The following is a 72,089-nucleotide window of genomic DNA, read 5'->3' on the forward strand; positions in this document are numbered from 1 at the left end:
CTACTTCTGAAAAAACTGGCTAGTGAAAACCTTATGAATAGCAGTGAAACATTGTCTGATATAGTGCCAGAAAATGAGTCCCTCAGGTTGGAAGACACTGAAAATATGACTGGGGAAGAGCTGCCTCCTCAAAGTAGAGTTGACCTCAATAATGTAGATGTAGTCAAGCTTTAGCGACTTTCGTTTGCTGATGTGCCACAACTCAAAATGAGAAGAAACAGTTGCAAATATCCATTAGTAATTGCAACATGGAATGTATGAAGTATGAATCTAGGAGAATCTGAAGTTGTCAGAAATGAAATGGGACACTTGAAGGTTGATATCCCAGGCATTAGTGAACTAAAATGGACTAGTATTGGCCATTTTGAATTGGACAGTCATATGAACTACTATGCTGGGAACAACAAACTAAAGAGGAACAGGGTCACATTCATTGTTAAAAAAAAAAAAAAAAACAACACCTGTCCTGTAGAACAAATCTATCAGTGATAGGATAATATCCATATGTCTACAGGGAATACCAGTTAATTATGACTATCATTCAAATTTGTGCACCAATCACTAATCCTAAAGATGAAGAATTTGAAGGTTTTATCAACATTTACAGTATGAAATTGATGAAACACGCAACCAAGACACATTGATATTACTGGAGATTGAAATTCAAGAAGGATCAGTAGTTGGAAAATATAACTTTTGTGTTAACAATGTCGCCGGAGATCACATGGTAGAATTTTGTAAGACCAATGTCTTATTCATTGGAAATACCTTTGTTCAACAACCTACATGGTGATTATACACCTGTACCTCACTGGATGGAATACACCAAAATCAAATAGACTACATCTGTGGAAAGACCCAATGGAGAAGCTCAGTATCATCAATCAGAAGCAGGCCAGGGGCTGACTGCAGAACTCACCATAAGTTGCTCATACATAAGTTCAAGTCGAAGCTGAATAAAATTAAAACAAGTCCATGAGAGCCAAAGTATGACCTTGAATGTATCCCACCTGAATTTGGAGACTATCTCAAGAACAGATTTGACACATAAAACGCTAATGACCGAAGACCAGATGAGTTGTGGGATGGCATCAAGGACATCATACACGAAGAAAGCAAAAGGTCGTTAAAAAGACAGAGAAGAAAGAAAAGACCAAAATGGCTGTCAGAAGAGACTCTGAAATTTGCTCTTGAATGTAGAGAAGCTAAAATGAATGGAAGAAATGATGACATAAATGTGATGAACAGAAGATTTCAAATGGTGACCTGAGAAGTTAAAGTAAAGTATCATAATAAAATGTGCAAAGACCTGGAGTTAGAAAACTAAAAGGCAATCGTAAACTTGGCATTTCTCAAGCTAAAAGAATTGAAGAGAAAATTTAAGCCTCGAGTTGTAATACTGAAGGATTCTACAGGGAAAATATTGAACTACGCAGGAAGCATCAAAAGAAGTTGGGCTCAAACATAGCAATGATTGTGCAGATGGTGCAGGGCTGGGCAGTGTTTCGTTCTGTTGTGTGAAGGCTTGCTATGAATCAGAACTGACTTGAAAGCACGTGACAACAACTCATATGTATGCGTGTGTGTATGTGTGTGTGTATTCATTTCATTTACTCTTTATATTATATTAAATAATTGGTGGTGTTAAAGTAAATTAATTTTTTAAAAAACTAGTTTAGTGGGCTTCCGGCTCTAATTTTTACTTTAGGGTGCATTTACGTAGTTGTTATATTTCCCACAGTTTCATGTATTCTCTAAAAGAGAAGTAAAAGGCTTTGGCAGCAATAAAGGGGAATTTACCTGCATATTAAAAAGAGCAGGTCTGTTATTTATCTCTATGTTTTTTCCCCATAAACATGCTTCCACAATATCTAAGATTACTACAGGAACTTAAGCTTCTAGAGAGAAATGCAGAAAAACCAAAGCTCATTTTTTTCTGACCTTAAACTTACACTCACAGGACCTTGTGATTACCCTCATGAGAGTTTCAAGATCACATCCCTTCATTTTGTGGTTTTAGGGGTGATAAAATTATGGTTCCACTTTAGCCCACAGCTCATAATTTTTTCTGTATTATTTGCCAAGATCTTACACAAAAGAAAGTGAAATCAACCTATTTATCTTTTATTTTATTTTTCCTTTTCTGCACAATAAACAGCATTCCAAACCAAAGGCCCACCAGTTGCCGTTGAGTTGATTCCAACTCATAGCGAGTGACCCTATAGGACAGAATAGAACTGCCCCATTGGGTTTCCGAGGCTTTGAATCTTTGTGGACATAGACTGCCACATCTTTCTCCTGCAGAGCCACTGGTGAGTTCAGACTGTTGACCTTTCAGTTAGCAGCTGAGTGCTTTAACCACTGCACCACCAGGGCTCCAGAAACAGCATTAACAAGGACTTAATATTTGTATGGAATGTTAAAATGTGTCAAATCCTCAGCTCCTCCATTGCCTTATTTTTACTAAACTGAAAGCCAAATGTAAAGAGGCACATAGAACACACTACGTTATCATGTAATTTAACATGACAAAGTAAAAAGATTTGAAACTGGTAACAGAAGCATTGATTGGCCTTTAAATACAGTTCTCAGGTTATGTTTCTACCCATGAGAGTCATGCTGACAGGACACACCCTGAGGCAGTCTAGACACTTCTGGTGTTGCGGTTAAGACACAATCAGGATCATTTTAAGAAGAGGTAACTACAGTGTTCCACTTGGTGGATGATGTGTTTCATGGGTTCAGGTTCAATTGCTTCCGTCTTTGTTAGTGAATCGGTATGTACTTCACCTTCAGTCTCTACAGGCAGAGATAGAGCTGGTCCATCAGGACACTAGACTGACATCAGAATACATTTATTAAAAATTATATTTCTGTAAACTGTAGTTAATTTACTGCTTTTCCACATTAGTTAAAATGCTGTCCAATGATTATACTTTCATTTCATGAGACATAACGAGAATTTGACCTTTTAGGTCCTAGCACCATGTGACTTACTTTGGAGGGAGTACACAGGATCAGGCTACAAGGTACAAGTCACCTTTCTTTATGAACCTGGATAAACCAGTTGCCCTTGAGTCCCTTGAGACTCATGACAACCCCATATGTGTCCAAGCAGAACTGTGTTCCGTAGCATTTTTAATGACTCATTCTCCAGAAGCAGATTGGTAGGCTTTTTTTTCTAAGATGCCTCTGGCTGGGCTTGAACTGCAAATCTTTCAGTGAGCAACTGAGTGCTTGAATGTTTGTGCCAGAGACTCTGAAACACCGGTTGCTGTCCAGTTAATTCTGAGTCATGGCAACCTCCTGGGTGTCGTGTCAGAACTGTACTCCACAGGGTTTTCAATGGCTGATTTTTTTGGCCTTTCTTCAGAGGCACCTTTGGGTGGACTTAAACTTCCAACGTTTTGGTTAGCAGATGATCACATTAACTGCACCACCCATTAACCTGGATAGTATTACATTAATTCAGCAAGCACAACCATGTTTTTAGGATATACCTCATAAAACGTATAAAAAAATCTCAGTATAATGAAAGATTAGACTATTTTCCTATGAACACTTATCAATGTGCAGTTTGAAGTTGGATTTTAAGATAACGTGAAACCTGTGGATTTTGCCTGAATAGTCAATCAGTGAGGAACCACAGGATCTCAGGTGTTTTTCATGAAGAACTTCGAACCCACAAGCTACAAATTACCCTAGTCCTTAATCTTTCCCCTAAGGATCCCCAGACATGCTATATGATGAGGAGTGTAAATGCATAAAGCAGGCCAGTCACGTATTTGACTAAAGAAGTTGTAAATCTTTCTGAATTTAATGCAACTCTGTCATATGGCAGCATCATTCTCTGAGCTCTGTGTTTGTTACTTCTTATTTTGATGTTACCTTTTGTCATCTGGTGAACATTCCCATCTTGTGTCATGGTGGCTTCCTTCTGTTATCTGTCAAGAGGCTGGGGAATGGTATTTCAGCACAGTACACTGCTGGAATGTATAATTCATTTGGAGAGTCTTGATGTCAAAAAAAATACTTTAAAAATCACATTAAATATTTGAGTCAGGCAAATAAAAAGTAAAGCCTATACAAATGCCCTTTAACATGGAATTGCTGACAAGGGCTAGATCATCTAGGGAGCAAATGTGGCTGTCATTATAATTAGATACACAGTTCACTAAATTTTAAATACTTTTTGGAGTTTAATTTTCATAATAAAACAGTTATGATTATATTATTGTGTTCCAGTTTTACAGTTAGTATAACTAAACCCAAAGAAACTAAGCAACTTGTTCAAAGCCACACAGTTAATCGATGTCCTAGTTCAGATTTCAACCCAGCAGTCTGGCTCCAGATCCACCATGTAGTAACATGACTAAGTGGTCACTGGAAACACTATGTATCAAAACTCTTCCATGCCTTTCAATGTCACTTTTTTTTCTGCCTGGAATGTCCCCTGGTCCTCAACACAAATAGAAATTCAGTTTTTCTTTAAGATCTGTACCAATGCATATGAAAAAAATAAAGCAAACCAGTTGTCTTGGAGTTGATTTTGACTCATGGAGACCTCATGGTGTCAGAAAAAATTAGCATGGTGCACTTATGAAAATACCTTGTGGGGGGAAGAAAGTGGTTGGCAAACAAATGTAAAAATATGGTCAATTGCCCGGCCTTTCTTCTGAAGCATCTCTGAGTAGACTAGAATCTCAAAACTTTTGGTTAGTAGCTGAGCACAAAATTGTTTGCACCACTCACAGACTCCTGTACCAATGCATACATGTCATTAGCTCTCTGACCAACTTTATCTGTTTTTTTTTTTTTTTTTAAGAGTTGCAAAATTGAAATTGAGTTGTTTAATCCACCATCCATCTCCCTGAGCAGATAGTGAATTCCATGAGGATGAATGTATTTTACTAAACTCTATATTCTCACTGAATATCACGTAGGATGTGTTCTATCCACATTTACTGAATAAATAAATCAGGCTTAAGCACTAGTGCAGCAAGCAATAAGCCCAAACACTTGCATAGTATTGGCAAGAAAACAGTTAAGGGAGAAAGGGCTGAAATTAATAAGGATTCATTAGAAGGCTGCTGTCTTTGTTCATCAGTTCGCCCCAAGGAGAGTAGTTCTGAAGACTGTGTGTCACGTTATGAATGCTTTCATCCAATTCATAGAGCTACATCTGTAGCCTTAGGGAGGTGGGAGGATTTGTCCAACTAATTCCCTCCTCTGCTCCCTCTTTCTCCTTCTCTCTCTGCTTTCAAATAATTCGCAAATATACTTCTCTTCTACCCACTCTCTACTTCCCATGCATCATTGCTTATTCTTCTTCATCTGAATGCTTTGAATTTATTCAATATTTGATAACTTTTGTTTTTTTTTTCTAATTCGTAAATGGAAAAATTGCCTAATGCTAAATCTTATGCATTTTAAAAAATACATGGATAGAGGTTGAATTTAAAGTTCTGTGTGGACTCTTTCAGTTCTACAATTTAAAAAATTATGACAACTAACAAGGAAAACACATACTCTAAGAAAAATGTTATGCCAATATTTACTGAATGAATCTTTTTATTATAGTTTTCTTCAGTTTCTCTTTTTCTTTTCTCAAAAGCTTAAAAACTGAAACATGATAAAAGTAAAATTAGCCATTGCCATGTGACTATCCTGAGAAAAACCATCAAAAGCCTTGCAGCTATGTTTTTTGAAAAACAAATTAATATAATATTGACCTACTCTTAATATATATGTGCACATATCACACACACACATATGTAAAATGATAATTTGACAATTACTTTTACTGAGACTAGGCCTATAAAAGACTCTAATTTTTGGTGTCCATTTGTGTCTTTGTCTGATATTTGAAATAATTATGTGTTTAAATTGATCCATTTATGGTGATGTGCTTCTTTTATAATATTAGAACCTTTTCTTCCCATTGGTTGCCTGGTAAAAATGCAAATATATCGCCTATGATTACAGATTCCAATCAAATATCCTTTATTTTGGTGTTATTTTTTCCACATTTAATTATTAAGATTCAGTTATTCATATTGCCTTAGCTAAATAGATTAGTCTCGTATTACATACACACAAGTAATATTATAATAAATTGAATAAGCTACTAAACAAATTTCATTATAGTAGAAAGCCATAGTTCAATCCAATTCCACTAACTACATGGTCTGTCCGAACACCCACATGCCTATCAGACCTTCTCAGCTGTGAGCTCCTCAAGGTGAGGAATACATCTTACTGACCTGTGTTTCTCCGTACACAAACTGATTGCCTTCCAAAGCAGGTAGTAAATAATGGTGCTTGATTAGTTATAAAAAAAAAAGATTAGTTATAGCTGAGTGAAATATACATTTACATGTTGTGAAGGAGCTTAGGAATTCAGAAAATAAAGATCCATTATTATCTTCAAGGAAACCCTGGTGGCACAGTGGTTAAGAGCTATGGCTGCTAACCAAAAGGTCTACAGCTCAACTCCACCAGACGCTCCTTGGAAACTCTACAGGGCAGTTCTACTCTGTCCTATAGAGTTTCTATGAGTTGGAATCAACTCAATGGAGTTTTTTTTTATTTTTCTTGTTTTTTTATCACCTTAAAAAGACTAGCTATTTACATTTCATGTTTCTCCTCTGTAAAGAATAGGAAAAATACCATCTGCTGTGCTGATCGCTTATGTTTGCTGCAGGGATTAAATTACCTAACGAATATTAGTAGTTTTTAATTTGATAGATGAATAAAAAACTTGGATATTAATAGTATCGTTATAACTACAACACTAACCACAAATATACATAAAGTAAAAGGGTTTCCCTTTATTTATAAAGTGGACTTCCAAAGAATATTATTATGATTGTTGCTGTTGTTGTTGCTGGTTGCCCTCAAATCAGTTCCTACCCATAGTGACCCTCTAGACAGAGTAGAACTGCCCCATAGGGTTTCCAAGGAGCAGCTGGTAGATTTGAACTGCCGACTTTTTGGTTAGCAGCCAAACTCTTAACCACTATGCCACCATGGCTCCATTATTATGAACAGAATTCAGAAATATACAGACAGAAGATTAGAAACATCTCTTCGTGTTTATTTCTGGTTTCCTTCAGATCTGGAGACTTTTTATCTTAAATTTGTGGGTAGAGTAAAATATTACCTTCTCTGATTCAATTTCAATCTGAGTTGTAGTCAACGAACTTTTCGATGAAGTTAATTATTTCTTTGATATATTTAGACTTCTATTAAATCTAATAGTAAGAAAGTACATATGTGTGTGTATATACATATGTGGAAACCCTGGTGGAGTAGTGGTTAAGTGCTAAGGCTGCTAACCAAAGGGTCAGCAGTTTGAATCTACCAGGCACTCCTAGGAAGCTCTATGGAGCAGTTCTACTCTGTCCTATAGGGTCGCTATGAGTCGGAATTGACTCGACAGCACTGGGCTGGGTTTTATATGCATATGTGTGTGTATGTATACATATATATGTGTGTGTATATGTATATATATACACATATTCTACCTAAATTGTCATGTACTCTAACCTATACACAAATTGTCTTAACAATTTTTTGTTAGGTTTTAGTTTCTATATAGGATATTAAAAACATATTTTATTTAATAGCCCTATATTTTGTGTCTAAGAAGCACCAACCAAATATTACTCTCTGATTCAAAGCATTTATCATGTTCTTGGGACCATAACGAAATTTGTGCATTTCACACTGCTGTGAAATGGTTACCTTGGTCAGAAGCAATGTTCTATAGTACACCATAACTGTGAGTGGCAGGAATTCTGAGAAGATAGCGGTAATACAGAAGTAATTTCTGACTAGCAAAAGAAGGCAAATACTTACGTAAAGCATTTGGAATAAACTAGGTAGGTTTGATTTATTTACTATTGAGTAGCAAATTACTCTAAACACCAAAGCCTTAGAACAAACTTTTTACCATATCTTATAACTTTTGGGTAAAGAATTCAGGCAGGAGTCAGGTGGGTGAGTCTTCTGCTTTATGTGGCCCTCTCAGTGTTTTTTAGCTCATGGCTAGTCTGGTCAGGAGGAGCCAACACAACATCTTCTGCATGTCTTCACTTTGATAGAGATGGCTGGAAAATTGGGATCAGCTTCATCTATCGACTGATTCACCTACTTGAGGTCTCCCTAGTATGGTGATCTCAACGTTGTCAGAGTTTGTATGTGGTGGCCAGGGCTTCCAGATAGTGTTCCAATAGCCAGGAAGAGAAGCTATCAGTTTCCTGAGGAATGGCATGGTGTCATTTGCACTACATGGTTTTTGTAAAAGCAGTCACAGTGACTACCCCAATTCAAGCTAGTGGGTATAACCTGATCTTTGTGTGGAAGGACTGCTAAGAATTGGCAGCCATATTTAATCTGCCACGCTAGGTGACAACGTACCTTAAGAAATTTCAAAATATGACCAGATGAAAACAACATATAAGCACTACAGTTCTTACATCTTCGTGTGAGAAGCAGCAGAAGGAAGGCAGAGGGACTCGTGGAAGCCCAAAGAAAAAGTGAAAGTCAAAATACTCTTAGATTGTTACTGGAAATCTTGGAAGCCAAATTTGGAAAGACACTTTGAAGACTGGAACCAAGTTCTTACTCTGTTCTCCTAATTTATTTTCTTTAGAAATCCTTCTTATCTCTCCAAAAGGCACCACAGTCATCGTGTTTCTCTTTTTGCTTCCACCACATTCAATCTACTAAAATTCTATTTATTGAAATTTCAGAATATATCAAGGAGAAGTCTGTCTGCTTGTTTTGACTTTTTCCTGGTCCAAGGCATCATCATTTCACACTTTTTTGATATGAGTACATTTCCTGGTTTCCAGAGTTGCTCACCTATTATAGACTACATTCAACCAAGCAGTCTTTTCTCAATGCTTCTTTTAAAAGATAATTCAGATAATGTTTTAAAAGTAAACCATACTAATGCTCCTTTGGTAGTAAGGTCATTTTACTTTTTAGCTAAAACCCCTCCTGATCCCTCCTTTCACATTCTACAAATGCCAATCTCTTTACCATGTTGTTGTTATTTGGTGCTGTCAAGTGTCCTAATTCATAGCGACCCTTTGCACAACAGAATGAAACACTGCCAAGTCCTGCACCATCTTCATAATCGTTGCTATGCTTGAGCCCATTGTCTCAGCCACTGTGTCAATCCACCTTATTGAGCATCTTCCTCTTTTTCGATGACCGTCTATTTCACCAACCATGATGTCTTTCTCCGTGGACTGATCTTTCCTCATAACATGTTCAAAGTATGTGAGAAGTGGTCTCGCCATCCTTGCTTCTAAGGAGCATTCTGGTTGTACTTCTTCTAAGACAGATCTGTTCATTTTTTGGCAGTTCATTGTATATTCAATATTCTTTCCCAAAACCACAATTCAAAGGCATCAATTCTTTGGTCTTCCTTATTCATTGTCCAGTTCTCCACGCATATAAGGTGACTGAAAACACAATGGCTTGGGTCAGACACACCTTAGTCTTCAAGGTGACATCTTTGCTTTTCAACACTTTAAAGAGGTCCTTTGCAGCAGATCTGCCCAATGCAATGAGTCTTTCAATTTCTTGACTGCTGCTTCCATGGCTGTTGATTGTGGATCCAAGTAAAATGAAATCCTTGACAACCTCTATCGTTTCTCTTTTAATCATGTTGTTGCTTATTGGTCCAGCTGTGAGGATTTTTGTTTTATGTTGAGGTGTAATCCATACTGAAGGCTGTGGTCTTTGATCCTCATTAGTAAGTGCTTCAAGTCATTTTCACTTTCAGCAGTCAAGGTTGTGTCATGTGTATAACACAGGTTGTTAGTGAGTCTTCCTCCAATCTTGATGCCCCATTCTTCATATAGTCCAGCTTCTCATTATTTGCTCAGCATGCACATTGAATAGGTATCGTGAAAGGATACAACTCTGACACACACCTTTCCTGACTTTAAACCATGCAGTATCCCCTTGTTCTGTTGGAATGACTGCCTCTTGATTCATATACAGATTCCTCATGAGCACAATTAAGAGTTCAGCATTCCCATTCTCCACAAGGTTATCCATAATTTGTTATGATCCACACAGTCAAATGCCTTTGTACAGTCAGTAAAACACAGTTAAACAACATTGAAGTTGTCAAGGATTTCATTTTACTTAGATCTACAATCAACACCCATGGAAGCAGCAGTCAGGAAATCAAAAGACACTTTGCATTGTGCAAATCTGCTGCAAAGGACCTCTTTAAAATGTTGAAAAGCAAAGATGTCACATTGAACACTAAGGTGCCCCTGACCCAAGCCATGGTATTTTCAATCACCTCATATGCATGTGAAAGCTAGACAATGAATAAGAAAGTCTGAAGAAGAATTGACGCCTTTGAATTGTAGTGTCGGGGAAAAATATTGAATATATGATGGATGCCAAAAGAACAAACAAATCTTTCTTGAAAAAAGTACAACCAGAATGCTCTTTAGAAGCAAGAATGGCAAGATGGCGTCTTACATACTTTGGAGATGTTGTCAGGAGGGATCAGTTCCTGGAGAAGGACATCATGCTTGGTAAAGTAGAGGGTCAGCAGAAAAGAGGAAGACCTTCAACGAGGTGGATTGACACAGTGGCTGCAACGATGAGCTCAAGCATAACAACGACTGTAAGGATCCCGCAGGACCAGGCAGCATTTTGTTCTGTGGTACATAGGGTCACTATAAGTGGGAATCGACTCGACAGCACCTAATAACAACAACAAACATCTTTCTGGTATTCTCTGCTTTCAGCCAGGATCCATCTGACATCAGCAATGATATTCCTGACTCTGCCTCCTCTTCTGAATCAGGCTTGAATTTCTGGCTGTTCCCTGTCGATACACTACTGCAGCCATTGTTCAATTATCTTCAGCAAAATTTTGCTTGCATGTGATATTAATAATGTTGCTTAATAATTTCTGAATTCCGTGGGACCACTTTTCTTGAGAATAGGCATAAATATGGATCTCTTCCATTCTGTTGATCACCTTGGAAGCTGCCTTCCAAATTTCTTGGCATAGATGAGTGAGCACTTCCAGTGTTACCTCTGATTTTTGAAATATCGTAATTGGTATTCCATCAATTCCTGGAGCCTAGTTTTTCGACTACACCTTCAGTGCAGTTTGGACTTCTTCCTTCAGTACCATCAGTTCCTGATCATATGTTACGTCCTGAAATGTTTGAAGGCTGACCAGTTCTTTTTGTTATAGTGACCCTGTGTATTCCTTTCATTTTCTTTTTATGCTTCCTGCATTGTTTAATATTTTTCCCATACAATCCTTCAGTATTACAGCTCGAGGCTTGAATTTTTTCTTCAGTTTTTTCAGCTTGAGAAATACTGAGCGTGTTCTTCCCTTTTAGTTCTCTATCTCCAGGGCTTTGTACCTGTCATCATAATACTTTACTTTTTCTTCTAGATCCCCCCTTTGAAATATTCTGTTCCGCTCTTTTCCTTCATCTTTTTTTTTCCTTTTGCTTTAGCTACTCGACATTCAAGAGCAAGTTTCAGAGTCTCTTCTGACATCCAATTAGGTATTTTCTTTCTCTCTTGTCTTTTTAATGACCTCTTGCTTTCTTCTTATATAATGTCCTTGATATCATCCCACAATTCACCTGGACTTCAGTCATTGGCGTTCAGTGTGTCAAATCTATTGTTGAGATGGTTTCTAAATTCAGATGGGATATACTCAAGGTCGTACTTTAGTTCTCATGGACTTGTTCTAATTTTCTTAGTGGTTGGTGCATAAATTTGGGTAATAGTCGTATTAACTGGTCTTCCTTGTAGGTGTATGAATATTATCCTCTCACTGACAGCATTTTACTTCAGGAAAGATCTTGAAATGTTCTTTTTGATGATGAATGCAATGCCACTCCTCTTCAAGTTGTCATTCCTGGCATAGTAGACCATGTGATTGTCTGATTCAGAATGGTCTATACCAGTCCATTTTTGCTCTCTAATGCCTAGGATGTTGACCTATATGCATTGCATTTCGTTTTTGACAATTTCCAATTTTTCTAGATTCATGTTTCATACATTCCATGTTCTGATTGCTAATGGATGTTTTCATCTTTTTTTTTCTCATTTTGAGTCCTGTCACATCAGCAAATGAAGGTCCTGAATGCTTGACTCCATCCACATCATTAAGGCCGACTCTACTTTGAGGAGGCAGCTCTTCCCCATTCATCTTTTGAGTGCCTTTGAACCTGAAGGGCTTATCTTCCGACACTGTATCAGACAATGTTCTGCTACTATTCATAAGGTTTTCACTGGCTAATGCTTTTCGAAACTAGATTTCTGGGTCCTACTTCCTAGTCTACCTTAGTCTGTAAGCTCAACTGAAACCTATTAGCCATGGATGACCCAGCTAGCATTTGTATAATTGAGGCATAGCTTCCAGCATCACAGCAACACACAAGCCCCCACAGTACAACAAACTGACAGATGCATCACTGTGTTTACCATGAGTGGTCTCCAGATCCTAATAGAATCTGCTTCCCTCCGGCCCTCTATGACACAGCCTCTAGTACTTTGTCCCTAGTTCACTCTGATGCAGCCATGGTTGGTTCCTTGCTGTTTCTAAAGCATGCCTTATATTTACTGGTCTTGGGCCATTGCCATTTTCTTCCTATACTGATATGGTTTCATTCCTTGACTTTTTTAGGTTTTTTCTTAAATATTCCTTTATCTGTATTTTCACTTACGGTCTCTATATATACATTTGCAATTCCCTTCTGCTCCAAAACCCTTTGCCGTCCAGTCAATTCCAACTCATAGTGACCCTATAGGACAGAGTAGAACTGCCCCATAGGGTTTCCAAGAAGCAGATGGTAGATTTGAATTGCTGACCTTTTGGCTAGCAGGCAAACCAAACAACCCCAGCACAGGGCTCTCCTCTGTTCTGGAAAACCCTAAATCTTTCTTTTGCACTTTAAAGCATTGAACTTGCTATATATTTTATTTATTTTCTGACACTCTCCACTAAAATGTAAGCCAAGGATATGGATATTTTCATCTGTTTTGTTCATTACTTTAACTAGAATACTCTCTGATACACAGCTGCATTAAAAAAAATTAATATATGAATTTAAAAAAGGAAGTTGTAATAGTTAGGAAATCTATATTTTTCTTTATACACTTTCACAAATCTGTTAAGCACTTTTTAGCAATGGTTTTTAACTTCTGTTTTTAACTTTCATGATACTGTAGTAGAATTATGTTCTAAGAATTTTGCTATAATCATTGGAACTCATTTATATTCTGAGAGATTCTTCAGCTAACCCTACATGGAGCACAGAATAAAATGTGTATTCTGGGATTTGATTCCATTGATTTGTTGCTTATCTATCTGATGTTTCTGGGTTTTATGAAACTATGAGAACCAATTTCTGTTATTTTCAAATCCTTAAAAAGTTGTTAGGAAAATTCATAGCATTTCAAATTTATGCTATCCCCAAATTTTGGCTACTAAAATTCTCTGGAGTCTTCCTTTGTTGAAAAGATACTTTTTCATCATCTTGGTCAAAAATTGTTTTGTTAGTTTGTGAGAATTTAATATTCAAATTATTGAGTTTCAATTAGTTTAGCATTCTAAAAAGAGAATTTTGGTAACTATATAAATTGGCTATACCATTCTAATAAACTATCTTCCATTTTCTGATTTAAAAAACTGAATTAGAAAAAAAGATGTTTGATATGGAATTTTTTCAATGATAATCATATTTAAATTTGGATTTCTAAAATACATTCCCATCTAATTCCTTGTCTACCCCAAGTTGACTCTTGGCAATGAAGGCAGCTTTTTGGGAATATTCTACCACGATAGGAGCCCTGGTGGGGCAGTCAGTAAGAACTGTGGCTGCTAACCAAAAAGGTTGGCAATTCAAATCCACCAGCTGCTCTTTGGAAACCCTATGGAGCAGTTCTACTCTGTCGTGTAAGATCCTATGAGTAGGAACATACTTGACCACAATGGGTTTACCATGATAATCACTAAATACCCTTCATACCCATACTTTTTATTTCTCTTTAATTATTTTCTTCAAAAAGGTAGAATTCTGATATGATTAGTAAACATTCTGTAGAGAGCAGTAGGTTTTATTAAATTCATATTCTGTTCTTTCCTCTCCTTCTAATATATGACTGCATGAATTAGATATCAAGATGTGGTTTCTAATATATATCACCCCGAAGATTAGAAAAATTGTAATTATCAACAAAATAATAACTGGAACAATTGCCTCTTTTAATATTTCTATTCAGTCCCAAATTAGGAAATTAATTATTTGCTTGATGTTATCATCGATTTTAAAGGCCACAGACGTTATTTGATTATATCTTTGCTGCTTAGTAGACTTGAAGATTTAATTATTTGCAACTCATGTCTTCAGATTTTATGTTGTAAAAATGTACGTAACACCATGTACTTCATAGGAGAGTTATGAGCAGTAACTGAAATGGCAAAATTGTATAGAAAAATTGGTAAGTGCATGGCACAAAATAAGGACTTAATATATTGTTACTGGCTGAATGTTTTAACTTTCAGGAGGGCTTGCATTGATTCTATGTTATTTTGAGTGTGCAGTAATAGCATAGTTCCATTGGATTTTTGTGTTGTTATATATCATAATTTGAAATGCTTTTACAACTTTACATAATTTTATATGGCAAACAATTACTTCAAATAAATTCATTGATTTTGCAAATGATTGAGAATAAACTGATGACATAAATTATTGTTCAGTGAAGTTGGATGAAGAAATAGAAGACCCACAACAAAAAATGGCATAAGCAGAGACTGTAATATAGGAGTAGAAAGTTTCACGGCAAATTTCGTACTTTTTCAACTGAACCATATTCCCTTTGTAATAACCATAATTCAGATTTCAATTATTACTTATAATTATTGAGTTTTATAAGAATTTAGTCCTAATATGACTATTCAAAATATTTTAATGTAAGTCTATTTAATTTGTTTACAATGGTATTCAGGAAAAATACAAGCAATTAAGTACGATCTAAAAACAAATATCAATGCCAAGAAGTAAAAATGTCAGTAATATTACACATATAATTAAATAATAATATTTAACATATATATTATTTAATTAAATAATAATAATTTTATTATTATTTAACTAAATAATAATAATTTTATTATTATTCAATTAATAATAATATTATATTATTATTAATTAAATAATAATAATTTTATATATTATTAAATTAAATAATATTTATATATTATTTAATATTATTATTACTTTTATAAAAGAAAAATAATGTAATGGTCCTTTCAAATGGTCCAATGAATGGTGCTCTCCTTATAAACAATAGAGAAGGATTAGATGTAGTCTCCATCATATTGTGCAGCTATAACAGAAATATCACAATGGTTTCAACAAACAGGATTTTAATCTCTTACAGTCTCAAAAACCAAAAACATCTAGGAGGCTAGAAGTCCAAATTCAGAACATCAGCTCCAGGGGAAGGCTTTCTCTGTCAGCTCTGGAGGAAGATCATTGGTGCCAACTTTCCCCCGGAGTAGGAGCTTCTTTGAGAAGAAATCCTGGGTCCAAAGGTGGGATAGAGTCCCCCGTCTCTCTGCTCATTTATCTCTTCTATATCTCAAAAGAGATTGTTTTAAAACATTATATAATCTTGCAGACCTCATCAATATAACTGCTGCTAATCCATCTCAGTAACATCATAGTGATAGGATTTACAACACACAGGGAAATCACATCGGATGACAAAATGATACACAATCATACAATACTGGGAATCATGACCTAGCCAAGTTGACAGATATTTTGGGGGGACACAATTCAATCCATGGTGGATGTTATAACTTCAACTGAGCATTTCTGAGAGGTATAGATCAGTGGTTCTCAATCAGAGTTATTTCGTCTCCCAGGACACTTACAACAATTTCTGGAGACTGTTTTTTTTTTTTTTTGGTTGTCATAACTTGAGGTGGGGGGTTGTTACTGGTGTCTAGTTGGAAGATGTCAAAAATGCTGTTAAATATCCTACCGAACTCAGGACAACTTCCAGTAATAATTATCTGGATAAAATATAAAAATAATACCAGCAGAAACTCTGATTCTAGAGAAACATACAAGGAAAAAAAAAAAAAAAATGGAAAGGAAAGAAATACATTTACCCTCTACAGGAAAGATATAGTCAATGCTGCTGAAAAACCAAAAAAAAAATCTAAAAATGGAGGAGCAGAAGAAACCAATGCTGTGGACAGTGTAGAAGAGAATCATTTTTTTTTTTTTTTTTTCCTTTTGGGACAAAAGTTTTGGATGGCTTCACAGAAGCTTCAGGTCTCTGAGTGGCGGCACTCCTTTGGAGAAGACACTTCCCAAAGAAACAAGTTTCTTTGGTCAAAGCAATTCTGAAAACTCCTGTGGCACAAAACTAATAATGCCTGGCTATAGGAGTATTTAGAAACTATGCCTAATCTCAGCAGATCATCACAGGGCCAGGACTAGACTGCTGATAGGAAAAAATGACAAGATGATTCAATTGGTAACATGGGAACACAGGTCACATTTTGGGTTATCTCAGATGCTGACTTTAGGACAAGGATTAGAATGCAAGAAGCTTATGTTGGAAGGTGATCTCAGGATTCAGTGGGAAGGAAAAGCAATAGATGAAGTGTGGCTATGAAGGCAAGTAATCAATAAGAACGCCTGATACTGAATCTTCTGGAGAACTCTGTTAGCCAGTGAAGATTCTGTGCCTCAGAAATTTTGCAAAACCGAGTGGCAAGGAGTATTTTTATATTGACTCCCATCACTTGATGGGTGAGGACTATTCCTCTTAGAAAAAAATATTTCCAGCATAGGTGTACATTATCCTTTAGGTATTTTCCCATATTGATCCTAGTCTCTTTTGGAACCATGTAGGTCATGTCTAAGCCCTTTGCACGTGGTAGCTTTACAGCTTTTGGAAGATAACCAGTGGTATGCTGGGGCTGACTCATGGTGGCTTGTGAGGATTGGCTGTACTTGCTTCTTCCCAACTGATGCCATTATTTGCTGCTGTTGAGTCACCTCTGAGTGAAATGTTGCCTAGTCTTGTGCCATCTCCATAACAGTTGGTATTTTTGAGTTCATTGTTGTGGCTATTGTGTCAATCCATCTTATTTCGATTTTTCCTCATTGCCACAGACCCTCCTTTTCTAGAGACTGATCTTCCTAATGACATGTCCAAAGTAAGTGAGCCAAAGTATTGATATCCAGGCATCTAAGGTTTTTTTTGAAGGAGCATTCTGGTTGTATTTCTTCTAAGACTGGTTTGTTCCTTCTCCTGGCAGTGGATGGAATACTCAATATTCTTTGAAATCAGTCATACTGGGAGTATTTTCACCTCAGAAACTGAAAAAAAAAAAAAATCTACCAATCAAGGATTAAGTTTTTTTTTTTCTTCTTCTCCTTTTTAGTATCTTTTGTTTCATTGGAGAGCCAGCTATTAGTCATTTATCAACAGTTTACTGATGGTGGCTCTCCATCTCCAAGGTCTTACCTGTAAGAAGTCAAACTCTCTGCCTGGAAAAAGACACAGCCTAATCTGAATCCACTTGTTTGTTTCATTTTCAGTTGCCCTTTCTCTTAATACTATAAAATCAACCAATATTACTGTTAAACAGCATCATTTATCATGTATCTTATTAATCTTTTAATAAATTCCCTTATAGGGTTATTAGAAAGAAGTTGATCATTATTCATCGTGCTGTTTATCAGCAGCTTACTAATGTATAATGATAATATAATTAGATAAAGTTAATGCTTCGGTATGCTATGAGGGAGGAAATACTAATCAGGAAATATCATTATCTTTTCATTGCCACATTCCTGGCCAACTAAAGCTTAAATAGAAGAATCTGATGAAATATAACTTAACAGAGTTTGAGAATCATTCACCCGTAATAAGCAATAAGAGCCTTGCACTGCCTTCTTTAATTCCTTTAAATAATTTATCATTTGAATCTCCCCTGCCTGGAAGTTATATAGAGTAAGCTACTACATGTTTTTTCTTCTTCACATACCCTGTAGCTTATAACTACATCAAAGATAGAAGTGAGCTGCTGCTCAGGATAAATTCTTCCGCTTTCAAACTCATCCCATGTTATTTTGAAAGATGTTATATCCCAATGTGGCTTATTTGACAAGACTACAGGATTTATTTTAAGATGTGAAAATAACACATTCAACATTGACTATGATTTTTATTTCTGCATTTAGCTTGACATTGATAAAACAGAAAAACTAATTTTGAGCCACTTAAAAAATCGTCAGTAAGTGAAACTCCTTGGAAACTCTATGGCGCAGTTCTACTCTGTCCTATAGGGTCGCTGTGAGTCGGAATTGACTCGACAGCACTGGGTTTGGTTTTTTGATTTAAGCACCCATTAACTACACATCATCAACTCTCTCCAATAGACTGTCACAGCTTTATTTTTCTTCTCATTTCAGCATATAATCCCCCTAAATAGCCACTGGACAGAAAACTCTTTTGTTAATACAGTAAATAATGTTTATAAAGGGGGAAAGAATGTCATAGTCCAACCGAATGATGATGAGAATCTTCCTGATTTAGTTACACACTTTACCTAGGTGTCCTTTGAAAATCCTACTTTCAGTGTTCTTGGTTGCAGAGAACCAGTCCACTAGAGGCACATTAATCTTCTAATTTATCAAATAAAGTAGATTTTTAATGAAACGTTCTTAGTTTCATACATATGTGTATATATATATCATGACGGCAACAAATTTATTGTATATACATATAAAACTTGAAACCAAGGATATCATTACTGATGTCAGATGGATCCTGGCTGAAAGTAGAGGATACCAGAAAGATGTTTACGTGTGTTTTATTGACAGTGCAAAGGCATTCGTCTGTGTATATCATAACAAATTATGGATAACATTGCAAAGAATGGGGATTCCAAAACACTTAATTGTGTTCAAGAGGAGGCTGCACATAGACCAAGAAGCAGTCCTTCCAACAGAGCAAGGGAATATTGCATGGTTTAAAGTCAGGAAAAGTGTGTGTCAGGGTTGTATTCATTTACCATACTTATCCAGTCTGTATGTTGAGCAAATAATCTGAAAAGCTGGGCTATATGAAGAAGAACTTTGCATCAGGATTGGAGGAAGATTCAATAACAACCTGCCATATGCAGATGACACAACCTTGCTTGCTGAAAGTGAAGGGGACTTGAAGCACTTACTGATGAAGATCAAAGACCATAGCCTTCAGTATGCATTACACCTCAACATAAGGAAAACTAAAATCCACACAAGTGGACCAATAAGCAACATCATGATAAACAGAGGCAAGATTGAAGTTGTGCAAGGATTTCATTTTACCTGGATCACAATCAACACGCACTGAAGCAACAGTCAGGAAACCAAACAACACGTTGCATTTGGTAAATCTGCCACAAAAGACCTATTTAAAGTGTTAAAAATCAAAGATGTCATCTTGAAGACTAAGGTGCGCCTGACCAAAGCCATTGTGTTTTCAACCGCCTCATATGCATGTGAATGCTGGACAATAAATAAGGAAGAATGAAGAAAAATTGATGCCTTGAATTGTGATGTTGAGGAATAATATTGAATATATCATGGACTGCCAAAAGAACGAACAAATCTCTTGGAAGAAGTGAAACCAGAATGCTCCTTAAGGACAAGGATGGTGAGACTATGTCTCACATACTTCGGACATGTTGTCAGGAAAGATCAGTCCTAGGAGAATGACATAATGCTTGGTAAAAGTAGAGGGTCAGTAAAGAAGAGGAAGACCCTGAATGAGATGGATTGACACAGTGGCTGCAACAATGGGCTCAAGCATAGCAACGATTGTGTGGATGGCACAGAACCAGGCAGTGTTTTGTTCTGTTGTACATAGGGTCACTAGGAGTCAGAACCAACCTGATGGCACCTAGCAAAAACAATGTATGTTTATACCTACATATCTCTATATCTATGTATCTGTGAGGGGGAACTGACTCGATGGCAATAGGTTTAGTTTTAGTTTTTTTTTTTTTTTGGCCTATCTATTTATAGTTGGAAGCATGTGTACTCAGGGGTGAAGGAACCACTGAGGACTCCTCTGTAGGTTTCATGCTATCATTGGGCGATGATATTTGTAGCAAGCTGTGCCATTTATCTTTATGTATCTTCCAAAAGATATATGGGCTCTTTTGTAGCTTGTGCTATCCTACTGTCACATAGAAGAATTAACTGTAATGTAACTGGATTCTCATCTCTTTCTGTCAAAAGGTTTATTATTTGATATATGTGTTGTAGGATTCAAATTCTGCCTCTACTTCTAATAAGCTATATAACAGTGAACATACATTTCTGTGCTTCAGGCTCCTCACCATTAAAATTGTGATAATATTACTTTTTATGTTCATTTGGTAGTAAGTATAATATCAAAGAAATATTGCTAATATCTTTAGATGGTAAAAAAAATGAAAATACTGTAGTTCCTGATATACAACATATTCAAGTTATGATGAACCACTCTTACAACTGTCCTTTTTTTTTTAATTATAATCGTTAGTAATACGTACAATATACCATATCACAGCATGTAATTTGCTGATATTATTATTCTGAGATATTCACTCACAGTTGTTCATTGTTAAGTTTTACTGATTGAAACAATGCCATATAACAGGCTATGACATCACTGGTATACAGTGATGTCTGAGTCAGTGTTGGTGTGGGTGGAGGGAACCCTAATGAGCAGAAAGTTGAGCAATGTTCAACTCTAAGGATGTAGGACAATTGGACTGTACATAGGCCAGACAGCTGTTACTACTCCAAATTCTTTGTTATGACACTGATACCAACAAACAAAGATCAGCTTTATAAAGGTACTGATAATAAAAGGCAATAATAATGGGAAATTAAAAAAAAAGACATATTCAGCTTACACCAGAATGGAAGCCCATTATAAGTCTGGGACTACCTATATAACATCTCAATGTTAATTCAAATCCTTGTGGTATAAAGAGTATATTCTAGAAACATCCTCTAAAACAGTGCACAAGGAAAGGTTTAACTTTCTGTAAGAGTTATTTCTCTTAAAATAGAAAAAAATACCAAGAATTACTATGATTTTCTTCATGCAGTTGTTAAAATGTACTAGAATATTCAAAAACACCTCTTCAGGAGACTCATAGACTCATGTACACTGCTTTAATTATTCTCTATTCAAAGAAAATAAGAGAATTTTATTGCATTTTGTGTGGAGCCCTGCAAGTACTGAATTAGGAAACGTGACAGGAATCCCTAAGTCAGGACAGAGCTATGAATAGAACACATTCAACTTCTTGGAAGTAGTCACTATATATATATATATATATATACATATTGTAACAGTACATCGACAGGGAACTGCCAGCTATTCAAGCCAGGTTCATAAAAGGACATGGAATGAGGGAAGTCTTTGTTGATGTCAGATGGATCTTGGCTGAAAAGCACAGAACACCAGAAAGACATTTACTTGTGTTTTATGGACTATGCAAAGATATTCACTGTGTGGATCATGAAAAATTATGGATAACATTGCAAAGAATGGGATTTTCAGAGCACTTAGTTGTGCACAAGAGGAACCTGCACATGGATCAAGAAGCAATCCTTCTAACAGAGCAAGGGGATACTGCATAGTATAAAATCAAGAAAGGTGTGTGTCAGGGTTGCATCATGTCACCATACTTATTCAATCTGTATGCTGAGCAAATTATCCAACAAGCTGGACTATATGAAGAAGAATGTGGCATCAGGATTGGAGGAAGACTCATAAACAACCTTTAATACACAGATGACATAACCTTGCTTACTGAAAGTGAAGAGGACTTGAAGTACTTACTGATGAAAATCAAAGGCTAGAGCTTTCAGTATGGATTGCACTTCAAAATAAAGAAAATAAAAATTCTCATAACTGGACCAATAAGCAACATCATGATTGTTGTTGTTGTCATTAGTTACCCTCAAGTCAGTTCTGACTTATAGCAAACCTATGTAAAACAGAACAAAACACTGCCTGGTCCTGAGCCATCCTCACAATCGTTGTTATGCTTGAGCCCATTGTTGCAGCCTCAATCCCTCTCATTGAAGAATTTCATCTTTTTCATTGACCCTACAGTTTACCAAGCATGATGTCCTTCTCTAGGGACTGATCCCTCCTGACAACATGTCCAAAGTATGTAAGACACAGTGTCTCCATTCTTGCTTCTAAGAAGGATTCTGGTTGTACTTCTTCCAAGACAAATATTTTCATCATTTTGACAGTAAATGGTGTATTAAATATTCTTAGACAACACCACAATTCAAAGGGGTCAATTCTTTGGTCTTCTTATTCATTGTCCAACTTTCATCTGCATATGCGACAATTAAAAACGCCATGGCTTGGGTCAGGTGCACCTTAGTCTTCAAGGTGACATCTTTGCTTTACAAGATTTTAAAGGGGTCTTTTGCAGTATATTTGCCCAATGCAGTGTGTCATTTTTTGGCTGCTGCTTCCATGGGTGTTGATTGTGGATTCAAGTAAAATGAAATCCTTGACACCTTCAATCTTTTCTCCATTTATCTTGTTGTTGCTTATTGGTACAGTTGTGAGGGTTTTTGTTTTCTTTATATTGAGGTGTAACCCATACTGAAGGCTGTGGTTTTTGATTTTCATCAAGTCCTCTTCACTTTCAGCAAGCAAGGTTTTGTCATCTGCATATTGCAGGTTAATGAGTCTTCCTCCAATCCTGATGGCCTGTTCTTCTTCATATAGTCCAGTTTTTTGGATTATATGTTCAGCATACAGATTGAATAGGTAGGTACTGTGAAAGGATATGACCCTGACACACACCTTTCCTAACTTTAAACCATGCAGTGTCAGTAATAAACAGAAAAAAAAAAAAGTTGAAATTGTCAAGGATTTCTTTTAACTTGGATGCACAATCAACACCTATGAAAGTAGCAGTCAGGAAATTGAATGACATGTTGCAACGGGCAAATCTGCTGTGAAAGACCTATTTAAAGTGTTAAAAAGCTAAGATGTCTCTTTAAAGGCTAAGTTGTGCCTGACCCAACTCATGGAGTTTTCAATTGCCTCATATGTATGTGAAAGCTGAACAATGAATAAGGAAGACCTAGGAAGAATTTTTTTTTTTTAAGGAAGAATCGACACCTTTCAATTGTGGTGTTGGTGAAGAATATTGAATATACCATGGAGTGCCAAAAGAACTAACAAATCTTTCTTGGAGGAAGTACAGCCAGAACGCTTCTTAGAAGCAAGGATGGCAAGACTTCCTCTCACATACTTTGGACACCTTATCAGGAGGGTCCAGTCCCTGGAGAAAGACATCATGTTTGGTAAAGTAGATGGTCATCGAAAGTGGGGAAGACCCTCAATGAGATGTATTGACACAGCGGGTGCAACAATGGGCTCAAACATAACATTGATTGTGAGGATGGTGCAGGACCAAGCAGTTTTTACTCTGTTGTACTTAGGGTCACTATGAGTCAGAACTAACTTGATGGCATGCAAAAAACCCATTTCTTTCTTTGTCTCTATCACACTTCTTGCACTACTCAGCTCATACATCAAGTCTTGTCAATTTGATTCTTAAACATTTTTTTCTGAATTGCTCCTCTTGCCTTGTCAGCACTGGACACTAATTTTTCTTACTTGATCTTTGATCCTAGTGTTTCTCTACTCCTATAAATTTTACGCATTGAGAGATTGTTTATTCTGAAATGAAAATCTGACTCACCTCATCCCATAAGCTTAATTAAAATCTTAAAATCCCTTTTAACTTCTCATAATAAACTTTCGGCTGAACAGTGACAAGACCATGTTTTTTACAATTTTGCATCCTATAAAATAATCGGTATAATTAAAAAAAAAGTTGCAAGAATGAACACATGTGTGGGGGGGGCAGGGATGTGTCCATTCTTAATGGAAATCGATAAGATAGCTGTAAAATTTACATGATAGTAGAAAGAGCCAAGGGTAATGAATGCAATCCTAGAAGGAGTACAAAGAGTTGGAAAATGTTGGCAGCCAGATATCAACAGCTCATTAGATATAAAGTTGTAAAATTTCAAACAGTGGAACAACGCATCACACTGAGGAAGGAAGGGATTGTGCAGAGAGGTAGAACTACATCTGCTGCAGTCTTTTGATATTTAAGACACAGAGTTGTAATAGAGGAAGAAACCTGCAACAAAACATGGCAAATGCCACGTTTAAGTCATTTGAAACTAACTAGAAGTGGAATGTCCATAATTTAGCTGCACCCCAGTCAGCTTTAACCCATCTAAATTCCTGCAAGGATGAAGGTAATCAGTTCCTTAATATAGATAAATATCGACACATTTTAAGAAAAAGTATCGTACTCTTAAGGTTTTTTTTTTTTTTTAATTCATAGAGTATTTACTTTAGAACAATTTTAGTTTATAGAGCCCTGGTCTTAGTTTTTAACCCTTTTGAGCATACGTAGTGAATGACGACTGACCAGATTTTCAAATGTGAATAACGATCAAGAGAACTAAGAAACTACACACACAATTGCACAGATGATGGTGTAAGTAAGGAATAATCTTAGACAATTTGTAAAGGAAATATATGACTGTAAAAACAGATAATATCACACTAATATCCTTTCATTGATTATAACAAATGTAACGTATGACTGCAAGATGTAAATAACAGGAGAAGCGATGCGCAGGAAGAAAGGGCATATATGGAGACTTTAGTCTCTGCACAAGTTTTCTGTAAGCCTTAAACCGCTTTAAATAATGAAGTCTGTGAAAACAATAACACCAACAAGAAAAAACACATTATGTTACGAAAAAAAAAAAAAAAAACATTAAAAAAGCTGTCATTGTTAGACTCCTTGGAGTCAGTTCCAACTCATAGCAACCCTATGTCAAACAGAATGAAACACTGCCTGGTCCCGTGTCATCCTCACGATCACTGTTATGCTTGAGCCCATTGTTGAAACCACTGTGTCAATCCATCTCTTAAAGGTCTTCCTCTGTTCTGCTAACCCTCCACTTTACCAAGCAGATGCCCTTCTCCAGGGACTGGTCCCTTCTGACAACATGCCCAAAGTATGGTCCAAAGTATGTGGTCCTTACATCTAAGGAGAATTCTGGCTATACTACTTCCAAGAGAGATTTGTTTGTTCTTTCAGTATTCCATGGTGTATTCAATATTCTTCACGAATAACACAACTTAAAGGCATCTGTTCTTCTTCAGTCTTCCTTACTCATTGTCCAGCTTTCACATGCATCTGAGGAGACTGAAAACAACACAGCTAGGGTCAGGCACCCTTTAATCCTCAAAGTGACATCCTTGCTTTTTAACATTTTAAAGAGGTCTTTTGCAGCAGATTTGCTCAATGCAATACATCCTTTGATTTCTTGATTGCTGCTTCCATGAGTGTTGTTTGGACACAAGTAAAATGAAATCCTTGATGACTTCAATCTTTTCTCCATTTATCATGATGTTGCTTATTGGTCCAGTTTTGAGGATTTTTGTTTTCTTTACGTTGAGGTGCAATCCATGCTGAAGGCTGTGGCCTTTGATCTTCATTAGTAAGTGCTTCAAGTCCTCTTCACTTTCAGCAAGCAGGGTTGTGTCATCTGCATAACGCAGGTTGTTAATGAGCCTTCCTTCAATCCTGATGCCACGTTCTTCTTCATATAGTCCAGCTTCTTGGACTATTTGCTCATCATACGGATTGAATAAGTGTGGTTAAAGATACAACCCTGAAACATACCCATCCTGACTTTAAACTACCCAGTATCCTCTTTCTCTATCCAAATGACCACCTCTTGATCCATGTACAGGTTCCTCACACATGCACACAATTAAGTGTTCTGGAATTCCTGCTCTTCCCAATGTTATCCATAGTTTGTCATGATCCATGCAGTCAAATACCTTAGTATAGTCAATAAAACACAGGTAAACATCTTTCTGGTATTCTCTGCTTTCAGCCAGGATCTATCTGACATCAGCAATGATATGCCTGGTTCCGTGTCCTTTTCTGAATCCAGTTTGAATTTCTTGTAGTTTCCTGTAGATGTACTGTCGCAATTGCTTTTGAATGATCTTGAACACAATTTTACTTGTGTGTGTTATTAATGATATTCTTCAATAGTTTCTGCATTTAGTTGGATCACTTTTCTTTGGAATAGGCATAAGTATGACTCTCTTTCAGTCAGTTGGCCAGGTAACGGTCTTCCAAATTTCTTGACGCAGATGACTGAGTGTTTTCACTGCTACATCCTTTTGTTGCAACATCTCAATTGGTATTCCTTGAATTTCTGGAGCCCTGTTTTTTGCCAATCTTGTCAGTCCAGTTTGGACTTCTTCCTACAGTACCATCAGTTCTTTATCACGTGCTACCTCCTGAAATGATTGAAAGTCTACAAACTTTTTGGTACAGTGACTATGTGTATTCTTCCATCTTCTTTTGATGCTTCCTGCTTGGTTCAGTATTTTCCTTGTAAAATTCTTCATTATTGCAACTGGAGGTTTGAATCTTCTCTTCAGTTCTTTCAGCTTCAGAAATACCGAGCATGTTCCTCCCTTTTGGTTTTCTAACTCTAGGTCTTTTCATATTTCATTATAATAGGTTAGTTTATTTTGTTGTTTTTTTTATTTTGTCAAGTCACCCTTTGAAACCTTCTGTTCAGTTCTTTTACTTCATCATTTCTTCTTTTTGCTTTAGCTACTCAATATTCAAGAGCAAGTTTCAGAGTCTCTTCTGGCATCTATTTTTGTCTTTTCTTCCTTTCCTGTCTTTTTAATGACCTCTTGTTTTCTTCATGTATGATGTCTTTGCACGACAACTGGTGTTGTCTTCTGTCATTAGTGTTCAATTCATCAAATCTGTTCTTGACATGGTCTCTAAATTCATGTGGATGTACTCAAAGTCATACTTGGCTCTCATGGACTTGTCCTAATTTTCTTCGAATTCAACTTGATCTTGCATATGAGCAAGTGATAGTCTGTTTCTCATTTGGCCCCTGGCCTTGTTCTGACTGATGATATTGAGCTTTTTCTTCTTGTTTTCCTGCAGATGAAGTCAATTCGATTCCTGCGTATTCCACTCAGCAAGGTCCGTGTCTATAGTCACCATTAATGTTGTTTAAAAATGGCATTTACAATGAAGAATTCATTGGTCTTTCAGAATTCTACCATGCGATCTCCAGCATCATTTGTATTACAAAGGCCATATTTTCCAACTATCTTTCTTCTTTTTTTCCAACTTTTGCATTCCAATCACCAGTGATTATCAGTGCTTCCTGATCACATGTTCAATCAATTTCAGACTGCAGAGGCTGGTAAAAATATTCAATTTTTTTTTTTTTTTTTTTATCTTTGGCCTTAGTGGTTGGTGCATAAATTTGAATTACAGTCATATTAGCTGTTGCTCCTGGTAGGTCTATGAATATTGTCTTATCACTGACAGCATTGTAATTCAGTATAGATCTTGAAATGTTCTTTTGACGATGAGCGTGATGCCATCCCTCTTCAGTTTATCATTCCTGCATAGCAGACCATATGATTGTCCAATTCAAAATGGTCAGTACCAGTCCATTTCAGCTCACTAAAGCCTAAGATATTGATGTTTATGAATTCTGTTTCATTTTTGACGATTTCCAATTTTCCTAGATTCATACTTTGTACATTCCACGTTCCAATTATTATTGGATGTTTGTAGCTATTACTTCTCCTTTTGAGTCATGTCATATCATCAAATGAAAGTCCTGAAAGCTCTACTCCAACCACATTAAGGTCAACTCTACTTTGAGGAGGCAGCTCTTCCCCGTCTTTTGAGTGCCTTCCCACCTGAGGGGTTCATTTTCTGGCAATATATCAGACAATGTTCCACTACTATTCTTAAAATTTTCACTGGCTAATTTTTTTCAGTAGTAGTCTGCTAAGGGCTTCTTCTTACTCTGTCTTATTCTGGAAGCTCAGCTGAAACCTGTCTGCCATGGGCCATCCTGCAGGTATTTGAATACTAGTGGCATAGCTTCCAGCATCACAGCAACATGTAAGCTTCCACAGTACACAAACTTACAGACTCATGGGGACTAACAAGTTTAAGAGGTGTGCAATATCCATTACATTATAACATTAAGTAGTGTTTTTTTTTTTTTTTTTAATACATTGGAGGAAGTGAGAAAAATAGAAGTGGGAAGATCAGTAGTATGTTTTGGACAAAAATATGATGAATATTTGAACTAGAGTGCAAGAGATCATTTGGAAGAGTGGGAAGAAATGATATCTATTTCAGGCAAAACTAAGAGGATTTAGTTATAAAGTGGATGTGGCAGAAAGAAGTACTTGAGGAAGAAAAGGGAGTCAAGGGGTCCTAGGTTTTTGGATTAAGTAACTGAAGGGATAGATGAATCTCTCCTGAAATGAAGCAGTACAGTTTTGGGTTGGGAATCAAAAATTAAATTCCACAAATGTTAAGTTTAATATGTCTCTTGCTTATAAATGTAAACATTTGAATGTATGAGTACAAAACTCAGATATAATCTAGAATTAAAGAATTTGAAGCCATCAGTACATAAAAGTTATTTCATGCCTCAGTTTTTTGCTTTACTCTCTACATGCCCTCAATAAGCTGTTCACGGTTGTTTCTCCCTCTTATATACACTTGAAATTCCATTATAGGATAACAATCTGAAATAACACTTTTTTTTTAAATGTAGTAGATGAAATCCCCAGTGGCGGAAGAGATATGTATGGTATATTTTATATAAACTGCACATGTCATGAAAGTACTTAGATTGTCGTTCCTGTAAACAGCATTTGAACAAGGCTGCTGGAAACTGAAAGGCACATGGGGACTCAATCTGAAATCTACTTTAATAAACCCGTTGCCATCAATTTGATTCCAACTCATAGTGATCCTAAGACAAACCATTAAACCAACAATTATAAGAAAAACATGTACACTGGACTTCACAGAATTTAGCCACAAGGATAGTGGACATTGAAACATTTTAGAAAGAAAACTTCATGAACTACTTTTCCACATTTTGATATGACTCAGAATGATGGCATCTTCGTAATGACAATGCGTGCATATATTTACAAGTCTAGAGAAAATTGGAGAAACATGAAAACTCCTTTGTATATTTAAATTTTTACTAGTGAATGTGCAGATTGCAATTGATTGAATTCTTGAGGTGAAATGCATATCTTTTATTATTATTACTCTAATCTCCATATATAAAGTTTTATAAAAAGTATTGGTAAAGATATATAAATTTAAAATGATCTTTATTATACTGTTATGTAAAGTGCAAGTTGACATTTTTTGGCTGTCTCTCAAGCTCTCATATTTGCTCAATTAAATGTCCATGGGCTTACCCTTGTCTTTTTTTTGGTCAGGGATGTAGATATATATTCAAAATATAATTATAGTCAAAATATAATTGGTTTAAAAGAACCTCATCTTTTAAGAGGTACAGCAGCTAAAATAAATGCTTTAAATAGAAAATCCACATTAAGGTTTTTAGTGTTAAACTATCACATTTAAATTGGCTTTTATATATATCAGGTACAGTGGAATACAATCTGAGAAATAATAGAATTTTGAATATGAAAAGAGTTAATTTTCTATTGAGGTTTTTTGTTTATTTTTCCTTTTTTAGAATAAATTCCCTTTATATAATTTTACTAAAAACTACAAAAGGAAATTTATCAAAGCAAAGGGGACCTGGTGGTTGACATGGAAGAAAGAAGCTCTGAGGTCAGGGTTTTTGCCACTTTTTAATTGAAGAACTTGGCCAAGGTCACAGGGATGATTTAAATTCTTGTCCAGAACTACAATATTTTCTAAAAATCCCTCTACTACCAAAGAATATCTTTGGTCCATAATGTTGACAAGATTTTACTGCAGTAATCATCGGTCAATTATATTTTCATTGAATTGAATCAGTTTAGCCCATTGTGAATAGTAGAGTTTATCTGATTTACTTTTTTTTTTTTTTTTGACATGATAAAATACAACAAGACGTGATAATAATTGGCCTCTTCCCATTTCCTTTCTAATACAGACTCCTGGGAAGAAGGGATGACCGTGATGAAATACCATATGGTAAAGTCCCTGACCAGGTCACCCTGCTACTGGTTTTCATTAAAAAACAAAACAAAAACAAAAAACCTTTGCTGTTGAGTGGATTCCAACTCGTAGTGATACTATAGGAAGGAGTAGAACTGCCCCGTGGGGTTTCCAGTGAGCAGCTGGTGGATTTGAACTGCCGACCTTACAATTAGCAGCCAAGCTCTTAACCACTGTGCTGGTTCTCATTAGCAGAAAGATAACGGAGAAACTTTATATAGGATACTATATAGAGTGCATCTGATCTGTCCCTATTTTTTTATTGAAAATAAACCTGGAATTTGTGGATTGTGTACCATGACTAACTAGAGATCAAGACTATTCTAGTAAGCAATATAAGTTACAAAATGCCAAACTGAGATGATCTAAAACCAAAACAGCTCTTTTTGTAGATGAGCAACATCACCACTTATATCACTCAGAAGGAATCTTGTGTGTTAAATGTGAAATTAAAAATCACATTAATATGGTAAAAATGAACAGTTTTGGAGATTTGCCTCTGCTGGTCTTAAAGGGATACTCCAACAAGAGAATATTTCTCTTGAGCTTGGCATTTCCATATTCCTTTGGTTTTTAAGTACAATTTGGAGTCAGTTAAAATCTGTGATTCATCTGTATCTGATTTTATGCTTCAATCCTCTGTGTTATCATAAATATCATCATAGTTTATACAGCAGTTTCTGTTTTTATAACTGTTTTATATTTACTACATCATGCCGATTTCTCGTATATAAGCCCATTTTGATAAACTGGAATTTTTGAATACAGTTCTTATTTTTTTCTGGGGTTTACTTCTGGAAATGCAATGTTTGTACTCCATTAACTGGCACACTGCTATGCACAATGGTGAAATTAGTATATTATTTTGGAGTTGTTCTCCTGAGAGGTTCAGTTTCCCTTAACAGTTGGTAGGAGCTCTTTCAAACAGCTCTTCAGCTACTTGCCTCCAACTCAGCTGCAAACACTGAATAAGGTAAAAATAAAAAGGCATGGTGATCACTGTGATAATCACACAATAATTACATCTTTCCTAAGTCACAAAAGAAATAGCTCTATTTTCAGATTTTGACCAATATTTTCTTAATCAAATTTCCATGGTCTGTGTCATAGAATGATTTTACGCTTTGATAAAGGGTATTTTAAAATGACCGCGTGGATTTTCTCCACATGTTTTATGCTTTTTAATATGCTGAACATATTATATGTACCCAATATCTATCGCTAAGAATTATGTTTTCAGACAATAACAAAGTTACTTTCTCCTCTTCAGTAGCATTGGTTTAAAAATGGTGAACATTTAATAATCTTTCTCACGAGTTGTCAGTTCAGCAGTTCAGGCCTAATTATGGCGTCTCTGTTTCAACAAGTCCTCAAGGATTCAGGCTCTCTTGTCCTTGTTACTCAAGGGTCCAAATCAAAGATGCCCTCCATTCTCAAGGTCGACTTGACAGTAAGTAGGTGTTTCAGGTCTGGTCATCATGAACACGTTTCAGCCAGTATGAAGAAAAATGGGGAAATGGTACTTTCCTGTTCTCTTCTAAGGAAAATTTCTAGAATGTGACATATTACATTTATGCTTACATCTCACCGACCAAGACATAAATAATGGTCACGCCTTACAACAAGAGAGAATAGGAAAATGAGACAGTACACAGTAATGCATACTAACATTTATTCTGAAAACAGACTGGGTTTCTTCACTTCACCACTACTAGTTCTACAAATCTGGGCAAACTAAGCTTTTTGTGTCTCAGTTTTCTTGTTTATTAAATTTGAATATCGACAATAGTACTATCTCATATGTTTTTTTCTATAAGCATAACATTTATTATTTGGTAATGCAGCCTTAGAACAATAATTAGCATGCAGGATCTTCTTTATTTAGTACTGCTACTACTATTACTTAATTTGGAAAGTTAAACATTAGCTATAGAAAGGACATTCTATTAATATGGAAAAGGGGAAAATTAAAATAGGTAAATTGTATTTTTTCCACCCAAAACATAACAGAAATTAAAAAAAAAAGTAAATTGTGCTGCAAATAGCAGTGAATTCACGTAAAAATGGAATTTTTAATTTATTTGTTCTTTTCCTCTCAATACCCCATTCCAGTCATGTAGAAATGAAAGATAAATTACAGAAAAGGACATTTATGTAGGTATAAATTTGCTCATAAATATGATAACATTTCAATAATTCAAAAGAGGAATCATTGGGCAGGAGCCCTGGCTCATTAGCATAATTGCCTCTAATCCTGCCTCATTAACATCGTAGAGGTAGAATTTACAACACATAGGAAAATACCAACAAATGACAAAATGGTGGATAGTCACACAATACTGAGAATCATGGCCCAGCCAAGTGGACACATATTTTGGGGGGACACAATTCAATCCATGACATGCATCAGTGTGTTTGGCTTCTGTGAGGTAGGGGTAATGCAAAAGAGAAATAGAAGCACCCCACATGTAGGGGATATGAAGAGCCAGGCTTCTTGTACAAAAGAAGGCATAAGGAATGGCTCTTGAAAGTGGACTAGAAAAGCCAAACACCACTGCCAGAGACTGTATACGTGATGAGCCATGCTCTGTGTCTGTGATCATGAGAGAGACAAGGACACAGTCAGTCCTGGTTGATGTCAATAGCTAACTGAAAGACCCCATCTGCAATATTATTCTTATGTCATTACAGGATTAGCATCCGGGCCTTCTAGTGTAACTCTTGATCTGAACTAGGGGACCAAGAGCCCAAAAAGAAATAAATATGGAGGGACAGAAAAACAAAGACATCATTAGAGCACACACAGGTTTAGCTAAGGTTGTCCAGCCCCTAACAGAACTACTAGGAAGAGACCAGTGAACAAGATAGACATGGTCCGAACCTGTATTACTTTTCTGTTGTTGTTAGGTGCCTTCCGGCCAGTTCTGACTCATAGCGACTCTATGTATAACAGAATAAAATACTGCCCTGTCCTGCACCATCTTCACAATCGTTGTTGTACTTGAGCCCATTGTTGCAGACTCTGTGTCATAACAAAGTACCACAAATTGGGTGGCTCATAAGAAGAGAAATGTATGGCCTCATGGTTCTGGAGGCTAGGAGTTAAAAATCAAGGTGTTGGCTGTGTTGATTCCTTCTGAGCGTTCTGAGGGAGAATCTGTGCTCTGTCTCTCTCCTAACACTGGTGTTGGCTGGTGATCCTTGGTATTCCTAGGCTTATAGATCACTTTAATCTCTTCCTTCCTCTTCATATGGCCATCTTTCCTCAGTGTCTTTTATCCTCTATTATAAGGACACCCTTCAAATCGGATTATGACTCATTCTATGACCTCATTTTAATTGATAACCTCTTCAAAGATCCTGTTTCTAAACAAGGTCCTGCTTACAGGTACTGGGGGTTAGGATTCAACATATCTTTTGGGGGAACAATTCAATTTATAACACATTCCTCAGCAAACTTGTCTGCTAAAGAAGACAATCCATTATTTTAAACGTGAGTACATACAGATTTTTACAAGTATAAATATTAACTTATGCTGTGCAAAAAACAAACAAAACAGAAAAAACTAACTTTTTTTAACTACTCCTTTTTTTCACTTCAGCTATCATAGATCTTTTCTAATTTGATAAATACATAGGGACATCACTATTTTTAGTAAGTGCATAACCCTTTACCATCAAGTTGATTCTGACTCATAGCAACACTACAGGACAGAGTAGAACTGTCCCATATATTTTCCAAGGAATGGCTGGTGTATTCGAACTGCTGACTTTTTGGGCCACCAGGGCTCCAACAAGTGCATAGCATGTCATTTTATGGCTATATGGTATGTTGATTTACAAACAGCCTGCACTATATTTAGATGTTTTCCAGTGGTCAATATTATAAAATTCCTTCATTTGCTGATGTGGTAATGACTCAAAATGAGAAGAAACAGCTGCAAACAGCCACTAATATTTGGAACATGGAATGTACAAAATATGAATCTAGGAAAATCAGAAGTTATCAAAAATTAAATAGACCACATAATGATCAATAGCCTACTTATTAGTGAGCCCGAAATGGACTGGAATTGACCATTTTGAATCCGAAAATTATATGTTCTACTATGCCAGAAATAACAATTTGAAGAGGAATGATGTTACATTTATTGTCAATAAGAACATTTTGAGATCTAAGCTAAAGTACAATGCTGTCAGTGATAGGATAATATCCATACACCTTCAAGGAAGACCAGTTAATACAACTATTATTCAAATTTATGCACCAACCTGAAATGCCAAAGATGAAGGAACTGAAGATTTTTCCAACTAATGTAGTTGAAACTGATTAAACATGCAATCAAGATGCATTGATGATTACTGATGACTGGAATGTGAAAGTTGGAAACAAATAAGAAAGATTGGTAGTTAGGAAATATAGACGTGGCTATAGAAATGATGTTGCAGATAGCATGATAGAATTTTGCAAGATCGACTTCTTCATCTCAAATACAGTTTTTCAATAACATAAATGGCAACTATACATGTGGACTTCACCAGATGAGGTACACAGAAATCAAATTGACTAATCTGTGGAAAGAAACTATGGAAAAGCTAGATATCATCAGTTAGAACAAGGCCAGAGGCCGACTTTGGAACAGACCGTCAAGCTCATATGCAACTTCAAGTTGAAGTTGAACAAAATCAGAGAAAGTCCACCAGAGTCAAAATACAGCTTTAAGTATATTGCACCTGAATTAGAGGCCATCTCAAGAACAGATTTAACAACAGATTTGATGCAAAGAACACTAATGACTGAAGCCCAGATGAGTTGTGGAATGACATTAAGGACATCAGACATGAAGAAAGAAATAGGTCAGTAAAAAGACAGGAAAGGAAGAAAAGAACAAAATTGATGTTAGAGGAGACTCTGAATCTTGGTCTTGAAAGTCAAGTAGCTAAAGCTAATGGAAGAAATGATGAAGTAAAAAAACTGAACAGGAGATTTCAAAGTGTGACTCAGCAAAATGAACTAACCTATTACACTTAAATATGGAAAGACCTGGAGTTAGAAAAACAAAAGGGAAGAACACACTTGGCATTTCTAAAGCTGCAAGAACTGAAGAAAAAATTCAAGCCTCAAGTTGCAATATTGAAGGGTTGTACAGGAAAAATGTTGAGAAACACAGGAAACATCAAAAGAAGATGGAAGGAATGGGCAAATTCACCGCACCAAAAAGAATTTGTGGATGTTCAACCATTCCAGGAGGTAGCATATGAACAAGGACCAATGATATTTCAGGAAGAAGTCCAAGCTGCACTGAAGGGAGTGACAAAAAACAAGGCTCCAGGAACTGAGGGAATACCAATTAGATGTTTCAACAAAGGGATGCAGCACTGCAAGAGTTCACTCTTACATATCAAGAAATTTGGAAGACAGCTACCTTGCCAACCGACTAGAAGAGATTCATATTTGTGCCCATTCCAAAGAAAAGTGATCCAACAGAAAGTGGAAATTATCAAACAATATCATTAATATCACACTCAAGTAAAATTTTTCTAAAGATCTTTCAAAAGCAGTTACAACAGTATATCCACAAGGTACTGCCAGAAGTTCAAGCCAGATTCAGAAGATGACATGGAACCAGGGATATCATTGCTGATATGAGATGGATCTTGGCTGAAAGCATAGAATATCAGAAAGATGTTTAGTAAAAGGACTGAACAGAAGATACCAAAGGGCAACTCAAGAAAACAAACCTATTATAATGAAATGTGCGAAGACCTGGAGTTAGAAAACCAAAAGGGAAGAACATGCTCAGCATTTCTCAAGTTGAAAGAACTGAAGAAAAATTAAAGCCTTGAGTTGCTGAGTTTTAAGGACTATGCAAAGGCATTTGACCGTGAGGATTAGGACAAATTCTGGATAACATTGCAAAAAAATGTAAATTCCAGAACACTTAATTACACCCATGAGGAACCTGCACACAGACCAAGAGGAAGTCAGAACAGGGGGATAAGGTGTAGTTTAAAGTTTGGAAAGGTGTGCATCAAGGCTGTATACTTTTGCCATACTTATTCAACCTGTACACCGAGCAAATAATTCGAGAAGTCAGACTATGTGAAGAAGAATTCGACATCTGGATTGGAGGAAGAATCATTAACAACCTGTAACATGCAGATGACACAGACTTGCTTGCCGAAAGTGAAGAGAACTTGAAGCACCTACTGATGAAGATCAAGGACCACAGCCTTCAGTATGAATTACACCTCAATACCAATGAAACAAAAATCCCCACAACTGGATTAATAAGCAACATCAAGAGGAGAAAAGAATGAAGATGTCAAGGATTTAATATTTTTTGGATCCAAAATCAACACCCATGGAAGCAACAACCAAGAAATCAAAGGATGTATTGCACTGGGCAAGTCTGCTGCAAAAGATCTCTTTCGTATGTTAAAAAGCAAAGATGTCACTTTAAGGATTAAGGTTCACCTAACCCAAGTCATGGTATTTTCAATTGCTCCATATGAATAAGGAAGATCAAAGAAAAATTTATGCCTTTGAATTATAGTGTTGGCAAAGAATATTTAATAAATCGTGTACTGCCAAAAGAAGGAACAAATCTGTCTTGGAAGTACAGTCACAATGCTCCTTAGACGCAAGGATTTCAAGACTTCATCTCATGTACCTTGGACAAGTTGTCAGGAGGGACCAGTCGCTGAAGAAGGACATCATGCTCGGTAAAGTAGAGGGTCAGCAAAAGAGAGGAAGACCCCTAATGAGATGGATTGATAATAGTGGCTGTAACAATGGGTTCAAGCATGACAATTATTGTGAAAATGGAGGAGGTCTGGGCAGTGTTTTGTTCTGTTGTTCGTTTTGAGTTAGAAGCAGATTGATGACACCTAACAACAATAACAATCAAGAAAAGTTCCTATTTTTTTCTTTAACTAGGGGAAAAGGTAATTTTGGCCATGTTTATTAAAAAAAAATCATAAAATGACTTTCATTCATTTTAGTTTGTTCTGAATTTCTGGCTGATGCAAATTCCTCTCCTTACTTCCAGGTTTTTGTTTTTTTTTTTTGGTTGTTCTGTTTTTAATCAGACTATATTTGCTTTCAGTTATGAGAATAATCCCACCTACAGTCAGTTTTATTTACCAGATCATAAACTTTCATTAATATTATTTCCATTTCATTTTTAACAGAGCTTCAATTCTTCTGTCCTTTATAGCTTGCCATTAGAGTATTATAATATGCCATTCTTCTTTGAAATGTATTTCTACATATTTCACTAAAGCTTCCTGTGACAGTGCAATTTCTTTTGAATACGATTCATATTCTTGTGAACTTCTGTTATGGCACATGGTTGATAGACTTTGAGAAAAAACACTGAGTAGGTAAAGTTTATTGATATTTTCTTGGACATATTTGTGTTTTCTCTCTCTTGGTATATTTACAGCTGTGTCATGGTAAGGATACCTTCCTCTAGAGCAACTAAATAATTTATGTTGGAAAAAGGATCTGATTTGCAGGGAATAATGCTGGCTGTCTTTATTTTTTCTAAGACTTGCCAAAAAGGAACAGTTGGATGAGAGCAAAACACACCAGGGATATCTTTGCCCTCTCCCAGTACAGAGAAATTCAGAGCTATATTGCAGAGGCCTGACAGTTGGTATGTAATTTGCAAGAGCAGAGAGCATTCTACAAGGTGGATGGAAGCAACACCAACATATACAATATGTATGAATAATGAGTTTGCTTTTATGCATCTTTGCTTTTGCTAGGGTCTTAGCTTCAACTGTGGAGCAGATGAGTAAGTCATGTTGGGTTAGCCCTAGCACTCATAGTAACCAGAGAAGAAGTTGAAGAAGATGGAGAAGAATGTAGAAAAGATTTGTCATAAAAATACAGCAAACCACTGTTCTAAAATGGATTCTTATATTAACAGTGACTCATTTCCTGCAACTGGGCATCAGGGTTTTTGTCTGGAGTCTCTATGTTCTGCCAAAGTTTAGAGCATTGTAGTCCAACAGGAGGACGTTCATTCCTGAGTCAAAGTAGAGATTGGATTTTTCAGTGTGTTGTACTTTCCTTTCCACAAATTAAGAAGTAACACTTTTCTCTCTTTTTTTTTTTTTTTTTTTAGTTCTTTCCCTCTTAGGTATCCACACATAGATTAGGTAGAAATGAGACTTGGAAGAAGTAACTTGGGCCTGAAGCTGTGTGCCTTAACAGTTCTCTGTTCACATATTCTGATAGTAAGGGCAACAAATTCTAAAACAAAAATCTGAAGACTAAGCTTCACCTCTGTCTTCTGTTGCTGTGGGCCTTCATGCAAGTGACGTGGAGGTGAGTTAGGTGAGGTTACTATGACAAATGTCTCAGCGCAGTCTGACCAGGGCAAGGAGTTTTCCGCTGAGGCATATGGGTTTAAGTGTGTATTGGAAGGAGGGAGTACTTGAGGTTGCATTGATGATGAGTTAAAACAGCAGTAAACAGACAGCTGAGAATTTCGGATCTTGAGCCACTGTCAAAAATTGCTTTGCAAACAATATGTTAATGAAGCACAATTAATAAATAGGGAGAAGTGGGGAAGGTGATGGAAGAAAATCCTGAATTAGAGGATAAAGCTTTTGCATTGGGAGAGTCATCTAGTGTTAAAACTGAAAACATGAATGAAGCTGTGTGTCTGCTGAGTAGCTTTCAGTATGCAGATGAACAATATTTAACTCTGGTGACAGGGATGAAATATGCCTTGTGCATTGTCATCCCAAAGCAGGTAGAGTTCACCTGGGAAAGCTTTTGATTTTGTGACGTGAGACTGGTCTGGCTCCTCGGATTGCAAATATCAGGGGCTTTTACTCATTCCACTTACCGAGGTGTCAAAAATACAAAGATCAAAACAAAAGAGGCAAAAGGGAAACAAAGAGTTTTAACAACACGGTAAAATACCAGCCACCATTGAGTTGGCTCCTACTCACGGCATCTCCACGTGTGTCAGAGTACAAATGTGCTCCATAAGGTTTTTAATGGCTGATTTTTTTTAGGAGTAGATTGCCAGGTCTTTCTTTCCTGGTACCTCTGGGGGAATTCAATCACCAACATTTAGTGTAAGAGCTGAGCACTTAACCTTTCATGGCACCCAGGGACAACAGTAAGATGGAGAGTAAATATAAGCATGAAAAACCATGAAAGAAGTGAGGATTGGCCCCTGGCTAAATTAAAACCAAACTCTTTGTTTTTGAGTCAATCCAATTCATGGCAAATCCATGTGTTATAAAGTTCAACAGTTCCGTAGGGTTTTCTTGGATCTAATTTAGATCAACAAGCCCTTCTTCTAAGGAGGAGCCCTGGTAGTGCAATGGTTAAAAGCCTGGCTGTTAACTAAAAGGTTGGCAGTTCAAATCCAAGAGCCACTCCTTGGAAATCCTATGGGGCAGTTCTACTCTGTCGTATAGGGTCGCTGTGAGTCGTGATTGAGTGACTTTTTCCCCAAGGAGTACCTGAGTGGGTTTGAACCACCAACTTTTAGATTAGCAGTGGATCTCAAACACTTGTAGCACCTGACTATAATGCAAATGTGTCAATGTTGCAAGGAGGCAGGGATACTTCAAGGGCACTCCTTGAGAGAAGACATATTAGCATATTATACTGCTGGCTGAGCATGTTTCGGTATATGCTACCATCTGCTGAAGTCGGCATAATCCTCTCTGATGAACATGGTTAGTTAGAATAAGCATTAGCTGAAATGAGAAACAGAGCCAGAGATAACTCCTGAATATAGAAGCATCACAGCAAACTTGGCAGCAATACTTCTTTCTGAAACTTCTGTTAAAAACATGAAATTGAATGTAGCCCAATCAAACCTCCAGTGGTTTTTGTGACTTCATGAAATGGAAGAGAAAGATCAAAAACTGACTCATATTCAAGGCTACATAACCATACCACTCTGAGCCAGTTATGCAAAGACTGGAGCCTTCGTGGCACAGTGGTTAAGAGCTGGGCTCCTAACCAAAAGACGAGCAGTTTGAATTCACCAGCCACTCCTTGGAATTCCTGTGGGGCAGTTCTACTCTGTCCTATAGGGTTTCTATGAGTCTGAATTGCCTTGATGGCATTGGGTTTGTCTTTCTTGGTATGCAAAAACTGAATCGTCTAATAAATGGGGCCAAGACCATTTGGATGAAAAACAAATCACTGCCTCCCACCCCATATCACAACAGATTTCAGATAAATTTGAAATTAATTAAATATGAAATTATGAAAGTGCTAAAAATTTCAGGTTTTTGTTTTTTAACATTTAAAAACTAGAAAAAGTTTATAACTATGCTTTTAAAATCAGAAGTCAAAAAGTTACAGGCTTATCCACTTACAAAATGTGAGATTCCTACGTCAGGGTCTGGGAGCATTCATTTTTAAACAGGCAGGGCAACCGCTTTGCATGTCTTTGTCCGGCTCCTCATGGTTCTGTCTGGAACACAGAAGGCAGTCTGCGGGCCACACCCTAGTAATATTAGAATAGTGTACAAGAGGGAACTAGGTGCCTGCAAATCTTTGTGGAGAAAAGACTTCACACAGGAATCTGTCATTCCTGTGAGAGATTCATACACACAAATCTTATTTAACCAGTTCTTTGTTTTTAACAAACAGTCTTACACAGTTAAAAAAAAAAAAAAAATCCCAGTGCCGTCGAGTCGATCCTACTCACAGCGATCCTATAGGACAGAGTAGAACCTCCCCATAGAGTTTCCAAGGAGTACCTGGCAGGTTCAAACTGCAGACCCTTTCGTTAGCAGCCGCAGCACTTAACCACTACACCACCAGGGTTTCCCTTACACAGTTACGGGGGACAAAATAACGCACCAGTGGAAACAAGGTGCCTGGGTAATGCAAATGACTCACGCTTGACTACTAACCTGAAATTTCAAACCCACACAAGGGCACCTTGAAAGCAATGCCTGTCGATTTGCTTTCGTAAAGATTACAGCCGAGAAAACCCTATGGAGCTTCTACTCTGTAACACAAAGCATCACCAAGAGTCGTAATTGGCTTAAAGGCAATGGGTAAGGAAAAATAAGCAAAGAATATAAACAGTCACAAAAAAAAAAAAAATTAAGAAGGTACTGAAAATTTAATATTTAAAAAAAATTCTCTAATAAGAAAGAATAGCAATAAGTGATATGATAAATGAAAGACTTAATTATTAAATATTTAAATTTTTTAAGTACAGTTTATAATGAATATTAAATTATAAATCATTTGTTGTTGTTAGTCTCCATGGAGTTGATCCCAGCAACTGATGAACCCATGTGTTTGGAAGAGTACAACATCATAAGGTTTTCAAGGCTGACACTTTTTAGAAACAGATCACCAGGCCTTGTTTCCAAGGTGCCTGTGGGTGTGTTTGAATCTCTAGGTTTTCAGTTAGTAGCCCAGCACTAAACCATTTGTGCCACCTAGGGACTACAAATTATAAGTTATTAAAATTATACGACATATATTATAACATTATAGTAAAGTAAGATAAATGTGACATTACAGCAATCTGATTGGGAAAGATTTATGAAAATTTGATCAAAACCTGTGTAGGCCTATTTGTTATGATGGATGCAATCCTACCCACTACTTCCTCTTGGCAAGGAAATATGTGTAGCCTATCTTGAGATCAATTAAATGATGAGACCAAAGAATTTGAAATGATTAAGTCAACCAGTAAGAATTAATCTGAAAAATATCCAAAAATATAGATACATGGCTTTGTCTATATTGAGAAAAAATATTTTAATTATAAAGTTGGTAAGATATAAAAAATTATAAAATTGTATTAAGGGATGATATTCATTTATTAAAAACAGAGATTAGCATGGGCAATATATATTCTCTGCCTTAAATTAGAAGAGTATTTATGCGTATTTAGATTACGTGGATTTGTTTTATTTGGAGTGAGAGCAGCAAAGTAACAATAATGCCAAAATGCCAATCCTATCTCTCTGTGGAAGGAGGGATATCAATGCTAATGTCAGATGGATCTTGGCTGAAAGCAGAGAATACCAGAAAGATGTTTGTCTGTGTTTTATTGACTATGCAAAGGCATTCCACTGTGTGGATCATAATAAATTATGGGTAACATTTCAAAGAATGGGAATTCCAGAACACTTAACTGTGCTCATAAGGAACCTGTACATAGACCAAAAGGCAGTTGTTTGAACAGAACAAGGGGATACCACATGGATTAGTCAGGAAAGTTGTGTGTCAGGGTTGTCTTCTTTCACCATGCTGATTCAATCTGTATGCTGAGCAAATGATCCAAGAAGCTGAACTATGTGAAGAAGAACTGGGCACCAGGATTGGAGGAAGACTTGTTAACAACCTGTGGTATGCAGATGATACAAGCTTACTTGCTGGAAGTGAAGAGGGCTTGAAGCACTTACTAATGAAGATCAAAGACCACAGCATTCAGTATGGATTGCACATCAACATAAAGAAAAAAATTCTCACAACTGGAACAATAAGCAACATCATGAGAAACCGAAAAAAGTTTGAAGTTGTCAAGGATTTCATTTTGCTTGGCTCCACAATCAACACCATAAAGTCAAGAAATTGAAGGATGCGTTGTGATGGGCAAATTTGCTGCATAATGTCTCTTTAGTGTGTTAAAAAGCCAAGACGTCTCTTTAAAGACTAAGTTTCACCTGACCCAAGCCATGGAGTTTTGAATCACCTCATGCACGCGAAAGCTGGGCAATGAGTAGGCAAGGCTGAAAAAGAATTGACGTCTTTGAATTATGGTGTTGGTGAAGAATATTGAATGTACCATGAACTGCCAAAAGAACGAACATAGCTGTCTTGGAAGAAGTACAGCCAAAATGTTCCTTACAAGCAAGGATGGTAGACTTAGTCTCACAATTTTGGACATGTTGTCAGCAGGGACCAGTCTCTGGAGAAAGACATCATGCTTGGAAAAGTAGAGGGTCAGGGAAAGAGGAGAAGACCCTCAACAAGATGGACTGATACAGTGGCTGCAACAATGGGCTCAAGTAGAGCAATGATAGTGAGGATGGCACAGGACCAGGCAGTGTTTTGTTCTGTTGTAAGTAGGATGGCTATAAGTCAGAGCAGACTCAAAGGTGCCTAACAACGTCTCTATTTAGCAGTTTATGTCATAAAAGTATATTTTCCCTGTAAATCATATCATTGTAGTCATTATGGACAACAACATTTCTGAATATTTTGATTCAATTGATTTACATACTTATTTTCACAATGCTATATTCAAGAAGTGAATTTCACTCTTATGGAAATGAGGATTCAAGATAACTTTCCCTTAAGTAAGGAGCCCTGGTGTCACAGGGATTAAGTGCTCATCTGCTAACTAAAAGGTTAGGAGTTGGAAGGCCCCAGCAGCTCTGCTGAAGAAAGCTGTGGCGGTCTGCGTACTGAAAACTGTGGGACAGTTCTGCTCTGTCTTATAGGGTTGCTATGAGTTGGAACCCATTTCACGGCAATGGGTTTTATAATAAGTCATAATTGACAAAAAGAAAGCAAGATTTTTATTCTGGATTTTTAAAAATGCTGAAGAATGATCATAAATCAATATTCATAGCATTTTTCAGTATAGAAAATAAATTAATTACACAGGTAAAAATGAAAGGCCTTGTTTTCATAGAAAAATGTATAATTCCTCACCTGACGTATTTCAAGATGTATATTATCTGTTTATGTTATTTTTTGCATTTTTATTATCTGTAAGTTCACAGGAAATAAATTTTGCTTCTGATTAAATGTAAATTCTGCTGCATCACAAATTATACTATCCTGAGGTGCAGACCTCCCAGTAATCAGATAGTAATGCTTTCTGACTCTGAGAAAAGTCAATATCACCTAAGCTTAATCCTTTTTAGAAAATTTATTCGTATTTAAATCCAGAAATATATATATGTATTTTGCTTCTTTCTCTGTTAGTGATATTACAACAACTCAAATATCTGAGTAGTACTGCCTTGCATTTTGTAAATGAAACACAGAGAGCTGTATTTTATACAGTTTTATGTCAGACATAAATTGCAATTAAACAAATGTTTTTAGTACAGTGCCAATTTTTCATGCTGATGTAGTTAAGTTTGAGCCAACATTCCCATTAAAATCCTTCTTTTCTAGAATTTCAAATCAATATACTAAATATGACTTAGTCTAGCACTTGGCAAACAATATCTTGGAGAAGGATGAAATTAATATGGTTTTATAAAGAAATTGAGGAAGTGGTATTGGAAATTTGAAGAGTAGAAATAATATAAGTAGATAGAGTGAATTTTATGTTAGCTGTTCATATCATTTAAAAGGAAAGTAACCCACCTGGATCAAAGGAGAATGAAGAACACCAAGGACACAAGGCAATTACAAGCCCAAGAGACAGAAACGGCCACATGAATCAGAGACTACATCATCCTGAGACTAGAAGAAATAGATGGTGCCCGGCTACAACCGATGGCTGCCCTGACAGGGAACACAACAGAGAACCCCTGAGGGAGCAGGAGAGCAGTGGGATGCAGACCCCAAATTCTCATGAAAAGACCAGAATTAATGGTGTGACTGAGACTGGAAGGGCCCTGGTAGTCATGGCCTCCCAGACCTTCTGTCGGCCCAGGACAGGAACCATTCCTGAAGCCAACTCTTCAGACATGGATTGGACTGGACAATGGGTTAGAGAGGGATGCTGGTGAGGAGTGAGCTTCTTGGATCAGGTAGACACTTGAGACTATGTTGGCATCTCCTGCCTGATGGGTAGATGAGAGGGAAGAAGGGATTAGAAGCTGGTGAAAGGGACATGAAAAGAGAGAGTGGAGGGAGAAAGAGGGCTGTCTCATTAGGGGGAGAGTAATTGGGAGTATGTAGCAAGGTGTATATAAGTTTTTATGCGAGAGACTGACTTGATTTGTAAACTTTCACTTAAAGCACAATAAAAAGTATATATATATATAAAAAAAAAAAAAAACAGTTTAGCTAAACTAGTAAAGAATGTCTGTCCTGAGCATTGTGCTCTTTTACGATGTATCCATATGGGATCAAACTGAGAACAGTAACTTGAAAGGTTAGATAGGTACCTTAGGGGGCAGTGAGTTTAGGTTAATGGGGGAGGAACAACTCAGAAAAGGAGAGTGAGAATGGTTACAGGACTTGAAGAATGCAATCAATGTCACTGAATTATACATATTGAAACTGTTGATTTGGTGTATGTTTTTGTTGCATATATTCTCAACAAGAAAAAAGAAATAAGTTATTTTAAAAAATACCCTAAGGAAAGTGAAAAGACAAAGCATAAACTAGAGAAGATATTTAAACACATATAATTAACAGGGATTAATATCCAGACTACAGCAAGAACTCCTTCAAATCAATTTTGAAAAAAAAATCAAATAATCCAAAAGGAAAAGGGCAAAAAATAATGAATAAAAATTTAAAGCATAAAAAAAAAAAAGGAAAGTAATACGTGTTTAAGAATACATCATGCTTCGTGAGGCTAATGTCCTAAAGTTATTCAGAATTGTAATTTAACCAAAAAAGTTGACATTTCACATGTGATGACCTAGAAAATTAGAAGCACATTCCTGTATTCAACAAATAAGTAAATGCAGTAGATTTTCTATTGAAAATGAGTAAGGAAGGCTTTCAGGTTTGTTATTATATATAGAATTATGTATCTAATTTTCTCCTAAAGTTGTGTGACAGCACACACACACACACACATATATATATAGTAAGGTAGAAGTACAATACTAAGACCTGTCAAAATGTTGAAGGGAAAACATACAGTGAAGAAAGATAACAATAAACTTTGGAAAAAACAAAATTAAAAAAAAATTTTTGAAGGTACTGTAGTGGATAAAAGCAGGAAATTTTTAGGAAAAAAGTGTAAATATGCAAGAACCAAATATATAAAGTGAATTTCTTGTCTTTAGCAGCTCTTAGCCTGAGGGAACATGAGGGAACACTGCAGTTCACTCTTCATGGAGCAGCTGAAACCCTGATAAAGTATCTCCAATCACTCCGGCTTAAAGAGGCAGAAGAGAGAGGTAGAGGCAATCACAGATGCTGCGAAGGCAGACAAATGAGAGTCAGAGACTGGGAGCCACACATGCTGTGCACAAACCCTGCAAAAATCTCTGATTAAATCCCCGAGCCACTTATGTACGGGGCAGACTCAAAGCAATTTAGGTAAGTACAAAGTAACTAAGCCAATTTGAGCTGTTTTCCAACAGAAATTTCCAATTCGAACACAAACAATATGCTAAATTAACCAACGAGGTAATCAAACAAAAATATCAACATTATTTAGTGGACTGCAGGGGAATTTAAAATGCTGATAGTAAACATTCAAATTTACTATCAAATTTAAAATTACTATATGTAGAAGAAGAAAAAAATGTGACTCATTCTCCAGGGAAATAACAGCTGCTGCCACTGAGATAACCCAGCTGTTAGGAGTATCAGACCAGGATTTTTGCCCTTCAGTCTTAGCTAGGCTCACTGTTGTAAGGAAGACAGGTTTGCCATGAATTAAAAGGCAGAATAAGCTCATCGGAGAAACAGGAAACGTAAAAACAAATGAAATGGAAACTCTAGAAATGGAAAATGTATATGAAATAAAAAAAATCACTGAGTTTAATGATACGGTAGGGATAATGGAGGAAACATTAAATACATACAGATTAAGAGATTTTTTGATCTGACAAGCAGAGATAAAATGATCAGAAAGCAGAAAAAAAAAAAAAGAGCTGCTCTCCACAGACCTGAGGGATAAAACCGAAATATAAAAATATAATGTAACAAGATTCTCAGAAGAAGACAGAAAGAGAGAACATGTGACACAAAACAAAATGTTTACAGAAATAGAAAAAAAAATAATGACTGATAATTTCACAAATTTGATGTAAGGCAACAATTTACTGGTTCGAGAAGCTGAGAAAATCTTAAGAAGGATAAATTCACCATTATAACCGCATGTACATACATGTATATATATACACACACATACATATGTATACATATATTTACACAAATATGTATGAGAGATTTATTTATACAAATAATATACTGCCAGAAATTAATACAACTTTAGCATAGCTCTTAGACTAAGCGTAAATGAAATTACTACAGAAGATCCAAACACCATAATTAACATATTCTTTTTGAGTACACATAAGGCAATTATCAAAATTAACAGCAAAAACCATAACAAAAGCAAATTAAAAAATTGCAATCAGAGAATATTCTTTAACCACAATTGAATTAAATTGTAAGTTTGTAAGAAAAATGTAATAAAATAAAAATTATTGCATATAAATTAAGAAATGCATTTACAAATAATCTCTAAGTCAATGAAGAATCACAAAAGATTGAAAATGTTTCAGTCTGAACAATAATTTCAAAATAACTAGCAGGATATCAAAACTTATGGGATGTTGTTATGTCTGTGAATAGAGGAAAATTGGTAGACTTAAACACACACACACCAGAAAAAAAAAAAGAAAAGAGGAAAGGCTAAAATCCAGTGATCTAGACTTCAGTATAAAGAAATTGGAATAAGGAGAACAAGTAAAACTAAGTTACTAGAAGAAGAAAAAGAATTACTGTAAGGCAAACATTAATTCATTTAAATACCTATTTATGGCTCATTTCCCATCTTTAATTTACCTATTTCATCTTCCAGGACCTCTGCCCATCTTCCCTTTCACTTTATCATACCCCCAGTACAGAGAGCTTGACAAGCAGGTTAAGGACTGAGAGAGGGAGTACATGAGGTCCTGGCATTTCTAGGTGCCACATAAGCCAAGGGACGGGGGCAGGGGGATACAGTGATCTCAGACAAAGTCGTCTGAGTAATTGAAAGGTTCATATACTGAGCAAAAAGATTAAATGATTTTAATGCATTATTCACATATGTAATTACATATGTATCTGTGTGTGCATTTGTGTGTCTGTGTATGAGTTTAGGAATATTTTCCCATAGAAAATTCAGAAATATGTCCCTTGCAATGGATCGGTTTTGTGTGGCCTTTCTTGCCGTGGTCTTGTAACTCCTACTCAAGTGATGGGGTGGGACTGTGCAAATAAGATAATTGTGGCCCACCAAGGGGAGTGGTCAATTTTGCCATCTCAACAACAATGAAAATGAGGAAAAGACAATACAAAAAGAAAAACTTCTCAGCACAAAAAATTAAGTGGAGAAAAGAAACCGTCAACAACACACACAAAAAAGACATTAAAATGACAGCACTAAAATCATACCTATCCATAATCACTCTGACAGTAAATGGACTAAATGCACCAATAAAGAGACAGAGAGTGGCAGAATGTATTAAAAACACAATCCACCTACATGCTGTCTACAAGAGACACACCTTAGAGTTAAAGATTCCCCCCCCACACACAAAAATCAAAGGATGGAAAAGATAAATCAAGCAAACAACAATCAAAAAAGAACAGTAGTGACAATATTAATTTTGGACAGAACAGACTTTAAAGTTAAATCCACCACAAAGGATAAGGAAGGACACCATGTAATGATTAAAGGGACCGTGTACCAGGAGGATATAACCATATTAAATATATACACATCCAATGACAGGGCTTCAAGATACATAAACTCTAACAGCACTGAAAAGTGAAATAGGTATCTCCACAATAATAGGGGACTTCAACACACCACTTTCAGTGAAGGACAAAACATCAAGAAAGAAGCTCAATAAAGACATGGAAGATCTAAATGCCACAATCAACCAACTTGACCTCATAGACATGTACACAACACTCCACCCAACAATACCTTCTTGTCCAACGCACATGGAACATTCTCTAGAATAAACCACCTAATAGGTTTAATAGAATCCAAAAGATAGAAATATTACAAAGCATCTTCTCCGATCATAAAGCCATAAAGGTAGAAATCAATAACAGAAAAAGCAGGGAAAAGAAATCAAACACTTGGAAACTGAACACCTTGCTCAGAAACAACTGGGCTATAGAAGAAATTAAGACCGGAATAAAGAAATTCGTAGAATTCAATGAGAATGAAAACACTTGCTATCAGAACCTTTGCCACACAGCTAAAGCAGTGCTCAGGGATCACTTTATAGCAATAAATGCACACATACAAAAAGAAGAAAGGGCCCAAATCAAAGAATTATCCATACAAATTGAACAAATAGAAAGAAAGCAAATAATAAAAATTACAGCAGAATTAAATGAAACAGAGAACAGAAAAAACAATTGAAAGCGTTAACAAGACAAAAAGATGGTTCTTTGAAAATGTTAAAAAAAAAAATCAATAAACCACTGGCAAGATGGACTAAAGAAAAGCAGGAGAGGGAGCCAATAACACAAATAAGAACTGAGATGGGTGATATCACAACAGATTCAACTGAAATTAAAAGTCATATGAGGTTACTATGAAAAATTGTATGCTAACAATTTACCTAAACTAACACAGAGGTAAAAAAAAAAACTAAATGAACTCATAACAAAGAACGTTCTGCATCCCACTTTGGCGAGCAGCGTCTGGGGTCTTAAATGCTAGCAAGCGGCCTTCTAAGATTCATCAATTGGTCTCAACCCACCTGGAGCAAAGGAGACTGAAGAACACCAAAGAAACAAGGTAAATATGATCCCAATAGAGAGAAAGGGTCACATAAACCAGAAACTCCATCAGCCTGCAACCTAGATGGTGCCCCGGCTACCACCAATGACTGCCATGACAGGGAACACAACAGAGAATCCCTGATGGAACATGAGAACATGTGACGCAGACCTCAAATTCTCATAAAAAGATCAGACTTAATGGTCTGACAGAGACTGAAGGGAACCCGGAGATCATAGTCTGTTAGCGTAAGACTGGAACCATTCCCAAAGCCAACTCTTCAGTCAGGGATTGGACTGGACTGTAAGACAGAACATAATACTGGTGAGGAGTGAGCTTTTTGGCTTAAGTAGATGCATGAGACTATGTGGGTAGCTCCTGTCTGGAGGCGAGATGAGAAGGCAGAGGGGGACAGGAGCTGGTTGAATGGACATGGGGAATACAGGGTGGAGAGGAGGAGTGTGCCGTCTCATTAGGGGGAGAACAGAGAGGAGTTTATTGCAGGGTGTGTATAAGTTTTGTATGAGAGACTGACTTGATCTGTAAACTTTCACTTCAAGCACAATAAATAAAAAATAAAGAAAAAAAAAAGATATTTGGAATACAGAAGTCATTGGTCTTGTACAATGCTTTCATGTGATCTCTGGCATTGTTTCTATCAGTAATGCCGTATTTTCCAACTATCGATCCTTCTTTGTTTCTAACTTTTGCTTTCCAATCACCAGTAAATATCAATGCATTCTGATTCCATGTTCAATCAATTTCAAATCTGTTTTGGAAGAAGTACAGCCAGAATGCTCATTAGAAGGTAGGATGGTGAAATGTCACCTTACATACTTTGGCCGTGTTATTAGGAGGGACAAGTCCCTGGAGAAGAACATCATGCTCTGTAGAGAAGAAGGTCATAGAGAGGAAGAGAGGTCAATCCAAGGAGATGGACTGACACAGTGCTTCAACAATTGGCTCAAGCTTAAGGATTGTGAGGATGGGGCAAGACTAGGCAGTGTTTCGTTCTGTTGGACATAAGGTTGACTTGACTGGGAACCAAATGGATGGCACCTAACAGCAACAACCACATGAGCCATTTTCATGATATACATCTTTCTCTTTCTCTCTTTCTTTGTATATGTATGTATAGATGCTTCTCTAGTTTTGCTTCTCTAGAGAACCTAGCCTAAGACAGTCTCATTCCACTCATCTATAAAATTAAAGAATGGACTCACCAACCCTGGGAAATTCCAATGATTGGTAGCTCATAGCTCTTTCTACCATGTATGTGTCTTCCCAAAATGGAAACTATTATGAAAATCTGTTGTGCTTGAAGTCAGTAAAGGCCATTGGCTCAATTTGAAGTGTTTGCATCCTTCCCATTTCTATTTTCACAGGCTCTGCTTCCCCATAGGTGAGGTCTGATAATCTTCTGTGCTGTCAAAGGTCAACATTTGAAAATCATTGGTGTAGAAACTATATTATGAATGTGTTAGTACTAAGGGGCTATGCTATCTCTTCTATAGCAAAACGCTATTCAAGACATTCCTTAACAGTTCCTCCTACACTTCTTTGATGTGTCTATTTGTGGCCACCACATGTAAAGCCTGAATATATAAAAGCTGATTTTGCAGCACGTGTGTAGTGCAGTTTGCTACATCTGAATAGTTTGATAACTCAGGATATCCTTGGGTTTAACTGCAAAGACAGTTTACTGCTAAATGTTCAAGTGATGGTAATTTTGTACTCAAATTTTATGGTTTCAGCCGCAATCCCATGCAGTAATCAGTTTTGTCTGTTTAATTGCATATCTTCTATGAGCCATTTAGATGCAACTTCTTGCAAATGTAGTCTTGATTTTGGGGTAAGAAAAAACCTTAAATGTATGTAAAACTTCATGATAATGCATAGCAAAGAAAACCAAGTAAGACAGCTGTGGGACTGCATAGCAAAATGTTGATTAGTAGGAAAACAAATTAAAATATACTGTACTGTAAATACTTGCCTTTTCATCTAAAAACCTGGCCAGGAAATAATTTATCTGATTCTATCATTTTGGAATACTTGTGACTTTTCTAAACTTTAATGTAAATGGAATAATAGGGTATGTACTCTTTTGAATCTGGATTGTATTGTTCCGTATGTATCACCCATATTTTTAAACTTGGCTATATCATTTTTTTTTTTTTATATATCATTTCACATACCCACCACGAATCTGTGTACATTTTAGTTTTTCAACATCTTTGCTCATTTTTTTTTTTTTTTTTTTTGCTCATACTCTGTCTTTTTAGTATTAGTCATTAGAGTGGGTCTGAGGAGGTGATAATCTTTTAAGGTCTTAACTGACATTTATCTTGGGAATAATGATATTGAACATTCTTTCGTGGGCTTATTGTTATTTTGGAAACTCTGGTGGCTTAATGGTTAAGTGCAACCACTGCTAATCAAAGGGCCAGCAGTTCGAATCTGCCAGGCACTCCTTGGAAACTCTATGGGGCAGTTCTACTCTGTCCTATACGGTCGCTATGAGTCGGAATCGACTTGAAGGCAGTGGGTTTTTGATAATGTCATTTTGTAAATCTCCCTTTGTGAAGTGTCCAAATTGTGGGGCCCCCCTTTTTTTTCTAATGTGGGGGCAGGGGAGGCTTTTCTCCTTATTGTTGAGTTGAGAAATACTTCTTTCTGTTGTTGTTGTTGTTAGGTACTGTCGAGTCAGTTCCGACTCATAGCGACCCTATGCACAAAAGAAGGAAACACTGCCCGGTCCTGCGCCATCCTTACAGTCGTTGTTATGCTTGAGCTCATTGTTGCAGCCACGGTGTCAATCCACCTTGTTGAGGGTCTTCCTCTTTTCCGCTGACCCTGTGCTCTGCCAAGCATGATGTCCTTCTCCAGGGACTGATCCCTCCTGACAACATGTCCAAAATATGTAAGACGCAGTCTCGCCATCCTTGCCTCTAAGGAGCATTCTGGCAGCACTTCTTCCAAGACAGATTTATTCGTTCTTTTGGCAGTCCATGGTATAATCAATATTCTTCACCAACACCACAATTCAAGGGCATCAGCTCTTCTTCGGTCTTCCTTTTTCATTGTCCTGCTTTCACATGCATATGATGTGATTGAAAATACCATGGCTTGGGTGAGGCGCACCTTAGTCTTAAGGTGACATCTTTGCTCTTTAACACTTTGAAGAGGTCCTTTGAAGCAGATTTACCCAATGCAATGCGTCTTTTGACTTCTTGACTGCTGCTTCCATGGCTGTTGATCGTGGATCCAAGTAAGATGAAATCCTTGACAACTTCAATCTTTTCTCCATTTATCATGATGTTGCTCATTGGTCCAGTTGTGAGGATTTTTGTTTTCTTTATGTTGAGGTGCAATACATACTGAAGGCTGTGGTCTTTGATCTTCATTACTAAGTGCTTCAAGTCCTCTTCACTTTCAGCAAGGCAGGTTGTGTCATCTGCATAACGCAGGTTGTTAATGAGTCTTCCTCCAATCCTGGTGCCCTGTTCTTCTTCATATAGTTCAGCTTCTCTTATTATTTGTTCAGCATACAGATTAAATAGGTATGGTGAAAGAATACAACCCTGATGCACACCTTTCCTGACTTTAAACCAATTAGTATCCCCTTGTTCTGTCCGAACAACTTTCTCTTGATCCATGTAAAGGTTCCTCAAGAGCACAATTAAGTGTTCTGGAATTCCCATTCTTTGCAGTGTTATCCATAGTTTGTCATAACAAACTATGGATAACACTTCTTTCTGTATTCTGGATAAAAGTTCTTTGTAAAATACATGTTCTGTAACTATATTCTTCTAGGTGTAACTTAAATTTCCATGTTCTTAATCACAAATAAGGAGTAAAGATTTTGCTTGAATATAATTTATTATTATTTTTTATGGTTTATGTTTTTTGAGTCCTCGGGTATTTTTCTCCCTTTTCTCTTTAATAAATCTTATTATTTTATTATTACATTTAGATGTGTAACCCATTTCCATTTGACATTTCTATACGGTGTCAGGAAGTAATTTGAGACTTATCTCTCTATGCTCAGGTATCAATTTCTTTTTCAGTAGCATTTACTGAAAAGATAATTCTTTTGCCCTTGAATTATTGTCACTCTTGTTGAAAATAAGGTGTCCATATTATGTGAGTTTTTGCTCAATGAACTATTCTCTTTGAGTGATCTATATGCCTACCCTTAAACCAATATCATACTGTGCTGTTTACTATAGCTTAATACCAGTTACAGTGGAGTTGATTGTGACTCATGGCTACATCACATGTTTCAGAGTAGAACTGTGCTCCCTGGTGGCACAGTGGTTAAGCACTAGGCTGCTAAGCCAAAGGCTGGTGGTTGGAACCCACCAGTCTCTGTAGGACAAAGATGTGGCAGCCTGTTTCTGTAAGGATCAGCCTTGGAAACACTATGGGGAAGTTCTACTCTGTCCTGTAGGATCACTACAAGTCAGAATAACTCGATGGCAGTGATTTTGGTTTGACCTCTTGGATACAGACTTCCAGGCCTTTCTTCCATGGGACCTCTTAGTAGGTTTGAACAGGCAAGGTTTTGGCTAGTAGTCAGTTGTTTAAACATTTGTGCCATCCAGGGATTCTTATAGCTTAATAAACAAACAAACACATTGCCGATGGGTAGATTCTGACTCATAGCAATCCTAAAAGCCAGAGTAGAACTGCCCCACAGGGTTTCCAAGGAGCACCTAGTGGATTTGAGCTGCCAACCTTTTGGTTAACAGCTATACCACCAGTTAACCACTACACCACCAGGATTTCCTTAGCTTAATAGTAAGCTCTAAAATAAGTTTAAATACCATAACTTTGTTCTTCTTTTTAAAAGTTTTGATGTTGGATTTTGTCCATACTTCTGCATCTATTTAAATCATCAGTTGTTTCATTTTTATTCCTTGAATGTGGTAAAATACAACTACGTTAAAAAATCACTTATTTTTTTAAAAGTAAGAATAGACTCTTGTGTGGATTAAAAATGTGAGATTGTAATTCTAAATAGTAATAAAATAAAAATAACAACATGTTTCAGAGTGAATTTAAAGTACACTGAGTGATTTGTCTTGTTATTGAGAAGGCTATGGAGACTAAAGAAGTTCAGATATTGATATAACTCATAGTTACATAAACCACAAAACCAAGCCCATTGCCATCAATTCCAACTCATAGTGACCCTACAGGACAGAGTAGAACTGGTCCATAAGGTTTCCAAGGAGAAGCAGGTGGATTTGAACCGTCAACTTCTTCGGCTGGTGGCTGAACTCTTTAACCACTGTGCCACCAGGGATCTCCGTATATGCTAAAATTATAATGATGAACATAAAATAATGTAAATAAAATATATAGAATCAAACTAGAAAAGAACAAATGATAACCAAGACAACCTATCAGTTCAATAGAAAAATTTACATTTAGTATGAATAAATTTTAATTTTTAAAGGAGGGAATTCCATGACAATTTCAGTTATTTATTTTTACAGCTTATCCATTTATTCAAACCTTTGAATATTTTACTCCCAATATAATTGTCAGGTTTTTATAAGGCTGTCAGAATAAAATAACTGATTTTCTAAGACTGGATATAGTGTCAAAATATTTGAACCTAATTTAATTATCTTTTTATCTATTGAAAAGACATAACTACTCTGATTTGGATCACAGGTCTGCTGCACGCTGGCAATCCTTATTTCTTAACTAATATAAGTGGTGTCGAATTTTTCTGGATGTATTAACACTTGCTGTATGTTTGTAGATGATAATGTTTAAATATTTTACTAGTATTGCATTTCGTTTGCTTTATGTCCTCATGCTATTAAATACATTACAAAATGCAGAACATTTGCAGCATTAAACTCAATTTGTGACAATATATATTTCCAGAGCAGAAAATACCAAAAAATAGCATAATAGGTTACCACACTGACATAACAAAAGTTACGTAATCTGAATATCCTGAGGTCCTGAGGGTCCCATGGAATTCTTTTTCTTTTTTTTAGTATTTTATTGTCTTTTCTGTGAAAATTTATGCAACAAATTAGGTTCTCATTTGACAGTTTCTAACTGCATGGGGGGAAACCCTGGTGGCTTAGTGGTTAAGTGCTGCAGCTGCTAACCAAAAGGTTAGCAGTTTGAATCCACCAGGCGCTCCTTGGAAACTCTCTGGGGCAGTTCTACTCTGTCCTATAGAGTCGCTATGAGTGGGAATAGACTCGACGGCAATAGGTACGGGTATGGTATGGATATGGAGTATGGGTAACCATATAGAGCAGTTGTACTCTGTGCTATAGGGTCGCTATGAGTCAGAATTGACTCAAAGGCAACTGATTTTTTTTTTTTTACACAAGTTGTTCAGTGACATTAGTTACATTTTTCACAATGTATTAATATTATTATTAGTTGCATTCTGGCTGTTCCATTTCCAGTATTCTAGTTTCTCTGCCCCTCTTGTCTTCTCATCTTTGTTTTAGAGTAAGTGTTGATATTTTGGTCTCATATAGATTTTTTTTTTAATGGAGCTCCATACTTTTGGGTAATATCCTTTATTTTTTGTGCCAATTTGTTATTTTGCTAAAAAGTGACATCAGGGGATAGTTTCGGTTCAAGGTTTAAGGATTGTCTCGGGGCCCTTTACCTCCTTACTGTTCATCTATCAGTAATACAAGGAGTTAGTTAGCAACCTAAATAAAATGGATATCTGTAAGAACTTTTTGTATAGAAACCTTAGTGTCAATTTTCCGTGTATGAATTTTTTAAATAATTATTGAATTGTGAAATTATGACCTGGACAGTTTTTCTGTCAGTAACTTGCCAGTGACAATATCTACATTTTTATATTTGCGCAATGATTAAGTGCCTGGCTGCCATCCAAAAGGTTGGTAGTTAGCAATAACTGAGAGGCTTCTTGGGAGAAAGACCTGGCAATCTGCTCCCCTAAAGATCACAGTGTAGAAAACCCTATGGCGCAGTTCTATTCTGTCACATAGGGTAGCTATGGGTCGAAATCAACTCAACTGTACCTAACACCAACAATATATCACTTTTGTCCCTTTTCAGAGGGTTCAGCTTATACTTCCTAGGCATTTTCAAAAATTTCCAATAAGTGGTAGGTAGATACTTCCAAAGACCAAGTCATAGTGTTTTCAATCTCCTCATATGCATGTGAAAACTTGATAATGGATCAGGAAGATGGAAAAAGAATTGACTCCTTTGAATTGTGGCATTGGTGAAGAATATTACTATGCAATGGACTGCCAAAAGAGTGAACAACTCTGTCTTGGAGGAAGTACAACCAGAATGCTCCTTAGAAGCAAGGATGGAGAGACTTTGGACATGTTATCAGAAGGGATCAGTCCCTGGAGAAGGACACCATGGTTGGTAAAGTAGAGAGTCAGCAAAAAAGAGAAAGAGCCTCAATAAGATGGATTGACACAGTGGCTGCAACGATAAGCTCAAGCATAACAATGATTGTGAGGATGGAGCAAGAACAGGCAGTGTTTCCTTCTGTGGTACATAAAATCGCTATGAGTCAGAATTGACTCAATGGCACCTTACAACAACAGTTCCCAAAGAGCCATCTTTACTTACAAATAAATCTATTTAAATATGTCAAATAAATGCATTGAAAGAGGCATTAGGTCTCTTGTTTTTAGCAATCTTATTGAACAATTTTCTTATAATTATATTTACAGTTTGATGAACTTGACATATGGGTATGCCCTTGAGATCATCCTCACGATCAAATTAATGGAAATAATAATCATGGAAATAATATCCTTGTGACCCTTGCAGATCTGTCCATTCTTCTCATTTCCACCATTCCCATGCAACAAGTGATCTGCTCTCTGTCAAAAGAGATTACTTTGGATTTTTTAGAATTTTAAATAAATGAAATAATTCAGTATATACTCTTCTGTCTGGCTTCTCCCACTCATTGAAATTATTTTGAAAATCATTTATTTTGTCACATAACTCGATAGCATATTCCTTGTTATTGCTAAATAATATCCCACTGAATGGATATATTGGTTTGTTTATCCATTTCTCAGTCTAGATGCGTTTGCCAGTTATTTCCAGTTTTTAGCTGCTGTAAGTACAGCTTCTATGAACATTAGTGCTCGATTTGTTGTGAAGACACATGTTTTTATTTCTCTTAGGAGTGGAATGGCTAAAGTGTATAGTGGGTTCATGGTTACCTTTTTAAGATACTGAGAACACACTTTCCAAAATAGGTATATCACTTTACACTTCCACTAGTCATGTACGTGAGTTCTCATTTGTCAAGATACTTGTCAATACCTGGCATGGTCAGCCTTTTTAAAATTTTAAGAAGTTTAAAGTTAAAAAAAAAAAAATACTATAGCTTTCAAGTCAATTCTGACTAGCACTTATGTGATAGTACCTCATTGTGGTTTTAATTTTCATTTCCAACAGTTTTGTGAATTTGAGCACATTTCTATGTGATTATTTGTCATTCTTATATCTTTTGGATGTTGTTGAAATGTCTGTTGAAAATCTTCACACATTTTTGGAGGTCTTTTTGTTGTTTGTGAATCATAAGAGTTCTTTATATATTATAGATAAGATTTCACTGGAATATATATTTGGCAAATATTTTCTCCTCATCTAAGGTTTGCCTTTTCATTTTTGTCATGTTCTCTTCTACAGAGCAAAAAATATTAACATTGATGAAGTTTACTTTATGTTATTTTCTTCAATTGTTCGTAAATTCTGTCACATTTAAGAAATTATTGCCAAATCCAAATCCAAGATTATCAAGTATTTACTGCTTCTAGAGGTTTTCATTTTTAGTCATTACATTTATACATTTATTATATTTATATCTATGGTCCATTTTGTGTTTATTTCTTTGTGTGTTTGTTATTTAGGGTGAAACAAGAAATGGGATTGATTTTTCCCACACAACTATCCAATTGGTCTAACACCGTTAAAAGTTTTATCCTTTCTTCATGAAAGGTGTCTGGGTGTCTTTGTGGAAAACCAGTGGCTCTCACATGTGTGAATTTACTGATGGAGACAATATATATACATATGCACATATGAGTGAGGTAAATGACTCCTTCCACTCAATGGCACCTAACAACAACAACCGCATCCACTCAATGGCACCTACCAACAAATATATATGGGAACACTGGTGGCGCAGTGGTTAAATGCTACAGCTGCTAACAAAAAAAGTCAGCAGTTCAAATCCGCCAGGCACTCCTTGGAAACTCTATGAGGCAGTTCTACTCTGTCCTATAGTGTTGCTATGAGTCGAAATCAACTCAACAGTAATGGATTTGGTTTGGTTTATATATATACACACATATATAAATAAATGTTATTTGTTGTTATTCTTTAATAGATTGTGGTTGATTCTTGGATATTATTTTTTTCAAATAATTTCTATGCTCCATTTTCTCCCTTCTATTTCTGGTATTCCAATTATATGTATGTTAGACTGATATGGTACCACAGTTTTTCGACGTGGGCTTGAGAGGTCACTCTTTTCTTTCTGATAGTTATTTCTTCAGCCTCTGATAATTCCTTCATGTTTATGTACTTATCAGTATTCAACTGAACACTTGTGGTGAGCACTCTGCAAATCTCTGGGTCTTTCTATACAACTCTCTGTGTCTAGCTCTCTCCAGAGTCTTCAGCTCATAGATTCTAGCCATAGCTCATAGATTCTTGCTCTCCCAAATACTTAACTCTTTTCTAAACTTAGAAAGATTACTGGGTTGAATTTAGTTTGTACCTTCCTGTATTGTGTGTTGGAAACTCTCTAAAGTCTATAATCTTTGATAATTATAGGGCTCAATTTTTTTTTTTTTTCCCTTTCCTCATGGAAACTGTCCTGAGCTATTGCTATCCAAAATTTGAAGGTCACTGTTTCATATATTTTAGAAATTAAAAAAAAAATTAAGGGAGAAAGATAAATTTGGTCTCTATTTCTTCATCCCATGTACATACCAACATAGATAGCCTCCTTTTTCAAATATAAGTCCTGTACATAGGCTCATATAAAAATATGATTTATTCATCTTTTAATCACATAGCCAATAGATCTTCCACTGACATGAATGAATTGCTTCATTTAAATAATTGAAAGAATGCAAGAAAGAATGTAAGAATTAATGAATGAATATGTTGACATTAACAATGTCATTTTTTTTAAGGATGGGGGAAGGAGAGGGAGAAATCTTGATAGGAGCAAAAGGCAAGAAAAGGGAGCATAATTTGGGAAGAAAATGAAGAAAAAGAGAGGAAAGAAAATACAGATTTATACAGAACGGTTCACAGAGTGTTTCAAGAAGATGCCGTGGTTGACATCTGACCCTACTCCAGTCACGGGTGGTAATTTTCACTTTAAAACTCTCATTTTGAAAATGAGTACATTATTTGCAGTTACTTGAAAATATTTTCTAGAAAATTTTTTCTTCCTAGAAGCAAAAAAAGAACCAATATTATGCACTGACTTTATCTGACAACGTTTCAAAGAACTTTGTATTTGAATAACTAAAACACCGTTTTAAAGCCTATCTCCATAAATATCATTTAGTGATGCCAAATTTTATAGGCCTGCTGATATAATTAAATGATACATCTGCTATGTAAACTGTCAGTTTTTGAGTTAGTTGGAATTGACAGGGACCTTCTTGATAATCAAAACTGGTACAATTCCTGAGCCTAATGCTGAATTCAACATCGCCGGTTAAATCTATACCAGATTAGTCATCTGCCGTAAATTTCCTGAGATGTGGCTATTAGTAGAAACCTCTGACTCAACCCAACTCTAAGTCAAGATGTAATTTGCTACATGATGTGCTGTGATGAGATGTGAGAGGATCAATTTTCATTTTGGAGCAAATGGAATAAATCTGCACCTGCAGTTGACATGAAGGTCACAACCTCATCTCAGGGAGGCAGAGCAAGCCACAGATGTTCCCAGCTTTATAATTTCTAGATTTGATTGCTATAATTCACTGAGTCTACACACCTGAAACAACTTACTCAGTGACTTCAGCTGGCATAGAGTGAAGTGGATGAACTTATTGCTGATAACACTTCAAATATCATTTCTTTAATATTGCCACCTACCTAAATGACACTGAGCCTTCACTTCAAATGACCAAGTAGGGGAACTTGTCATCATGTATTTAAAACAGTCCATAGACATTCAAATGAAATAAAACAAAGGCTTTCCTTTACCCACATTTACTAATAGCAGATAGTGATACATATATTTACATAGATGATGGCCCTGCTATCTTATTTTATCATTATAACGGTTGTGTTATTCAGCCTTTATTATTTCCATGTCTGGACTAAGATGTTTACAACTTAAAGATGAACTTGAAAAATAATACTACTTAGAATATTTCATGGCTGGGTTAAGGTTGATTGACTTTAAAATAAAACTCAAGAATCATCTCGAAAACATGGGTTAAGTGCAATTTATTTTCATGGCTATAATTTCAGTTCTTTGAGGGCAGGTTTGAAAAACATATTTATCTTTCTATTAGAATAAATATCATAGCAATATGTCTTTTTATTTTGTCTATATGATGCCTTTTTAAGTTATAACAGTTGTAATATTCACCACAATAAATATATAAGTAAACAAAGAATACCTTATAAATATGGATGAGAACTGAAAAATATTTTTTCTTCCTCAAAAATGTAACAGAAAAATGAAGTAGAAACCATGCTCAAATAGTAGTGCTTTTCAAAGAAAACATGAGTTGACTCTTAGTGTTATCATTAAAACATGTCACATCTTTTTCTGTGAGGGAGAAAAGTTCAAAATATGAGAGAAAGGATATAGAAGGTGGAAAATGTCAGAAGTTCTCATAGTCTTCTAGAATTTTCTCCCCTTGTCCTTATTATTCTATAGTTCTATTCTGAAATGACAGATAGATCATTGGGTGATTTCTCTGGTAGCCCTGTGATAAGAATGTCTAGAACCTTGATGTTTCGGGGACAAAAAGTAAATCAGAATGTGCAAGATATGGTTTGGAAGAAGTGGGCCTGGGATAGACAAGCTTCCAGAGGTTGAATATTTCCTTTCCAAATAGTAATAGAGAAGATGGACATTAATATTTAAATCAGTCCAGACCCATAAGCAAGCACACAGAAGTGGAATGATCAATATTTATTTTCAGACTGAATAGCTGTATGTTCTTTTGGATGGGCCACTTAGGCAGAGTGTATCAGACCATGGTCAGGGTCATGGAAGACAGGGTCAAACTCCCTAGTGATAAAGGAACCACATGTTACTTATAAGGCTAAGTCCAGGAGCAAAATCCAGACATAAAGCTGTTCTTACTGAACAAATATGGCAGCCATTAATAGAGTCTTGCACTTTGATTGTTTTATTGGGTTCTCTAGAGAAGCAAAACCAGTAAAGTGTATAAATATATATAGAGAGAGATTTATATTAAGGAAACAGCTCACCTGATTGTAGAAGTTGGAATGTTCCAAGTCTGTGGATCATGATAGTGGCTTCTCCTGATTCGTGGAGCTACAGGGGCTGGTGAACCCAAGATCAGCAGGTAAGTTGCTAGGGCAACTACAAAGAACCAGAGGTCAGACAAACAGGAGGTAGCTGCAGGATCTAGAGCAGGCAAAAGCCGGAATGTTCAGTTACATTAGGATGCAGGCCACATGCCCAAGGAAACTGCCTTTCAACTGATTGGCTACTCACAGCATATCCCATTATGGGGGTGATCACAAACAAATACTGAGAATCATGACCCAGCCAAGTTGATATACAATCATAACCATCACAGTGATGGAGAGGTTGATGGAAAGAATTCACAAGACAGTCCTGGATCCCCTCTGGCCTGTAGCTATGAGGTTACACATGCTGCAGATGGCTTAATGAGAATGGACTCAGTTAACTGGCAAAATTATTCCTGCGGGTCAAATTATCATCTGCCATAAATGAGTCGGAATTAACCCAATAATGATGGGTTTTATCCTACCAACAAATATATGAGATGAGTGCAACAATCCCACTTGGTCTGACTCTGAGAAAATTGAAGCTCAATAAAGTTACTTGATTACATCACACTTCCAGGAAGTCTCATATTCACTGTATGAACCAAGCTTTGTCTAACAAGTTCAGTCTGAGGAGAAAATTCATGAGCTTTCAGGCAGAATAACTCTCTGACAGGACATTTCTCAATGTCTGCTTCTTTTTCCAACACTTCTGATCCATCCTAGATTGACTTTTAAAAACACGTGTGAAGTACATTTAGTATATGAAAATGCATTCCAAGTTTCTGGAAAACATAAGCAAAGGAAATGGGTACAGACAAGAAAGCTCTTTGAGAGTCAAAGAGACTAATTGATGCTAATAAATTCTTCTTTTTTTTTTTTTTTTTTACTAGAGAAACATCTTTCAGATTCATTATACTCTACAAACTGGAGTAAGAAATAAATTGTGTCATATATTAATTTTTAAGAGCTAAATGATAAGTCTTTTCTTGATTTCAACTTTGGCCAATGTGTTTATGATCAATGTATTCTTTTATTGGATTGTAGGAGGGAGTTTGTGCAAACTGCCATGTTTAACCAAAACTCTATTTTTATATTCTAATATAAATCCTTAAGCGTTGATAATTTATTGGTATATATTTTCTGTAATTAAAAACTAAATTACAAATCTTCAATATTTTCACTACCATATGTAGAAATATATGCTTCAGTTGTTACATATTTTAATAATATTCATTGACATTTTAAGAAGCCCTGGTGGCGCAACTGTTGGCAGTTCAAACCCACCCAGCAGAAAGACCCTGAGAGCTGCTTTTGTAAAGATTAAATCCAGTAAACCCTATGGGACAGTTCTACTCCCTCACATGGGGTTATCAGTCCACGGCACCATACAACAACAACCGGTATTATAAAACCAGTATATGATTATGATGGCCAATTTTAACACTTAGAAAAGTATAATAATTAAATAAAAAAATTTCACTAACTAGAATAGGAATTGGTGAAGATAGCCTGCTATATCTGGCCTAGTACATGACTTTGTAAATAAAATTTTATTAGTGCAAAGCCATGCTCATTTATCTATGTACTTTCTATGGCTTTCCTCACGCTACAAAAACAGAATTGGTTCAGACCAGACCACCTGTTCCAAAAACCCTAAAACATTTTCTACCTAGTCCTTTACAGCAATGGTTTACCAGCCCCTGACCTAGGGCATAATGCTTTGAACGACTGACCACATTACATTGCTATTTTTACATATTTCCATTTTCCAATATAGGTAAGCATTTCAATGTCAGTAAATATTTTGCCTTTTGTATTTCTTTATTTTTCATGAATGAACTTTGAAGAAATGGGAAATGAAATTGTTCTGAAAAAATGTATATATATGTTGTGATTTCAATTGTATCTCCCCAAAACATGTGTTGCAATCTTAACTCCTATACCTGTTGATGTAATCCTTTTTGGAAATAGGGTTTTCTTTCCTATGTTATTTAGCTCATACCTGAGTAGGGTGGGTTCTAAGTCTAACTACTTCTGAGACATAGAAAGAGTAGATTAGTTACACATAATTAAAATCATCCTTCAGAATGGTTTATTAAGGTGAAAAGGAGGAAGAGCACATTTTAAATACTAAAATGGTGTGCACATATGTACATAAGTACACATATTTATATCTATATCTGTATATCTTGAGCCCTGGTGGTGCAGTGGTTAAAAGCTATGGCTGCAAACCAAAAGGTTGCCAAGGTGAATCCACGAGCCACTTCTTGGAAACATTATGGGGGCAGTTCTACTCTGTCCTCTAGGGTCACTATGAGTAGGTATCAACTCAACAGCAATGAGTATATCTATATATCTATCTTAGTTTCTTAAAATTGTCATCACAAAATACTACAAATTGGGTGTTTCACGAGAACAGAAAATTGCTGTCTCATAGTTCCAGACGCCAGATGTCCAAACCATGTTATCAGCTGTGTTGATTCTTTCTGAGGGCTCCGAAAGAGAAGCTGTCTCCTAGCTCTATTCTAGCTCACGGTGACTCCCAGAATTTTCGCTGTTCTTGGCTTGCAGCTGCCTCTGCCTCTGTCATTCCATGGCCATTCTTTTTACTATCTCCCTGTCTCTATGTATCTTCTCATCTTTTATGTAGACATAAGGATTAGGATGTATCCTACTTCTGTATGGCCTCAAGTTAAACTAATTTGATAACATCTTCAAAGATCCTGTTTTCAAACAGGGTCATATTTACAGGTACAGGAGCAAGGACTTCAACATACATTTTGGGGGACATAGTTCAATCACATTTCAACCTACATCTAGGTTGATATTTACATCATCTGTATATCTACATCTCTATCTATACCCTCTATCTATATCATGATGATTATAAAATCAGAAAGTCTTGTACCATTACCAAACATCTCTGCAGTTTTCAGTGGCAGATGGGAATGCATGCAGGTAATAGGAGGATTCTCTGTTTAACCTGTAGTTTTATTCATGATCTAATATGTATTTTGTATATACAGTGCACCAAGATTTATGCTTACTGCTGGGGCTATTGTAGCTCAGTTTTGGAAATTTTAAATTTGAGATATTATTAGACATTCAAAGGGAGATATACAGCAGGTAAACAGATAAATGAGCTTCAAGTTTAAATGAGAGATTCTGGCTGGAGACATACATTAGACAGCATTGAAAAACATTAGATTGGAGGAGATGAACAAGGAAATGAATACAGCTGCAGAAATAGAAGCTGAATATAAATCCTAGAAGAAGTGCGGAAGGCAAAGGCAAACCCCAAATAAAACTCCAACGCAGTGGCCATGGAAGTAAAGGAGATTCAGGAGACTGAGGAAGTATTTTCAGGAAAAACAGAGATAAGAACTGAGGACTGACCCCAGGATTGACCCATGAAAAGATTTTTTGGGGAAGGGAGGCCTTGACAAGAGTTATTTTGGTGGTTGTGAGCAGACCCCTAAAAAGAACTATCAAGAAGTAGTCAAGAGACTAAATTTTAGGAATTGGAGACGGTGAGGATACTCAAATAGATCTACCATACAGAGATATTAAAAATACTTAACAGTCAGTATGGTACACATGTTCACAAACCAGAACAAAATTCAGCCGGAGAGTTAAATCAGGGTTTTGGAAGTCCCCTCCTAAGCATCAATTTTATGAGTACTAGATTTTTTTTTTTTTTTTTTAGATTGCTCTGTTAGGGTCCAAAGAAATCTTAGACATCCAAGATGGCCAGTGGGGGGTGTTTAAGGGAGGTGAATGAGCTTAGCTCATTCACTTCCAATTCTTCAGCCATTTTCATTGGTTTAACAACTGATACTGCCATATGGATACCTACCAGTGAAATGTCAACTCTGAATTTATCTCCTTCTGTGTAATACCTTGATGAGATTTCACTGATGATGCATAGCTCATTTTTCAGTCAACATATTACTGTCCAATATTTATATTCTCACCAACATTTTCACTACTGTAAATTATTTTTGACAGGACTTTATACATAATGTTTGGAAGAATTACCTTTTCTGCAACATTATGTAGGATTCCTCAAATATTTACAAAATCTCAGAGTTATCAATCTTTTTTATATATTTTTTTTAATTTTCATTTATTTTATTTTAGTGTTTTGTTTGTTCACATTCTTCATATATACATTAGCAGGACATTTTTCTTTTCATTTTTTTTTTTATTCATGTTCTTCATTCTTTATGCTGTTGTTGTTGTTAGGTGCTGTCGAGTTGGTTCAGACTCATAGACACCCTATGCACAACAGAATGAAACACTGCCCAGTCCTGCGCCATCCTTAAAATTGTTGTTATGCTTGAGCTCATTGTTGCAGCTTCTTTATGCCAGTAGTGCATTTTTATTATTGTAATGCATGGGATATATTTATATTTACTATCTATATTTACCATTCATCATCAATCATCAGTAAACCTATTACTTCTCACATATCATCCACTGAATTTCCTCCTGTCCTCACCAACAGCCTGAATCATATAGGCTTGTAGGTTGGGAGAAATTTCTTTCATTTGCAACTCTGGAGATCTACACTGATAGGCTTAATCTACTCAGAATACTATCTTTCTGTCCTTTCCGTACTTGTCTTTTCAGGGATATGCATGCATTCAGATTTAAGCTAAACAGTTTATCATCTTCTCTTGGCCATAGTGATTGGATTAAGGGTAGGAAAGAGACACAGTTTGGGCCTAGTATAGAGGATTATGCTCACTAGAAGAGGACATCATGGTCGGTGAAGTAGAGGGTCAGTGCACAAGTGAGAAACCCTCAAAGAGATGGATGGACACAACAGCCAAAACAATGGACTCAAACATACCAATGATCATGAAGATGATGCAGAACCAGGCAACATTTGGCTCTTTTATTTGTAAGGTCTCTAAGAGCCGAAGTTGACTTGATGGTAACTAATAACAACCACATACAGTTGGCCCTCCTTATCTAAGTCTCCATATCCGTGGATTCAACCAACCGTGGATTAAAAACATTCAGGAAGAAAAAAAATTTACAAAAAGCAAAACTTGAATTCGCGATGCACCTAGCGTTGAACTAAATCCAGGCAAATGAAGTGATAGGTAGGCATCCCTCGCTGCTGTAGCCTCCCACCATTTCACAGATCTTTAGTTTCCCTCCAGCACTCATTGTTTGAGAATCCTTCACCTGGAGTCTTGTCATTAGTCACTAAACAATAAAAAAAAAAAAAAATAGGGTATAACAACTATTTACATAGCATTTATATTGTATTAAGTATTATAAGTAAAACAGAGATGATTTAAACTATACTGGAGGATTTATACTAAGGCATTTTATATAAGGGACTTGATCATCTACAGATTTGGCTATCCGCTGGGGAATCCTAGAACCAATCGCTCTGGGATACTGAGGGACTACTGTACTCACTTAAGCTGTCTTCATCTCTTTGTATATGAATAGAAAACATCATTACTAGAGCAGTTGGCAGTCATGTAGCTACCAGGTCACTCCGAGAAAAGAACCAACACACATTAAGGATGGCAGACTAAACAGACACATAGGGAAACAAAGTTGAAACTGATCATGCTGAGACCCTCTGTGCATTCATGAAGTCCAACTTGAGGCACGCCACTTCAATTCTAGGAGTGCTACAGTTCCTTTACTATGCAAGCTAAATCAATTTGGTTTACCATTATTGAAAAAAATGTAAGCATCTGTAAAAAGTTACACTTTTACACTTGTGAATTTTGACTTGAACTTCTCTGCAAGAGGAAGTTTCAGGAATTGATAAAAGCATACATTCCTTAGAAATTTTGAGGAACAATAAATACTGAAGAGCAGATGGCTGCAAATAGGTTCTATGGACCTTCCTCATCTAGAGTTGTCTGATCACAAATTCACAGGAATGTTGAAAATGGCATGGTGCATGACTACACCAAGCTTTGAGTCAATGAACTTTATTTCCACTATTCTCCAACTCTGGTCCTTGTTTAATAAAAACCCCAGCTCCTTATTGCTCCATACTGCGGTATATATTGAATAAAGTCTTCACCTCCAGCTAGTCTCAGCTTCTCCTTGAAGTATTCTTTCTAGTATTCATATGGACCACACAGCACACATCTTCCAGTTTTCTAGTTCTCAATATTTTTGATTTGCTATATGTAGATTTCTACTGTTATGTTGTTTATTCAGCTAATCTTTTTTCTATGTATAGGTTCTACCCTTTGGTGACAGAAAAGACATTGCTAACAAACATTATAAAATGTTTTTCTTTTATACTTAATATACATAAGCATCTTTAAAAATACTTCGAATATTCTCACATCTTTATTCTTTCTGGTGGAATTTAAAATTGATTTGTCAATTTCTCACCAAAGGCAAAATGTTGATAATTTGGTTTTGGATTGCATTAAAGTAATCCATTATTCTGGCCTGTCTCATATGCTTTGTATCACCAATTTTTTTTTTTTTTCATCTTTAAAAGTGTGGAAACTTTTATGGTCTTCTTAATATGAGCTTTCCTAATTTCTGTAAAATCCATTTCTACATAATTTAAAGTTTTATTGCTTCTGTGACTGGGATTTGTTTTCATTATATTTTCTAATTCTATTACATTTCAAACTATTGATTTTTGCTTTCCTATTTAAAAACCAGCATCCTTAATGAAATCTAGGTACTCTAATGACTTTCCTAGAGTTTGCAAAGTAGAAGCTCTTCAGATAATATAATGCTTTTGTGCCAATAAGTATAATTTAAGTCAAAAGATTCAAGAAGATTGCAACACAACCATGATTGTGGTAATTCTTATTTGTAACTAACAGTATGTTTCCACATTTTAGATACAGATATTTATTTTGAGTCTCTTATGCCTAATCATTTTGAATAAATAATCCTTATATTTATTTAATTTTATTTTTAGTTGAAAAAAAAAGTCACCTTTGAGTTGATTCTGACTCATAGTGACCCTACAGGACAGGGTAGAAATGCCCCGTTGGGTTTCTGAGAAGTGGCTGGTAGATTGGAACTGCCAACATTTTAATTAACAGGCGAATGCTTTACCACTGCACCACCAGGGCTCCATCATGTCTTTCAGTTTTAGGAAGAATTTATTAGCATAGTAGTAGTCCCTGGGTAGTGCAAATGGTTAAGTGTTGGGCTACTATTGGAAAGGTTTGTGGTTCAAACCCACCTAATGGCACTTTGGAAGAAAGGCCTGGAGATTTGCTTTCTGAAAAGTCACAATCATGAAAACCCTGTGTAGGGGAGTTTTATCCTGAAAGACACGAAGTTATCACGAGTTAGAATTCAGTGGAAGGTAAGTGATTTATTGGTATGGATGGTAAAAAATAATATACTTTTTTTACATTATAAACATTACACTGATGAAATATTAAAATGCTTTCTACCTGTGAAGCCCCCTAACATTCCTGAAATCTACCAGCCTTCTGGCACTTGGCTTGTTTTATGCACTGCTGGATTCTATTTATTAATACTTTGTCTGTTTTTCCATCAAAATGCATTGATCAGTTTTATGCACTACATTTCCTTTTTCATATAGTTTTATCTGACTTTTGTGACAGAATTCTGTACTACACAAACTGTATAACGTATTTGTTAATACTACAGGCTTTGGAGTAACACATTCCAAGGTTTGAATCCCAGTCCTGTCAATTATTTAGCTTTATTATCTTAGAAGATTTATTTATATGCAAATTCATTCATTTCCTTGTATTGCAACTAGGATAGCCAATAGCATTTTTGATGATTAAATGAGGTCAGATATAATTCAGTCAAAAGGTATTCCAGTGACCGAAGCCTCAATAGTACTCAAGAACTACCAATCACATAATAATGGTAATAATAGTGTTCCACTTTTTTTTAATTAATTTACATTTAGAAGTCAAAATATAAGATAATCTGTTATTAAGAATCACAAAAACCTTTGTTGGACATTGTGTGGGTCCCTACTTTTCAGATTTAGACAAAGTAAGAAGGCTATAACATTTCAGGGATCCACCAGCTTGATAGTTTCTTTTTCCGTTGAAGAATTTGTTTGCCATGGTCATATAGCAGCTGTGGGTTAGCTTGGTTAGAACCACCATTCTTTGCTTGTCATAATTGCACTTATCAGCCCCCACTCCCTTTTGGCTAGCATGGCCCCATCCTTATGATCTAGGACTTTACTTGCTCTGGAGTCTAGATGTGCTTCCTAGAGGCTCTGAAGGTGTTCTGGTGAGTTCCAGTTCTGAGCCTGGAGCTTGTCATTGTCATTCTGAGCTAGCTGGTTTTCCCGGAGAATCATCTACTGACCGCCTTCATATCTAGAACATCACCTGTTAGGTTGGCCTGTCTTTTTTTGACCTAATTTGCAACATTTGTAAGGGATTTTCACTTACATTTCAATCTGTCTTCATTCTCTTTTCAAAAGTTTACTTTTTTCCCTCACTTATATATATTCCTTTTGGCAGCTTAGTAAGGAACTGAATGGAGAATTAATATGCACCCCATCTGATTTGGACTGAGTATCATCTTTATCTTTTGCACCAACAAATATTCCTTCACACCTTGTTGTTACAATTACTAGGTCATGATGCGGTTCCTCGGAGTCAGTGATAAAGAAAACTGAATACTACCGAAGATTGAAGCATCTGTTCTGACCAACTTAATTTCCCCATTGTAACTATTGAGGGAGATGTATATTATGCTTTAGAATATTTTGATAACAGCTGTTGTGACAAAACACATCCTTGTGAAAATTATTTCCTGATGTTAAATGAATCTGTTACCTGATTGGTATGTTCTAGTCTTAAAAAATTGTTAAAGCCTAGAAATTCATATTGAAGGAGCACATATATGCATATTATAGTATAATACATTGTGGAGTAAAACAAACATAAGGCAAAAGGTTTCATGAACAGTTTATGACATTTATGGAATGATGGAGCATTTATTAATAAGTATTAGTAATGTAGTTGCTGTTGTTAGGTGCCATCAAGTTGGTTTTGACTCAAAGCGACCCTATGAATGAAACACTGCTTGATCCTGCACCACCCTTACAATTATTGTTATTCTTGAGCCCATTGTTGCAGCCACTGTGTCAGTTCACCTCGTCGAGGGTCTTCTACTTTACCGCTGACGATGACTTTACCAAGAGTGATGTCCTTCTCCAGGGACTGATCCCTCCTGACAATATGTTCAAAGTGTGTAAGATGCAGCCTCGCCATCCTTGCTTCTAAGGAGCATTCTGGTTGTGCTTCTTCCAAAACAGATTTCTTTGTCCTTTTGGCAGTCCATGGTATATTCAATATTCCTCACCAACACCAAAATTCAAAGGTGTCTATTCTTCTTCAGTCTTCCTTATTCATTTTCCAGCTTTCTCAAGTATATGATGCAATTAAAAATACCAAGGCTTGGGTCAGGTGAATCTTAGTCTTCAAGGTGACATCTTTGCTTTTCAACACTTTAAAGAGGTCCTTTGCAGCAGATTTGCCCAATGAAATGTGCCTTTTGATTTCTTGACTGCTGCTCCCATGGCTGCTGATTTTGAGTCCAAGTAAAATGAAATCCTCGGCAACTTCAATCTTTTCTCCATTTATCGTGATATTGCTCATTGGTCCAGTTGTAAGGATTTTTGTTTTCTTTATGTTGAGGTGTAATCCACACTGAAGGCTATGGTCTTTGATCTTCATCAGTAAGTGCTTCAAGTCCTCTTCACTTTC

The sequence above is a fragment of the Loxodonta africana genome, chromosome 2, assembly GCF_030014295.1.
Source record: "Loxodonta africana isolate mLoxAfr1 chromosome 2, mLoxAfr1.hap2, whole genome shotgun sequence".
Classification (NCBI taxonomy): Eukaryota; Metazoa; Chordata; class Mammalia; order Proboscidea; family Elephantidae; genus Loxodonta; species Loxodonta africana.